Here is a 72089-nt window from a genome sequence, read left to right on the forward strand (position 1 = left end):
TCACTTGCGGTTGGTACTGCAGACTCTTTGGGATGAGCAGTTGTACGCCAAGCTGAGCAAGTGTGAGTTCTGGATGGATCGAGTGGTCTTTCTTGGCCATATCATATCCAGGGAGGGGATTTTTGTTGATCCAATCAAGATTGAGGCGGTTCTTAATTGGTCGCGACCGACGAAGGTTGTTGAGATCCGTAGCTTTCTGGGTCTAGCAGGATATTATTGTCGCTTCATTCTGACTTCTCTCAGTTAGCTCGACCGTTAACGCAACTTACCCGCAAGGGTGTTGATTTCGAGTGCTCCTCCGAGTGTGAGGAGAATTTCTGTGAGCTTCGACGGCGGTTGACTTCTACGCCAGTGTTGGCATTACCGTCAGGATCTGGAGGGTATGTGGTGTACACTGATGCTTCTCTTCAGAGGTTAGGTTGTGTCATGACTCAGAATGGGCATGTGATCGCATACGCTTCTAGACAGCTGAAGCTTCACGAGGACAACTACCCAGTCCATGATTTGGAATTGGCATCCATTGTGTTCTCTTTGAACATCTGGCGTCATTAACTGTATGGCGAGAAATTTGAGATTTTCACCGACCATAAGAGTCTCAAGTATTTGTTCACTCAGGCAGAGTTGAACATGAGGCAGAGACATTGGATGGACTTGCTTAAGGACTATGATTGCGAGATTAAGTACCATCCGGGAGCTGCTAATCTCATCACTGATGCATTGAGTCGCAAGGTGCGACTATCCGCGCTTCAGAATTGTTCGATGTCTAGTGCGATCAGTGACTGTTGTACTTCAGGATATACTTTAAAGCATAAGAAAGGTATGCAGAGTATCCAGATGTTTGCGATATTATCGGAGTCAGCTTTGTATTCGCGGATTCGAGATGCTCAGATGTCTGATTCGAAGACCCAGCGTTTAGCTTGTCTAGCTAACGAGGGTAGCTCGTCTGGATTTCATTATCAGTCAGATGGCTTTCTGTGTTTGTCTGGTAAGCTTGTGATTCCGCAGATGTAGAGTTGCGAGAGGAGATCTTGTCTCAGGCGCATCGCACTAAGTTGAGTATTCATCCTGGGAGCAACAAGAAGTACAAGGATCTACGTACTCGTTTCTGGTTGAAGGGAATGAAACGCAGTGTTTATCAGTTTGTTTCGAGATGTTTGGTGTGTCAACAGGTCAAGGCAGAGCACCAACGACCTGGAGGATTGCTTCACAGTCTGCCTATTCCTGAGTGGAAATGAAAGTTTATCACGATGAATTTTGTGACCCATTTTCCGATATCCCCGAGGAACTGTGATGCTATCTGGGTTGTGGTGGACCGACTCACCAAGTCAGCGCATTTCATTACCTATAGCCTGGAGTACAATGTGGATCGTATGGCTCGGTTGTACATTCAGGAGATCGTTCGACTTCATGGAGTGCCTGTGAGCATTGTCAGCGATCGGGACCCTAGGTTTACTTCTAGATTCTGGGGGAGTGTTCAGCGTGCGATGGGTACTACTCTCAGTTTGAGTACTGCCTATCATCTGGAGACTGATGGTCAGTCAGAGCGCACTATCCGTACTTTGGAGGATATGCTTAGAGCGTGCGTCATGGATTTTGGTTCAGCCTGGCACGATCATTTGCCATTGATCGAGTTTGCGTACAACAACAGCTATCATACTAGTATTGGGATGGCACCTTTTGAGGCGTTATACAGGCAGCGTTTTCGTACTCCACTCTTCTGGGAAGAAGTGGGGGAGAGACAGGCTGAGGGACCGGAATTTATCCAGCATGCGGTAGAAATTGTTGATCAGATCAAGAAACGGATTAAGACTGCACAGGATCATCAGGCCAGCTATGCTAACACCAAGCGTAGGCCTTTGCAGTTCGATCTCGGGGAGAAAGTGTTTCTGAGAGTGTCACCTTTACGCAAAATTCTCAGATTTGGCCTTAAGGGCAAGTTGTCTCCCAGGTTTATCGGTCCGTTTGAGATCTTGGAGAGCATTGGTGATTTGGCTTATCGACTAACTTTGCCACCGCATCTTTCCAGTATTCACGACGTGTTCCACGTATCTCTATTGCGACGGTATGTGGCGGATGAGTCTCATATTCTGCAGCGGTCTGAGGTTCAGGTGAGCAAGGATATGACCTATGTTGAGAAACCTATTCGTATCCTGGATCATAAGGATAAGGTTTTGCGGAACAAAGTCATTCCTCTGGTTTTAATTCAGTGGCAGCGCCGAGGCACTGAGGAAGCTACTTGGGAGCTTGAGGACAGGATGCGTGAAGACCATCCTGTTTTGATTTCATTCTTAAAGTTGTATTCAGTTGCAAACTCTGTAAACATTTGATTTGAATAAAGAATGTTTTTGATTTCTGTATTACATTCGGTACTTAAGATCTGATTTCGAGGACGAAATATCTTAAGTGGGGGAGAATGTAGTAGCCCATAACCAAAATCAGTGATTAAGGGATTAATCAATGCTAATTAAACAAATTGGGTATCGGACGGATCGGAAGCTCTGATGCAGGATCGGAAGCTCCGATGGTATTACGTCAGGCATGACGTGTGGCAGGATCGGAAGCTCCAATCAGGATCGGAAGCTCCGATCGCCCCTATCTAAAATCAACCAGTGATATTTTGACACGTGGCAGATGAGGATCTTCAAATGCTCCGATGGCAAGATCGGACTTTCCGATCGAGGATCGGACGTTCCGATCAAGGTCTATAAATAGAAGGCCAAGGCTTCACTTTCATTTGCCAATTCCGAGAATCCCTCTCTATTCCAGGCATATTTGAGTAGTTCTAGTCTTCATAGGCTTGACCCGGGGGTTGGCGAGGCGTTCGATAGTCGTAGCGGAGTTGTGCCCAAGTTCTGGAGGCATCGACATCAAAGGGCTAACGACGGACGAAGGTATAGCTTTTGCTTCCTATAAATATTTAGGAGTATGCAATAACTTAGTTAAGGCTTTTAGAGCACTATAATGATAGTAGTATCATTTGGCAGTGTAGAGCAGACTATAGGCGTGGACCTAGAGTTGGTAGAGCTTGCACTGATTTGAGGTACGAAAGTACTGTTCGAGATATCCTAACTGAGTATGCATGTATTATGTGACTGCATGGTTTTTATGTTATTGATTTATGCTGCATTCATTTGCATACTGAGCTATCTCCTTCGAGATATCTATTAGTAGGGTTGTACCCTATCCTGTTAGTGGATGGACTTCCATGGCTTTGGGTCCAGTAAATCCACTGGTATTATGGTATGGGAGCCACCTCCTGAAGCGACGGCACAGCGTGCTACATACCAGGGCCCGGTCTGTCTCTGTTATCTGATCCTTGACCTCGAGTTATAGGGAGTTCACTTTGCATGCATGTATACTCATACTCTCGTACTGAGCGTTTTATGCTCACGTCTCGTACTCTGTGTTTCTGGACACCCTATTCCATTGGGCAGGTTTGCGATTGGACGAGGCGGGTGGATCCAAGAGGGGCTAGGCAGTGGTTGGCCAGCTGGAGCTTCGCCTAGGTTTTATTCTGTTGTTATTTGGATTGATACAGCTGTTCGATCTCGTTGTAAAATATTTGGGTATTTACAGATTCCTTACCTTGGGATTGTTTATTGTTTATGGTTTCCGCAGTTTTATTTTGATATCCGTTTAATTAAGTTAATTGCATGCCTAAGTTCTGCTTAGTAGGTGATCCAGGTAAGGTTCAATACAATCACACGACAAAAAATTAGCTATATCAACAAACCATGGGATATGTGAACTTACCTGAAAGATCTATTCATCCGGAAACACTTCTTTTATGCTTTCCTCCTCCTTAACATCTTCTAGCTCCAATCTCGACAAGTGATCAGCAACTTGATTTTCACTACCCTTCTTATCCTTGATCTCAAAATCAAATTCTTGTTGAAGTAGAATCCACCTTATCAAGCGTGGCTTGGCATCCTTCTTGGCAAATAAGTAGCGAATCGCTGTATGGTCAGTATAAACAACTACTTTAGTACCAATAAAATATGAACGAAATTTATCAAATGCAAAAACTACTGCAAGCATCTCCTTTTCTGTAGTAGTGTAATTTTGATGTGCAGCATCCATGGTGCGACTTGCATAATAGATGGCTCGAAACATCTTATCTCTCTGCTGGCCCAACACAGCCCCACTGGATAGTCACTAGCATCGCACATCAGCTTAAAAGGCTCCTTCCAATCCGGTACAATTATGATGGGTGTTGTGATCAATGCCGTCTTGATCTTCTCGAAGGCCTGCAAACAGTCATCATCAAATATGAATGTAGAATCTTTTTCAAGCAAATTACAAATGGGTTTAGTAATTTTAGAAAAATTCTTGATGAATCGCCGATAAAATCCCGCATGGCCTAGGAAACTTCTGATTCCCTTGATATTCTTCGGAGGTGGAAGCTTCTCAATGGCAACCACTTTGGCTCGATCCACCTATAAACCATTTGATGAAAATTTGTGGCCAAGGACAATGCCCTCTTGAACCATAAAGTGACATTTTTCCTAGTTAAGAACTGGAATCTTTTCTTGACATCTCTGCAACACAAGGGAAAGGTTATGCAAACAGTGATCAAAAGATGACCCAAAAACTGAAAAATCATCCATAAATATTTCCATCACATCCTCCACCATATCTGAAAACATGGCCATCATGCACCGCTGGAATGTTTCCGGAGCATTACACTAGCCAAAAGGCATTCTCCTGAAAGAAAACGTGCCATAGGGACACGTAAAAGTAGTCTTTTCCTGATCCTCCGGTGCAATAGCAATTTGATTATAGCCTGAATAGTCATCTAAGAAACAGTAATAGCAATAACCAGCAAGTCTATCAAGCATTTGATCAATGAAAGGAAGTGAAAAATAATCCTTACGAGTAGCTTTGTTCAACTTCCTATAATCTATACAAACTCGCCAGCCAGTTACTGTCCGTGTGGAGATTAACTCATTATTTTTGTTTTTAACCACAGTAATCCCACCTTTCTTAGGCACCACTTGAACAGGAGATACCCAACTACTGTCAGAAATAGCATAAATCACACCCGCATTCAACAATTTTAAAACTTCTTTATTAACAACTTCTTTCATAGCGGGATTCAACCGCCTCTGATGGTCAACATAAGGAGTATGAGATTCTTCCATCAAAATTTTATGCATGAAAATCGTTGGACTTATACCCTTAATATCAGAAACTGACCATCCTAGTGCAGTTTTAAAATTTCGCAAGACTCTCAACAACTTAAACTTTTTGACCTCAGACAGATGAGTAGAAATAATAACAGGACAAGTAGAATTCTCACCAAGGAATGCATAACATAAATGTGCAGGCAATTCTTTCAGATCATGAGTTTCAGCAGATACCTCTGGTGCACTATTTTCCAATGCTTCAAATTCCTTGGAACTCACCACTTTTTCTTTTGGAGCTCCCTCTAGGAATGCTTCTTGTTCGTGCAGCTCCCAATCTTCTTCCTTATCTATTGCCGCATCTGCCACCAAACATCATTCTAGTGGATCAGTAATTCTTGCACATGAAAAAAAATTATGAGAATCAATAATTTCAATGCTTTTACATGTGCTTACCTCATTTGGTCCCCTCATGGTGTGATAAATGTTGAGAATCACAGCTTCACCGCCAAATCTAAGTGTGAGCTCCTCCTTATGGACATCTATTAGCGCTCTGGCAGTAGCCAAAAAAGGTCACCCAAAAATCAAGGGAGTTTATTCATCTTCATCCATGTCCAATATCACAAAGTCTGATGGGAATATGAACTTGTCGACCTTCACCAAAACGTCCTCCACAATACCTCGTGGGTATGTGATACTTCGATCAGCCAGCTGTAATGTGATAGTGGTCGCCCTAACTTCCCCAAGCTCCTAAGTCCTATAAACAAAAAAAGGCATCAAATTTATACTTGCTCCAAGATCACATAAAGCTCTATTTACTTTGGAACCACCAATAAAACAAGGAATCGTGAAACTCTCTGGATCCTTAAGCTTTTGTGGCAACTTTTTCTACAGGATTGCGCTGCACTCTTCTGTCAGGTTCACCACTTCATTATCTTGCAATATCTTTTTTTTTTTGACATCACATATTTGATGAACTTGGCATAATTAGGCATTTGTTCCAGAGCATCTTCAAATGGAATATTGATGTGTATCTTCTTGAAGATATCTAGGAACTTGGAAAACTGCTCATCAAGTGCTTTCTTCTTGAACCGCTGTAGGTAAGGAAGCTGTGGCTTGTACATTGATTTTGATTCAGAATCATCCTTTTTCTTGTCAACAATGATTTCTTCAACCACTAGTTCTTCAACTTCCTTTTCTTTTCTCTTATCCTTAGCCTTTAGCTTATTACCACTTCTTAGCTCCACCGCTTTGCATTGCTCTTTTAGATTCACTTCGGTATTTCTGAGAAACTGTCCTCGATTTTGATCCTTTAAAGCATTTTCAAGCTGCCCAATCTGTGTTTCCATGGATTTCATCATAGCCCCCAAACTGCACATATGTGTCTCCATGCAGTCCATTCAATTCTCAGTCCTCGACATCCTCTTGTTAGATTCATGGTTACGTAAACTAGGATGATAAGTATTGGGAGGAGGGTTACCTCGATAATTTCCATAGCCTCTAGGATTGATATACTGAGCTTCTTTAGGTGGATGAGATTCTTCGATAGCCACTGACACACCTGATGGATCTGTTACACTCACCTTATTCAACGCAGCAACTTGTGTAGTCAACGCAGATAATTGTGCAGTGATGGAGGTGAGAGGATCAACAATGTACACTCCCTTCTTGATTCCCATGCGTTCAGATGGCCATTTATAACTATTGATGGTCATTTGTTCCAACATCTCTTAGGCCTGAATGGGGTCCTTGGAAAATATGGTACCACCAGCAGCAGAGTCCACGAACATTATTGTAGGCGTGTTCTACCCATTGTAGAAAAGCTCTATTTCTTCCCAATCTACAAAATTATGGTTAGGACAAAGCCTCAACAAATATTTATACCTTTCCCATGCCTTATATAGCTGTTCTGAATCAGGCTGATGAAAGGTGTTGATCTCAATCTTCAGATGGGTGGACTTGGCCGGTGGAAAATACTTCACTAAAAATTTCACAGCCATGTCCTCCCAAGTTGTTATGCTTCCTAGCGGCAATGACTGCAACCAGCTCCGTGACTTATCCCTTAGAGAAAAAGTTAACAAGCGTAAACGTATAATATCCTCAGAAACACCATTCATTTTTACCGTATCAGTAATCTCCAGAAAAGTGTGCAAGTGTAAGTGAGGATCACCTGTGGCGCTTCCATTGAACTGGTTCTGCTGAACCATGTTGATTAAAGTTGGCTTCAACTCAAAGTTGTTGGCATTTATTGTCCCTCGAGCGATTCCAGAATAGTGAGCCTGGATCGTCGGCCTGAAGTGATCTCAGATTGGCACCAAAGGAATTTCATTAATATTTTCTTCAGCCATGTTTTGTTTTTCTTCTCTCCTCGCTCTTCTCAAAGCACATGCAGTTCGTTCGATCTCCGGATCAAAGAGTAGAGAATTCGCGCTTTGAGATATTCGCATAAACTGCAGTTAAGAACAACAGCAATTTATTAGTAACTTAAAATAAAATAAATAAAAGCTCTAAATTAAAACTTAAACTAATTGGTAACAAGACTAAAAAAAATCAAAAATTACTCCCCGGCAACGGCGACAAAAACTTCTTGTGAAAAATGCTCGCAAGCGTACGAGAGTCAAGTTTTAATAAAGTGATGAATCAAGTATCGGTTCCAAAAGGAGTAAATTGAAGATATTCAGTACTTGTAATTATAATAGTCCTTATTTTATTTAGAAAATTAAACTTTAGAGATTTGTAGACAAATTAAATTAAAAATGAAGTTGTAAAGCACACACACGCACAATCCATAAGAGAATATCAATCAAAGAGAAATGGTCTAGAGGTTTTGATTTCACCTGGTCTCAACAATATTCATTTCTAATTAACCTATTTTCATGAGTTCATTTCAATTAATAGCCAAGAACACATAGATTATACTATTTCTCTCTCCCGAGTATCAAATAGAATGTATCTATTACAAATCAATTCTAATATCCCTATTAAAAATCTACTTGTAATTATATGTGTAAGAAAATGTTATTCCTAGGCTCTATTAAAGTTATAAGCTCTTCCGAGACATATAAATAATTAATAGTGTGAATTCTATCGATCATATTCTAAATCCCCTCTCCCGAGTGTCGGATTCTAAATAAATATGACAAATCAATTTATGGCCAGTAAATTAAAAAGACTTTCAAAACTAGAATCACAATTAATTTAGAAGAACTCAATTCAATAAAATCAAAAATTCATAAACGTGTCTTGACCAGGCTACACCAACCTCTAGACTTAGAAAGTTTAGTTCATAGCAAAATTCAAACACAACCAAATCATGTTTAAGATGTAAAACATAATTCAACAATCAAACTAAATCAATAAATAAGAGATAAAAAATCCGTAAGCTTTCTTCCGTGTCCGGTTGAAAAGCTCCGTCTTCGTTCCAAGCAATCTTCAATTCTCGAGCTCTCCAAAAATCTCATAAAGTGTTCTCTCAAAAGTCTTGTAGTGTGTGATGGCTGATAATCCCCAATTAGGTCTGAAAAACTCTCTTTTATACTCCCTAAAAGTCATCCAAAATAAGCCCAAAGATATCCCAAAGTTTCCATAATTTCAAAAACACTTCGGCAGAAAAACGACGTCGCGCGGGCGCTTCTTCTAAGTTTTGCGGGCGTGCACATCTCACTGACTCAACAATTCAAAAATCTCAAACACGCGCGGGCGCGCATAAGCCTTGGGATCTTCACAATATATTTCTTCAGGCAGTGCAGGCGCGCGTGATGAGCTGCGTGGGCGCGCACAAGGCTCGGCCTTAACTTCATATTTTCTTCAAAATCTTGAACCGTCTTCACTCGTTTAGCCTCTTTCTTGACTCCTTTCACTCCAACAATCATCAATTCATTATTTCCTTCATTTCCTAACATTCAACACAAACACCAACAAATCCCCATAATTCCTCTTGAAACCAAACAATTATCCAATAATATCAAAACAAATTACGTGCAAATGCACTTATCAGTGACGCTCATGTGTACCTATTTTGCATGTTTTTGTACCTCGTAAATTTATTATATGTACTTTGTAAAATGGAATTGTTTACATTCATCAATAATTACTGTAAATATGCTTGGTTTCTCTCGATATGTACCTATGTTACGTTCAAGTGTACCTATTATGCATGAATTTGTACCTAATATATCATATGTACCTGCATTATATAGAGTTTGTAAATACTCGTATATTCAGTCTACTACACGAAATACTACAAGCATTGATATTGAGTTTATTACATGGAATGAAAATTTTGAAATGTGAAATTGGCATATGGCTGTCACCATAAAAATGAAACCAAAACCAAAATGTGCATATGCATGCCACCATCAAAACGTGTCACCATCAAAATGAAACCAAAACCAAAATGTGTGCATACCACCATCAAAACGTGCATATGGTTGTCACCATCAAACATTCACACAACTAATAACTATTTCAATAATCCATTCACATTGGATAATATAGAGGCTGCAACACGGACTCGATAAGCACTCCTTGTCACATCTTTTTTATACTCCCACATTAGATCTGTGTCACGGGCTAAGCACTCAACCCACATGCATGTATAGACGCCGCATTCAGGTGTGTCACCTTGATCACAACACTCTACTCTCACCAATGACTCGCTGTCCATAACAAAACCTGATTGGGAACGGATGCATCCAGCCAAAAACGTAGCCTGCAAAAGCTATATTTTTTAAAAACTGATTCTCAATATCAAATATACAATGTAAAATGGTCATAGTGTTTACTCACATAAACGGTGGTAGTTCCATTTGCAGTTGGGTCACGCATTGAGTTCCAAATTCTAAATACACCGTCAGAAGTTCTATAAACAAGTAGAAACCAATGCCACTTTTGATTCAGAGGGAAAATTATATATTTACATCTTCTAAATAGTTCCTCATTCAACATTTGCATTCTTCCCCTCGTGTAAGCTGTCAGACTGGCAACAAATGCGGCATAATCATCATCGCTACGAAACTTACATCTACTGCCTTTTTCTTCAACTAAGAAAAGACTTCCCTCTAACAAACCACAAACCAATGCCTCATATTTGTGTCCATGCAAAACATGACCAAAATAATATCAAAATATTTGGATTGTTATGAACCTGAACAGTTGTGTACATGCAAAATATCTCAGACCCATTTTCCTTACTCTTTTTTTGCATAATCTGCATATAAACATTAATGATTTCGAAATCAATAGGTTTACCAAACATAAATTCACAAAACTTTTTTCCTTCTAAAAACTGTGTCGTCCTCCCAAATGATGACACTGTGTATAAGAATGTACATGTATTTTTGTATTAAAACATGAAAATATATACATCTATATATATTAGAAAAAAAATTCAAAATTATTAAATAAAGAACGTACTTCAAAGCCTCCCTATAAAGATATTTTTCCAACAAATTTTTCTTTTCCTCAATTGCTTCTTCATGGCCACAGTAATCGAGTCTATCTTTGTATCTCAGTAGATCATCCTCTATTGGACTATTGCTATTATCATCAAATTATATTATCCTACACAAGAAGACAATTGAAAAAAACATAAATGAAATGGTTAGTATATATATACATTAGAACATAAACTACGATAAATTGATAGTCAAACCATCTTTTTGCACTTCCTCTTAGGTCTGGGCGTCGAACTAGGCGGTGTCACAAACATCAGTGCTTTTCTTTTCTTCTTGTGATCAACCCTTGTCCTCACTGTATCCACAATTGAAGATTGAATAGTTGGGATTCGCTCAACTCCTACCACAAGAGTCTTACCTTTGACCGCATCAAAGGTGGAGTTGGAACTCACAACTTTGCTATTATCACCACTTTCATAATCATATTCAGACACTACCGCATCATCTTTTTCCTTGACCGCATCAGAGGTAGCACCACAACTCACACCTTTGCTATCATCACCTATTTTAGAACCATTTTCAAATCCTACACCATTGTTCCCTTCAACCTCATTAGAAACATAGCTCAGAGCTTTGCTATTGTCACCCGTCTCAGAAACATTCTCACAGCCTACCATTTCATTTTTTTCAGGAGTACTTGCACAATTCAAACCTTGGTTCAAATCAGAGGTACCAGAATCATCATTTTCTTTATCACTTCCTACGTCATCATTGTTTTCTTTTTGAATATCAATAACAACATTCAGAAACAAAGCATTAATCTGACTCAAATCACATGATACATTTCTTGAATCAGTACCTACGCCCTCATTAATTTCTTTCTCCATTTCATACAAATTAACCTGCAAGTAAAACCTGTAATCAGTTCCAAGATCAACAAATAATCATTCCAAAATTCGATTAAAATAAATTATCTCATATTATTTCATTTCATTTCATTTCATTTCTTCTTTCAAAAATATCTAAAACAATATCATTCAACACAAACTATGAAAAACTAAATCAACCTCGTCCTCATCTTTCTCAGTAGTCTCGTACTCCTCAATCACAACTTCACACTCATTTTTACTCTTCAATAGAAAATCTGATCCAAACTCATTAACTTCTTTATCAACAAGCATTTTTTTCTCCTCGCAATTCCTCAATTCAACACATATCCGCTTCTTTATCTCGTCCACTTCTTTTCTCACAATGTTATTCACCCTTATTGAATCAATGTTAACTTTTGTCGGCTCCAAAAACTTTTTTTCCTCGTCAAATGGATATATCGAAAGAATCTGTATCATGAAAATACAAAAAAAAATAGTGTCAATTCAAACAAGATTTAAAATGACATAAACATGTTGCATCCTTAACAATTACCTTCGTTGAATCTATAGATTTCAACAATGATTCGGCTTTAGCAGTCTTCAAAGGAATCTTACTGTCACCTCATCGAAACAACCGAGGGAACTACGAGGAACAGCCAATGAAGGAATCCTTTCTTACACCCAAGCCTAAAAATAAATCAGTAGTATTTAATAAATAGAAAACAAAAGACAATATAAACTAAACAGAAACAATACGTACCATCAACCCAACAGTGCATCCATCTAAATAAATTTTACATTCGATGTTGCGTATTGCTCGACAAAGATATCGAAATGCAGCATCGCCCCAAGCATAGTCAAAAAATGTGGTCAAGTTATCGAGATAAGGGAATATAAAACTAGGGGTATAATAATTTCCAGTAGAAAATATTACACAATTGAATATGAACAAGATGTAAAGTCTGAAAAAATCATCAATCTCTGACTCACTGTCACTACATGCAAGAGAAATAAGTCTTTCATGGATTTTGGCTCGCTTTGCTCTGCCCAATTGTCCTCCAAATTGCCGAGCAAGAAAGTAGATTACATTTTCAAATTCAAAACCACTGGTTGGCCAAAATTTTGCAAACCAAGAATAACTGAAAACTCGCTTGGAGTGAAAGAAATCTTAATATCATCACCCACAATCAAACAACATGAATTAACCTCAAATCTATTCAAGATGAAATCAATTCTATGGCTGCTGGTTGCAAGTTCGGGCATGTCCATCCAATTACCAAGAGGAGTATCTGTCATCCTAATCCTTTGTTGTTCCCCTATTTTTGGTTTTAATTCTGTCATCACATCTTTAAACATAATAGGAGAGCATCGACTACAATATTCTTTAACACTTTCTTTCTTCGCAAAATTATCAAATTTTTTTCCTTCAATAACAGTTTCTAAATAAATAGGAACAACAATAAGACACAAAACTTAAAAATTTATACATAATCAGTAAACCAGAAATCAAAAAATCAATTTCAGTATCAAAAATTTTTTAACAAAAGTAATCATTCACTTTAAATTTACGAATTCTCATATCATCATAACCCTAGCAAAAATATAATAGAAACAACGAATAACTACATGGCCAAGAGCATAAACCGAGAAATTTTTGGGGATAAAAGGGTTAACAAATAAGATGAGAAAAATACTAAAACACACGTAAATAACAATGAATAATTCAAAACTTTCTTGAAACTAGTACGGATTAACAGCGACATCGCCAAGAACGTAACCCTAGAATTTGGGGACAAAATGGTTAACAAATGAGATGAGAAAAAAAACTCAAAAACACACAAATAACAATGACTAATTCCAAAAATTCCTGAAACGAGTACGGATTAACAGAAAATTTTTTAGATGCAAACATTTTTTTGATTTACGATCGGTAGGAATATTTGTCGTAATCTCCTGCTTTTCAAATCTCAATTTTTTCTTAACCTTTTTGGGTTGAGAAAATTTTTTCATGGTGCAACTTTCTGAAACGAGCGGTAGGAAGATGAAGAGAATGAAATCAAGGAGAGGGTGACGGTGAGAAGGGTCGAGAAGGAAAATGAGATCCGATAAATGAGAAAATAGAGTTTATTATTATTTATGTATGTATTCATAAGGTATATACCTTTTAAAAATAATATAATTTAAGTATATAATGTATTTGGGGAGTTTAAAATAATAAAATATTGAGTAAGGTAGTGGAAAGTGATTTTCACTTACATGGGGACTGTCCACAAACATGGGTTTGGATTTGGGTAATGATGAGTGCATTTTGTGTACATTAGTTCGTGATATTTTTATGTCTATTTTGTGTGCATTCATATTATTTTGTGTGTTTTTATGTATTTTTATTGTATTTATGTGTATTTCACTCTCCGGGTTTTATTTGTAGGAAAAATGGAAATCAAAAGAGTTTAGAAAAAAGAAGAGATTGAAGGCATTGAAGGCATTGAAGATGAAAAGTAGAGCTGTTGGATAAAGCTACTAAACAACAGCTCTAAAACAACAGCTCCAACGAACAGCCCTAAAAGTAGTGTTATCGCTCTAACGAAGGGCCCTAGAAAAGTGCTATCGCGCTAATGAGCTGCGCTGTTGGATATTGAGATGCGCGATTGCGCTTGTAAAGGGCGCATGACTAGCGCAGTTGGAAGTGAAGAAGCGCGATAGCGCTTCAATTTAGCCCAGTTGCGCTTGATCTGTGTTGTGAGAAATCGATACAGAGTGTTGCTCGCTCGAGCGCGCTTTGTTGCCACTCGAGCGAGAAAACGGGATAAGAAAATTAACGGAGCAAAAGTTGCCTCGCTCGAACGCACATTATTTCAATCGAGCGAGAAGCGCGCACAGAGTTTTAATTTTGTAAAGTATTTCTCGGATTGGACATTATATTTTGGAGATTTGTGGGCACTTAAATATCGTTTCTATCGTAAAAATAATTGTTCCAGATCGTGCAAAACACTGAGAGGCAGCTACAAGGCTTGGGAGAGAAGATTTCTCTTTTCTTTTCTTCTTATTTTTATTTTTGAATTATTGTTTTCAATTATTGAGTAGATTTTCTTCAACCAAGACAGCGTGATTGGGCCGACCAAATTTATGTAGAAAACTTGGATGTTTATTTGGGATTTTTCAGACTTGATTTTATTTTATTGATTGCTAGATTCATATTTGTCTTGTGGATAGCCTGATCAACTGTTTGCTTGCATGTTAATCAGTTCCAAGTCGACAGAGGAGGTGATTTTGATCATTCTGATAGTCAACACATGGTAAAACCGACTAGAATTAGAATTCGGTTTCAATGTGCGATTTTAGGTGAAAACTGAATTTTCACAAATATTTAATGCACTCAAATTTGATTCGAATTACGAAGAATTAATACGTCAATATTTGAGTAGGTTTGATTGTTCTATAAATAGATCTTTGAACAAGTTAGGAGAATTCCCGTAATCTAAGATTAAATCTGAGTCCTGAATCGGCTACATGTTACATGATTTGTTCGGTACCTGCGTGTGTCTTGGTTGTCTCAATTTAATTAGATTTATCTTTCAGTTATTTTAATTCTTATTATTTATAGTAATTAAATTTTTATTTAATTCATTGCATCCTTCTTTATTATTTTTGTCTAGATTAAGTAAAATAATTGAATCTTGAGAATTGACTACAGTCTCTGTGGGATCGATACTTGGACTCTCTGTCCATTTACTATTACTTGACCTAGTATACTTGCCAGTAAATACCGAATTAAGCGGTCAAATTTTTGGCGCCGTTGCCGGGGACTGTTTGGTTAATATTAGGATAGATTATTTGCTTGAGACTAGACATTTTTTTTCTCTCTTTTCGTTCATTTGCTTAATTTTTTATTTTAATTTTATTCTCTTTCCTTGTGAGGTACTTGGAGATGGATCATTGACGGGTATTCACAAGTTTTGGCCAGCAATACTCGGAGTCATTCTATGTTGCTTGGGGAGATTCAATTTTGGCAAACAGATTTCGGTACCATGATTTTCAACCTACACGCTAACTCAGATTTTCTATGGTGGTTTGGATGCGTCAACAAGACATTGGGTAGATTATGGAGCTTTGGCCACTGACAGTCATTTGTTCAACAGAGATTACGACAGTGTTATGCACTTGTTAAATGATATGGAGGATTTCGAATACCATTGACATTGTGATCCTTCACTGCAGGGTTGGAGTCATCAATATCCTCCAGATATCAACTCTAAAAATTTTGCGAACCAACCACCTGAGCATCAAGAAGAGTGTATAGGGAATTCCGAGGATCATGTGGCTCAGTTGAAGGACATTGTGCGAAAACAGGCAGAGATAAATAAGTTCTTTGAAAGCCGCATCAACTTTTTTAGTCTTTTGGATGAGAAGATTGAGCGTTTTATAGAACCATTTTCCGAGATCTGTCAAGAGAATGGAGTAATTGAGCCAGAACAAGAAGAAATATTATTTGAAGAATTTTCAATTGAAGAGGAGTCAAACGTGACAGTGAAAGAGGAAGAAATATTCAAGGCAAAAGATTTTACCTCGTCAATGGTTTTTACATGCAAACCACTTGAAGATCCATTCTTTACATTGACGCCAACTCCACAGTATTACATTCTCGATGAGATTCAGCCTAGATTCGGAGTCTCCTTCCAAAATAATCAATTCTTGAAGAGTATTGATGGACCGACGAGCTTCCCATGTCAATATCACGCCAAGATTGAGGGCGTAGGAAATCAAAACCCATACGTAGAGTCGTATGATTCTTACTATGGGCGGCAGCCGCTCTTTGATGGTTGCTTCTGCATAGTCGGGCTATAGACTATAACTTTAGCGCTGACTGGGAGGCAACCCAGTGTTCTTTCCCTTGCTATTTATTTTATTTTTGGTTTATGTTTATGTTTATCTTTATTTGATTTTTACTTCTTTCCCATGCCAGTTTGCCATGTCTGCCGCTATACCCAGCCTACTGCTACCATCCCAACTGCTACTGCCGAGGAGAAAGCGGATGAATTTATAACCAGGGGAGTTTTGTTTTTGTTTTCATTGTGTTTATGCTTGTTTTTCATTTGTTCATTTTGCATTATATTCATTGTTCTGAAGCATTGAGGGCAATGCTTTAAATAAGTATGGGGTTTGTTGTTTAGTTATGTTTTGTTTCATTGATCATTATGTTGTGCATTCATTTGGTTTAAGTTTATTGCATATAGTTCATAATCATGCATAGCATTATGTTATTGTGGTTGTTTTGTGTGAACGAGTAGAATGATGAATGATGGCCTATGATGATAGAGTTGTTAAAATTGTTTTTATAAAAATGTTGTTTTTGATTGAACATGAGAAGATGTTGGTTGAATCGTGAATCATTTTAAGCACGCATGTTAGACTGGTTTAATGTAGCGAATTAATTGATGAAGTTCGTGTTTGCTTGAACATTGCACGACAATAGGTGTGAAAGAGTGGGTGCCCGGTGAGCCAACTTGTGGCTAAGGGCTTTTATGACTCTATGTATAAACAATCTTTTGTTTAATATAATTTACACTTTTATAATGGCATTTACTTTATCTTTTATCATAATATTATGTTGTGACATACTATAAGATGTTTAGATGAAGACCTTGAATATACTATAGTGTATGTAAGATGTGGTGGCACATGAGGATGGCTATCATGAAACACATCTTATAGTCACTGTATATTCTAAACAGTTCCTAGTCGATTGAGCCGTCCGTTAATAAGGATAAGGATCGCTCGAGATTGAGACTAGCATTTGCGATGCCGAGTACCACGTTTCATTGGTATGGAACATAGAGATGTTCAAAGCATGCAAATGGATATTCATACGATGAATGATCGAACTACCCTATCCGGACTTTCCAAGTGGTTATCACTTATCGAGTGGATAAAGTCCGCGGTTTTGGTTGTACAACATTAGTCCTTACTACTTGAAACATCATTGAGACTCTATATGCTAGTACTGTACTTTGACTCGTTTACCGACTCTATTGGGGTCATCAGGTGTCGGGATTGGGTATAGTTACGACACATATAGGAGTCGATGCTTTGTTGTCAAGGATTCACCACATACTTGCTAGTGTGGATATCCTATGCAATCTGAGGAGATATTAGTGTGACGAATCTCTGGCCAGAGTACATGATGTGTTTTAAGAAATGGTTTCTTAGTAGCACATGCGATGTCACTATTTGATCTTCAAGATGCATTGCATAGTTATCGAATCTCGAACGACTCTCGATTTACCAATGGTTGTTGATTCGATCGGGATATATGGATAAAGGGACCGTACTGTATGCTAACCAAAATCTATTGGTTCTTGCAGGCACTATCAGTGATACCTAGGGAATCATGGGGCGATATTGCTAGGCGCTCTTACCATGATTCGATGGGCAAGTCGGAAATCGTTGTTCCGAGTCACAAGTAGTTGTGAGCCCACGGCTAGCTGTATCCCTGAACCATTGAGGGTCACACAAGTAATGGATTTTTAATCCCCGTTGAGATAATTAAATTTAAAGATTTAAATTTAATGAACAAAGAAGTATGACTTCTTATATGAGAGAAGAGGAGTAAGATTTCCTAAAATGACATAGGGATGGACATTTTTGGAAATCACTGAATTCGGATTCAGTAAATTTATCTTGACTTTAAAAGGTTCAGAAATGGTTTCTGTGCACATTGGTGAGATCGGTTTATCAATCGAAGTCATAATGAATTTTATATTAATTTCTGAACATGCGGGCTTTGCTTGTCAGGCTTGAACTTATGACTAATGGGCCCTAAGCTGTTAGCAGCCCACATTATAAATAAGTTATTGCAGTACAGAAATTGAAGAGAACAAGGCATAATTTTTCGAAAACACTAGGGTTTTCTCTCTAGTGGCCGCCGCCCCTCTCCTCTCTCTGTCAGAAAATCCAGCCTGTGAATTTTGAATTTGCAGTCTGGTTTAACGGATCAAATTCGTTAATTCTCATCGTAGAAACTTCTGATAGACTTTCTAGTGCAGTCTATCAGAGGGATTAAACTTCTGTTCGTGGACCTGATTGAAGAATTGTTCGTCCATCAGTTCCTGGGATATACAACAAGAGAAGAGTTATTTGTTGGTGTCCATAATCTCGTTTCGAGATTCAAGGTAAAAATTTAATTGTTATTTAATTTTTACACGCACAATTTAATCGTAAAGTTTTGATACCCATGATATGGAATCGTTCCATATAAAATTTTAAAACTTCCGCTGCACCGGGTATCAATTCTGATTGATCTGAACACTTTTTTCCAACAGTGGTATCAGAGCCAGGTTGCTCAGATCAAGCGATTAAATTAATCGATTGTACAAAATTTTTAAGTCTCGGTTTTTGAAACAAAACAAATTTTTAAAATTAAATTTTTGACGGGCAAAACACGGGCAACGATTGGATCGCTGCCCGGGGCAGCGACGGGCTGCCCGGCCCGAGCCCCTTTTGGGGCGCGGGCTGCCCAGGATCGTCCCGGGCGGCCCGGGAAAATTAATTTTTTATTTTTAATTAAAATTTTAATATGTTAAAATTCTATTTTTGGTCCGATCGAAAATTGTTTTTGATTGGTCCACGAGGCGTCGGATCGAATTGTTCGAGTCCGAAAATTTTAAAATTGATTTTTGGATAAATTTGAATTTTTGGAAAATTTATAGATTTTATCCGTTAAATCAGATTTTATGAAATTAATTATTTTTGGTACAATTGATGATAAGATATGATCTTATGGAAATATTGAGTAAAATATGATTTTATGTATAAAATTGGATTTTATATGTAAAATATGATGTTATTTGATAAAAAAGATAAAATATGATTTTGTATGTAAAATAAGATTTTATATATGGAATATGATTTTATCCTTTTTAATTTAATTGTCATTGCATGTTATCCAATAAATTAATTTTGAACTAAATATTATTGGATAAGGATGATCGATTGCCATGACCAATTTTGTAGGTGTATGTTAGGGAATTTACATTTGTTTTTATTGTTGTTGGATTTATTAATGGGTCTGGTTTATGGCCCAATATGAATTGTCATATGTAATAAAAGTGGGCCTGGTTTATGGCCCGTTCCCACCCCTTAAAATGTATCCCCTACTTGTCATAGTTATTTATTGTAATTACATTATACTTAGTGGGAGATGAAGATTTGAAAACGGAGGTGGGCTCAACAGACAATAAAGACTGAAGAAATGTAAATTGGAAGCACAATGTAATAGGATTGCATTACATACTTGCATATCACCTAAGATTGAACTTAGACTCGTGATTGGCAACCACGGGTCGATTAGTAATGGAATCGATCATCCTAAAATATAATATATGATATTATCATTGTATGCATGTTTAGACTAAATTGTATGAATCCCGCAAGCATACAAATTTTAAATGATGAGACAAATTTTCAAAATTAAAATCCCTCATTTTAAATATGATTTAAAATTGATATCAAGATAAATAAAGGAAATTTAAATATTGTTTAAATGTTCCTACCTTCCATCAACGATCAATGTATGAGATGCTACCCGCGGATACGGTCCGGCTCATATTATTGGGGGGGCCCGTTCGTCGGAAAGCTGTACATTGGATCGACACATGTTGTAAGTTGGGTGGAACTCCCATGGGATTTGCTCATATTATTGGGGATCCACATGGCGACCGTCCATCACAACTTAATATTGATGGGTCATCTTGACGTGTCACAATAAACGGCGTCATATTATTGGGCCCTTATTGGACATGAGGTAAAAACGTGGAGGTTGCTTTGGAAGCAATTGGGCTCTACCTTTTGAAAATTATGGTTGGCTGATATTATTCGGGACCATAGTTTGTCAATTGGACTCCATGTTCCCACTAAGGAAAACAGTTTCCCGTTTTCACTAGAGGGTAGTGAAATCGTTAAAATAGTGGGAGTGAGATTCATAAAATAAATTTCGCCTATTTTATGTCTTAGTAAATTAATTAAACAATCACTGATTATTGTCTGTTTCTTTTCAGTATTTCATTAAGATGAATTAGCGCAATCCACTATTCTCTATTCTCGAACAAAATAAACTGACTGGCGCAAACTATACGAAATGGTTCCGTAAGTTGAAGATTGTCTTGACCTCGGAGAAGATGCTCTACGTGTTAGAAAAATCTCCTCCAAAGGAAGCACCAGCTGATATAAGTCCGGAAGAGTTGGCCAAACTTGATAAATGGTGGGACCATGATATCAAGGCCAAATGCTATATGTAAGCTTCGATGTCTGATGAACTCCAGAGGCGATTTGAGGATACCGTGAATGATGCTGACATTCACGTACAACTCAAGGAACTTTTTGGGGCTCAATCGAGAGCTGAAAGGTTCGCTACAGTAAAAGAGTTAATGACGTGTCGCATGCGTGAAGGGACTTCGGTCTGTGATCATGGGGTACGCGTGATTTGGCTCATTCAAAAGTTGGTAACGCTTGATTTGGTATTGGAGCATGAACTCAATGTGCACTTATTACTTCTCTCTCTTCCTTCATCATTTGACGGTTTTGTGGTGAATTTCAATATGAACAAGATAGAGGCCTTCCTTGAAGAGATGGTCAATATGCTTGTAACTTATGAAGCCACTTTAAAGAAGGATAAACCGGTTCTCTTGGTGGGCTCCTCTTCTTCTGCTAAGAAGGGTCCAAGTACAAAGGGTAAGAAACGTTCTGCCCCATCCAAGAAAATCGGACCCGAGAAGAAGAACAAGACAAAGGCTTCAAACATGGAAAAGTCCAAGGATGTTTGCCATCACTGCAAGAAACCCGGTCATTGGAAACTTAACTGCAAGGAATATCTAGAGCAGTTGCGAACTGCGAAGGGTATGTTTTATATTGAAATAAATGTTTCACTTAATACTACTTCTTGGGTATTGGATACCGGATGTGGATCTCACATTTGCAATGATTTGCAGGTGATGACAAGAAGTCGCAAGCTTAGAATGGGTGAGACCCAACTGAGGCTCGGAAATGGTTCTAGAGTTGAAGCCAAAGCTGTGGGAGACGTTTATTTAATTTTGCAGAACGATTTTAAGTTACTTTTGAGAGATGTTTTATTTGTTCCAGACTTGATTAAAAACATTATTTCTGTTTCTATGCTTGATAGAGATGGTTTTTCTTGCAATTTTGTGAATGGGATTTGCAATATTTACAAGAATGAATGTTTGATTGGAAATGGACAACTTGAAAACGATCTATATAACTTAAAATTAAAAGATGTTCCAATAAATTATGTTGATAAACCGGTAACAACAAACAAAAGGAAAATCGATAGTCAAAACCCTACAAACCTTTGGCATGCTAGGCTAGGTCATATTTCATCAAGGAGGATGAACAAGCTAGTGGGAGAGGGCATGTTTGATATGTCTGATATTAACTCTCTACCTACTTGTGAGTCCTGCCTGAAAGGAAAAATGACTAAATCTCCATTCAAGGGGAAACCTGAGCGTAGTCAAAATCTGTTGGATTTGATCCATACAGATGTTTGTGGTTCATTTAGAATTGGTACTCAATTTGGCCACACCTACTTCATTACCTTTACTGATGATTATTCAAGGTATGGGTATTTATATTTAATGAAATATAAGTCTGAAGCATTTGAAAAGTTCAAAGAATTCAAGGCTGAAGTAGAAAACAAACTAGGTAAAAGTATTAAGGCACTTCGATCGGATCGAGGTGGAGAATACTTAAGTATCGAGTTTTTGGACTATCTAAAAGAGAATGGGATTCTCTCTCAGTGGACTCCTCCTATGACACCTCAGCTTAATGGTGTTTTGGAGCGTCGTAATCGAACTTTGTTGGACATGGTTCGATCCATGATGAGCTTCACTGAGCTTCCACCTTCGTTTTGGGGCTACGCGCTTGAAACGGCGGTGTTGTTGTTGAACAACGTCCACACCAAAGCAGTGGATAAAACACCATACGAGTTATGGAATGGCAAAACTCCTAAGTATTCGTACTTGAGGATTTGGGGATGTCCAGCTTACGTGAAGCAGACAGTGGGAGATAAGTTGGATAGTCGATCCACCTTATGTTATTTTGTAGGGTATCCGAAGAATTCAATCGGATATTATTTCTATCATCCTACTGAAACAAAAGTGTTTGTTTCAAGGAATGTCACCTTCTTGGAGAAGGAATTCTTATTGGATAAGAAAGGTGAGATGATGGAACTCGAAGAAATTCGAGAAGAACCCGAAATACAAAATAATGATCCCATACCTCAAGAATCTTCAGAGGACACGCCTATACCTAGAAGATCCGAGAGGACTTCTAGACCTCCTATTCGATATGGTCTTCTTCTTGAAGGGGATCAAGATGAACCCGACGTTGGATGTGATCCAAGAAACTTCAAGGAAGCAATTTCTGATGCGGATTCTAATTTATGGCTTGAAGCTATGTAGTCGGAAATAGATTCGATGCATACAAACCAAGTTTGGTCTTTAGTAGATCCTCCCGATGGAATTGTTCCAATAGGGTGTAAATGGATCTACAAGAGAAAACTTGGGTCTGATGGTAAGGTATTGACCTACAAGGCATGATTGGTGGCGAAAGGTTATACTCAAAGACAAGGAGTTGACTATGATGAAACCTTTTCACCAGTTGCAATGTTCAAGTCCATAAGAATCCTTATTAACATAGCTGCTTGGTATGACTATGAGATATGGCAAATGGATGTGAAGACAGCATTTCTTAATGGAAACATTAAGGAAGAGATCTATATGACGCAGCCTGAGGGATACACATCCATGGGAAGCGAGCATAAGGTATGCAAGCTTCAGAGATCAATCTATGGTCTCGAACAAGCATCAAGAAGTTGGAACCAAAAATTTGATGAAACAATAAAGGATTTTGGTTTCATCAAGAACCCGGAGGAACCGTGCGTGTACAAGAAAGTAGTTAAGGATGCTGTGACATTCTTAGTACTTTATGTTGATGACATCTTACTCATTGGGAATGATGTAGGGATGTTGCAGTCAACAAAGATATGGTTATCAGGTAGATTCTCGATGAAGGATTTAGGTGAGGCATCCTATATTCTAGGAATTCAGATCTATAGAGATAGATCTAAAAGAATGATAGGACTCACTCAATCAACTTACATCGAAACCATATTGAAAAGGTTTTCAATGGATGGGTCCAAGAGAGGACATCTACCTATGTGTCATGGAGTTTCTCTATCCAAGTCCATGTGTCCCAAGACTGATGAAGAGATAGAGAAAATGACACATGTACCATATGCGTCAGCTATAGGTAGTATCATGTATGGGATGATATCTACCAGACCGGATGTAGCATTTGCTCTGAGTGTCACGAGCAGATATCAAGCCAATCCCGGTCAAATGCATTGGAAAGCCGTGAAGGACATTCTTAAGTACTTACGAAGGACTAAGAATATGTTCATGGTATATGGAGGAAGATAATTGAGATTGGAAGGCTACACCGACTCTAGCTTCCAAAGTGACGTGGATGACTCGAAGTCAACCTCTGGATTTGTGTTCATGCTCAATGGCGGTGCTGTCTCTTGGAAGAGTTCCAAGCAGGACACCACAGCGGATTCCACCACTGAGGCAGAATACATTGCGGCATCAGCTGCTGCTAAAGAGGCCGTTTGGATGAGGAATTTCGTCCAAGAGTTGGGCGTCATTCCTGAAGCTGTTGGTCCAGTCCCGGTGTACTGTGACAACACGGGTGCCATTGCTCAGGCAAAGGAACCAAGGTCTCATCAAAGATCCAAACACGTACTGAGAAAATACCACATCATCTGGGAGATCGTGGAAAGAGGAGACATCACTGTCGAGAGAGTGACCTCTGCAGACAATATCGCTGATCCACTTACTAAGCCCTTGCCAGGACCATTATTTGACAAACATCGCGAAGCAATGGGACTACGTAGTATGACTAGTTGGCTTTAGGGCAAGTGGGAGATTGAAAGAGTGGGTGCCCGGTGAGCCAACTTGTGGATAAGGGCTTTTATGACTCTATGTATAAATAATCTTTTGTTTAATATAATTTACACTTTTATAATGGCATTTACTTTATCTTTTATCATAATATTATGTTGTGACATACTATAAGATGTTTAGATGAAGACCTTGAATATACTATAGTGTATGTAAGATGTGGTGGCACATGAGGATGGCTATCATGAAACACATCTTATAGTCACTGTATATTCTAAATAGTTTCTAGTCGATTGAGCCGTCCGTTAATAAGGATAAGGATCGCTCGAGATTGAGACTAGCATTTGCGATGCCGAGTACCACGTTTCATTGGTATGGAACATAGAGATGTTCAAAGCATGCAAATGGATATTCATACGATGAATGATCGAACTACTTTATCCGGACTTTCCAAGTGGTTATCACTTATCGAGTGGATAAAGTCCGCGGTTTTGGTTGTACACCATTAATCCTTACTACTTGAAACATCATTGAGACTCTATATGCTAGTACTGTACTTTGACTCGTTTACCGACTCTATTGGGGTCATCAGGTGTCGGGATTGGATACAGTTATGACACATATAGGAGTCGATGCTTTGTTGTCAAGGATTCACCACATACTTGCTAGTGTGGATATCCTATGCAATCTGAGGAGATATTAGTGTGACGAATCTCTGGCCAGAGTACATGATGTGTTTTAAGAAATGGTTTCTTAGTAGCACATGCGATGTCACTATTTGATCTTCAAGATGCATTGCATAGTTATCGAATCTCGAACGACTCTCGATTTACCAATGGTTGTTGATTCGATCGGGATATATGGATGAAGGGACCGTACTGTATGCTAACCAAAATCTATTGGGTCTTGCAGGCACTATCAGTGATACCTAGGGAATCATGGGACGATGTTGCTAGGCGCTCTTACAATGATTCGATGGGCAAGTCGGAAATCGTTGTTCCGAGTCACAAGTAGTTGTGAGCCCACGGCTAGCTGTATCCCTGAACCATTGAGGGTCACACAAGTAATGGATTTTTAATCCCCGTTGAGATAATTAAATTTAAAGAGTTAAATTTAATGAACAAAGAAGTAGGACTTCTTATATGAGAGAAGAGGAGTAAGATTTCCTAAAATGACATAGGGATGGACATTTTTGGAAATCACTGAATTCGGATTCAGTAAATTTATCTTGACTTTAAAAGGTGCAGAAATGGTTTCTGTGCACATTGGTGAGATCGGTTTATCAATCGAAGTCATGATGAATTTTATATTAATTTCTGAACATGCGGGCTTTGTTTGTCAGGCTTGAACTTATGACTAATGGGCCCTAAGCTGTTAGCAGCCCACATTATAAATAAGTTATTGCAGTACAGAAATTGAAGAGAACAAGGCATAATTTTTCGAAAACACTAGGGTTTTCTCTCTAGTGGCCGCCGCCCCTCTCCTCTCTCTGTCAGAAAATCCAGCCTGTGAATTTTGAATTTGCAGTCTGGTTTAACGGATCAAATTCGTTAATTCTCATCGTAGAAACTTCTGATAGACTTTTTAGTGCAGTCTATCAGAGGGATTAAACTTCTGTTCGTGGACCTGATTGAAGAATTGTTCGTCCATCAGTTCCTGGGATATACAACAAGAGAAGAGTTATCTGTTGGTGTCCATAATCTCGTTTCGAGATTCAAGGTAAAAATTTAATTGTTATTTAAGATACCCATGATATGGAATCGTTCCATATAAAATTTTAAAACTTCCGCTGCACCGGGTATCAATTCTGATTGATCTGAACACTTTTTTCCAACAAGGTGTTTGTTGATCATGATAGTGTCTTTGGATTACCGGTGATTTTATAACATTGCATGTATGATCTTGGGCGCACCTAGAAAAAAAAATTTAAAAATAATAATTTAAATCCATCCAGGTTACCAGCAAGGGATTGAAAAATTCTAATCCTCTGTTCGTAGCTAAGTATGTGGATTCCATTGGGTTAGGAATTTGAAAATTTTAAAATAACAATTCCATCCGGGCATGGAAAATGATTGAAATTCTAATCATTCTTTCATAGCTAAGTTTGCGGGCTAAATGGGATTGTAGCTCCATCCGGGCTATAGACGAGAGGATTGAAATTTGAATCCTATCTTAGTTATAGCTAAGTTTGCGGATAATTATTGGGGCTTATGAAAACCGGGTGCAAAATCCGGAAGTTTGTAATTAATCTCAAGAAAGTACATGTTTTTGTTTGGGATGGTTGGGATGAAAGAGTGCTAGAGTGTTACACTTGCACTGATTTGTCATAGGTCGGTAAGCATTCTTAGGACAGATTCTTTTGAAGTTGCATGAACTGGAATGACATGGCACACACACACGTTTACGTTAAACTGATAGTGTATTGTGGACAATCAGAAGTATTTGTGGTTTTTAGTTGTTGAAGTTGGAACTTATTTGAGTTTATTTTGTTCATGATTCATTCTTACTTATGTCGTTGTTTGCATATTGTTTTTGCATGTCTTGCTCGAGGGCGAGCAAGGTTTAAGTATAGTGGTATTGATGAGTGCATTTTGTGTGCATTAGTTCGTGATATTTTTATGTCTATTTTGTGTGCATTCATATTATTTTGTGTGTTTTTATGTGTTTTATTGCATTTATGTGTATTTCACTATCCGGATTTTATTTGTAGGAAAAATGGAAATCAAAAGAGTTTAGAGAAAAGAAAAGAAAGAAGAAGAGATTGAAGGATTGAAGGCATGAAAAGTAGAGATGTTGGATAGAGCTGCTAAACAACAGCTCTAACGAAGAGCCCTAAAAGTAGTGTTATCGCTCTAACGAAGGGACCTAGAAAAGTGCTATCGCGTTAATGAGCTGCGCTGTTGGATTTTGAGATGCGCGATTACGCTTGTAAAGGGCGCATGACTAGCGCGGTTGGAAGTAAAGAAGCGCGATAGCGCTTCAATTTAGCCCAGCTGCGCTTGATCTGTGTTGTGAAGAAATCGAGACAGAGTGTTGCTCGCTCAAGCGCAACTTGTTGCCGCTCGAGCGAGAAAAACGGGAAAAGAAAATTAACGGAGCAAAAGTTGCCTCGCTCGAGCGCACATTATTTCAGCTCGAGCGAGAAGCGCGCACAGAGTTTTTAATTTTGTAAAGTCTTGCTCGGATTGGACATTGTCTTTTGGAGATTTGTGGGCACTTAAATATCGTTTCTATCATAAAAATAAGGGTTCCAGATCGTGCAAAACACAGAGAGGCGGCTACAAGGCTTGGGAGAGAAGATTTCTCTTTTGTTTTCTTCTTCCATTTATTTTTGAATTATTGTTTTCAATTATTGAGTAGATTTTCTTCAACCAAGACAGCGTGATTGAGCCGAACAAATTTATGTAGAAAACTTGGATGTTTATTTGAGATTTTTCAGACTTGATTTTATTTTATTAATTGTTAGATTCATATTTGTCTTGTGGATAGCCTGATCAAATGTTTGCTCGCATGTTAATCGGTTCCAAGTCGACAGAGGAGGAATTGATTTTGATCATTTTGATAGTCAACACATGGTTGGTAAAACCGATTAGAAATAAAATTCGGTTTCAGTGTGCGGTTTTAGGTGAAAATTGAATTTTCACAAATATTTAATGCACTCAAATTTGATTAGAATTAAGAAGAATTAATTCGTCAATATTTGAGTAGGTTTGATTGTTCTAGAAATAGACCTTTGAACAAGTTAGGAGAATTCTCGTAATCTAAGATTAAATCTGAGTCCTGAATCGGCTATATGTTACATGATTTGTTCGATACCTGCGTGTGTCTTGGTTGTCTCAATTTAATTATATTTATCTTTCAATTATTTTAATTTTTATTATTTTTAGTAATTAAATTTTTATTTAATTTGTTGCATCCTTCTTTATTATTTTTGTGTAGATTAAGTAAAATAATTGAATCTTGAGAATTGATTACAGATACTTGCACTCTGTGTCCACTTACTATAATTTAACCTAATATACTTTATTAGTAAATACCAAATTAAGCGGTAAGATAATTTAGAAAAATTTACCCTTTTTTTATTTAATTTTACTTTGACATGGTATTCACTTCATTCAGTATTCAATTGTCATATCCTTAATTTTTCCATTTTCGCAAATCTCTCTCCTGTGAGGTGTCGTCCTCCTCTGCTGCTGTGTGTTGGATTTCTCCTTTTCTCAGACAAACAATCACACTCCCCAAATCTTCTCCTATTCTCCTCTCCTCTGACCATATATATTAAGATTAATTGAGAAATTTGAATTCAGATTCCGGAAGTGATTTTTGATTCGACGATGTTGCAGCAGCATAATCCGAATCCAACGATTAGGTCCCCCAACAATCACAATCTGGAAAATTCTCTGCTGTCTGTCGACCCCACGTCTACAGGTGGGCTCGCCAGGATTCGTTTGTCCGACATTTTGGCGTATGATGGGGCTCCTGTGGGGCCTTATTCGAGGGCCATCGACGCCTTGTCCTCTTCCCTTGTCAGGATGAACGCTGCAGTTATTGTACTAGGCTCAGATGATGCTGCCTTGATCCGCTGCGTCATCGAGTCTGCACGCTTCTACTTTCGGACGAGGGCCCAAACTGGCAAGGCTTCTCGAGGGGTTTATACCTATAGGGCTGGAAGGTGATGACATATATGTTTTCACTTTGCTTCTTCTTAATTCTATCAATTAGAATTAGAATGAATACTTGCTTTTATGATTAAATTAAGGGAATTTTTAAGTCTCTGTTGGAGGGGCACCAATTATTGGGAAGATCACAGATGGTTTTACGTTCTGGCTTGAGTAATAAGGCTTCTTAGAGATTAATGCAAGCAATCTCTCTAATTTGTTACAATTGTGAGATTACACTTCACCTTATATGAAAGGAGGATGTATAATCATTGATCACGATACATCGTTTTCAGAAATGAGTTAAGTAACTGAACTTCTTGCTGCATTTGGCAGCATCCAATAGGCTTAAGAGCACTAGAGTGTGATGGAAAGCAGAGGCAGAGAAGCTACTTTTGAGCCCTTAGTAGCCATTTATAGAGCTTTCATATTGTTAAAAAATCGGGACTTTGTTACGATTTGATGAGGATATATAATTTAAAAAAGAAATCATTGTAGATTCCATTTTAGATTGAATATGGAGTTCTCTACAATTTTCAAAACAGTTGAATTTTAGGCTTTACTCTCTGGATTTCCAAAGGGCTCATTGGGACATTGAAAACCATTTATGTCTGTTGTGATGGAGTCTGGCAACTCACCCCCTTTGGCATATCAGTTGGTTTTTGAAATAATTGTTCCACATTCCATATTTGTGTACTCAAGCTGTTAATTAGTTGCATTTTAAATTTGGCATATTGGCTTTAAATTTGCCAGCCTTTTTCTCTTTTCTGTGTTGGTCTGCTTTTGTCCTTGGGTTGGTGTTCTGACACACTACTACTACTATTTTATGCAATAGGCCTTTGGAAGATATGGACTCATCTCCTCCATGCATGGCTGACATTTTTAGATGCATGGGAAAGGCGGCTCGGGCTGTTTTATGTGCAATCGCAAGGCATCTTCGATTGCGAAGCGAGTGTGAACCATGACTATGATCTCTCTTCTTTTATTGTTATTTTTACTGTTCAACTATTATAATCATCCTTTTCGCTCTGTACTTACCACTTTATGTAATATCTGCAGTGCTTTTAATCATTTGCTGGATGATAGCCCGTTGCCTGCTAATGAGCCATCCTCATCAGTTCTTGTTGCGACATACTCTCAAACATACTCACAAGGAAAATCTGTTGTCGGTGGAGGGAGTTCATTGGGTTGTGAAGTGGAGAAGGGTTTGTTAACATTAATTTCCTCAGATTCCTCTGCTCTTCAGGTTTTCTTCTATTTATTTATGCTTATGAGCTAAAACATGCTGAGTTTTTGTTAAGGATGTAGACATGTAGTTTTAGATCTTTCTATTATGCCCGTTGGTTCACGGCCTTTTCACATTTCAGGGCCTCATCGTATTTTGTGGATTGAAAGTGTTATGGTTCTTAACATATCTTTTCCTTCGTTTTCTTATCATAGGTGTGTGACCCCAATGGCAGTTGGTATCAGGCAGATAGCGGCTTAACACCTGGTGATCTTTTATTGCTTACGGGGAAGGCTCTCAGCTACATCACTGCTGGCCTTAGGCCCGCTGCTTCATATAGGACTGTGCCTGATAATTCTCTGACAGCATCTTGTGGTGGAAGGTATGCTTTTTAGGAAATAGTTAGATTGTCTGTGATTTTCTACTGGAGATTTTTTTTACTGAGAGCCTGACTAACTACCATCTAGGACAGCACTGGCTTTTAGGTTAATGCCGCAATGCACTGCAATATTGGATTGCTCTTCAATTGCTACAGCGGGTAATGTAATTCCTGAACGCTTTGTGCCAATCTCTGTAAGCCGATTTATGGATGACCTTTCTGCTGAGGATGATGTTCTGTATAACCATATTGATGATGTTTGTGTAAGCACTGTCCCCAGAATTTTTTTAAAGCAGTTTATTATGAATTAAATAAACTATTCTGTTTATCTAATCTTAGGCTGGTCATATCTCATATTCGTTTCATGTCAAATTTAAAACATTAGAGAATTTTCAAGTTTGACAATCTGTAAGTTGTGAAACATAAGTCGTTGGATTTTATATTTAATTCATAGCATATTATTAGCTTTAAATACTCGATGTTTTTTCTGCCTCCAGTTTTATTTTACGACATTCAAATTTCGATAAGTGTATTTGACCCCAAAAGATATCTTATTCCTCATTTCAATTTTCATAGATGCTCATGGTATACACTCTTTGAGCTTGATTGTACTCTAGTTGTCTAGCCTCATCTGTTGTATGCTAATACTATAGACAATATTCGTTTGTGCCAATATAACACCTTTTGAACTATAATATGTGATTAGTTCTAATTTTGTATCGCACTGACAGGTTCCTAGAGATAATTTGAGCAGGGAACCATCACTGAGAAGTGTTCTGTCTGATCCATTATCGTAAGTTAGAATGACTTTGTCAGAATGTGTTGTTTTCATTTTTTTACTATAAATGTATATTAGTAAAAAAGGTTTCAACTTTCATCTTTCGAATTCGAATAGTTTTGGTTGCGTGTGGTGCGATTTGGTAGGATTTTCTTCTTTTTCAGTTCATTATAGATTTTTAGTTTATAATTTGCTTAAACCGAACATATGCACAAAACTTTAACATTTACTATGTTTGCTGCTTGGAGAAGTTTTAGTGGTTTCAGATTACCACAAACTTGATCTTCTACTTTTTTTTTATGTCATGAGTCATGACCAATGAACACATGGAGCTCATGTGGTAGTTTTCTATTTTTGAGTTGTCTATCAGTAAAATGTTTTGTTAGTAAGCAGTGAATTAGATACTATAGTAAAAATGTAAAATAATAAATAACCTTATCCATGTCTTATAATGTTATAAAATTTTGAATTTACTCTCAAGTTTGTTGTATTATTAACAAGGTTTTAAAAAGCTCAAAGCCCCAAGAAGCAGAAAAGGTCAAGCTTCATGCTTTACAAGCTTAAGCGGGTTTAGTACGAGATTAATCTCGAAAAAAAGTTTTTGGTTTTTACTGTAATTTTAACTATATCAAGTCAATCAATAGATGAAAAAAAACCACATAAACATACAAAATTTAAGAATAAATGCATAAATTTTACAAATTTTTGTACAGTCTAGAATAACCATGGAATAAGGTATTTTAGGGTTTTTAATCAAATTTTTTTATCAAATGTTCAATATTTAAAATTTAAAAGTTAACCTTTATATATAAAAATAATAATAATAATAATAATAAAAAAAGTGAACTTAAAATTCAAAAAAGAAATTAAAATCGAACTTAAAATTTATCTAAAAAGCTCTTGCTTAATCGTGCTTTTTTCGTCGCTTTTGTGCAGTTCAAAGCTTTTTCTTCACACTTCGCGCTTAATCCACACTTTTTTTGCATTTTTTAGAACACTATATATTAGGATCACATCCCAATATCATTTTATGTATAATATTATAGATAATATTATGCAAGATTGTACATCTGTATTGTCAACATCTTGTGATCGTTTTGTGCGTTGAAGACCAGTTAATGACCCTAAAATAATTTACAATTTGAGAATATAAAATCTAGTAACATGTCCTATCAAATCAAACTAATAAATTTTTATTATGGTATAATTTGCAAAGAACTGGAGAATTAAGACGAATATTGATTGCCATCTTGGTTGGGATAAGATAATCTGAATTAGATTGGTCGGTGGATCCCCACATACTGATCCTCAATTAACCGATTCATTAGCAATGCTTTTATCACGACTTAAATTATGCTTTATTCAAATAAGGATTTGGGTTATTACATGCATTCAAAATTTGACCTACCAATTGAGGAGAAAATTGTCGAGAATCAGTTCTTCCAAGGGATTTTATTTTGGAATACTGCATGAAACCGTAGTTAATTTAGATACTTCCGTGTTGCCTTTTGGCATATTCATAAGTTGATCATAAATGTTATTTATGATAGGCCCCTTGCATGTGCTGATCATAAATTTTCTATTTGAAAATCGATAAATCTCCAGTGGTTCATTCCTTGATGATGCTATGCTTGTGTCTTGTGGACATTCATTTGGTGGTCTGATGCTGAGAAGAGTGATTGAAACTGTAAGTGAAACCAACTGTTGATCTTTCTTTTTGTTTCCTACTTAAAGCATCTGACAATTCATGTGCTTGGGACTAGAAGTATATAATCATGGCGCAAAATTGACAAGCATAAATGGAAGTAGTTATTTGAATTGCTACACATCACTATTTGCTGAGGTACGTGTTGGTTGAAGCTGTTTCTACTAATCAATGAATTTTTCATCAGAGTAGGCTTTGAGGTCTCTCCTTCGGCTTCACCTAACATGTAGCGATGCGGAAATTTCAAAGATAAAGACACTTAATTTTAGAAGTGGATCTTTTCCCAACATTTTGAAATATGTGAAATGGCGCAGCTACTTTTCATAAATGTTCAGTGTGGTTAGCTTTTCAGGCAATGCTGTAATTATGTACCTCTCGAGAGGACCTGAGGTTCTCAAGTTACTCAATTTGAACTAATTGGAAGTTTTTAAAAAATAGTTAATTTGAAATGAGAGTGTTTTGATTTTAAAGCAGTTTGCTGCCATATGCATTCAAAAATCCATTAAGTGGGAAGTTAGGATCTATTGGTTAGCACTATGTTGTTAATTTTTCTACTTTATAAATGAAAATCAATAGGGATTTAATTAAATCATGGCAGGATTCTCTAATGCATTCATTAGTGGTTAGCATAACTCAGTTTGAATAAGTTTATTCCTATTTAATAACTTCCCATATTTCTATGAAAGTTTAATTGAAAGTAAACACATTACCCATTTGGAAAGAAACTGACATCATCATGATCCGCAAGAGAAGTCCATAAACTATTGAATAAACATGGACCTAAACTGAGAAGTAGTAGAATTGTTTTTCAAGATGACAATGTAATGCTCTTGATTATTTTCTTTGTCTTGCTTCGAATGATGTTCTAAATTTTCCAGCATTCTTTTAGCTTTAAGATTCTAATGAAAAATAAACAGGAAAAAAAGAAAGAGAGAGAACTCCAAAAATTCATCAGCCATCTCTATTTTTACCAAGGTTTTTGGTGGCACTTTAACTGGGAACAACTCTTCAGCATCTTGAGACTTTTGAGAGTTGATTAGACGAACCTTTAAGTTCATTTTATCTCGAATTGTTTTCCTTGAAAATTGTAGCACAATAAAGGCACTCACATTGTATTTAGAAGTTTTTTTGGCAGTCTTTTTCCTTTAACTTTGGACAAGAAATAATTATAATTTCACCGTGTTTGTATTACAGTCCAAATGTACACTTTGCAATACTGAAATCAAGGCTGCGTCACTGATCCCAAATCACGGTATCACCTGGCTCATTATCCTGCCTTCCTCTCGCTCTACCATGACTTTTGAACATTTGATCATCAAAATTTCTCATTGTTTCAAGCTCAAGATGGTGATCTCTGACCCATATTTTGGCAGCCTTGAGAGCTGCAGCTCTTGCAGTGAAGCAAGAAGATGATCGAAGACTATTTCATAATGCGGCTCTACGCAAACGGAGGAAAGAAGGGATTGAGCACAGGGTAAGCTTTAATTGCTCACCTGCTTGTAATAACTTGTTTTATTATGCTGACAACCATTGCTCAAGTATTTAGGGATCTGCCTGGTCAAGCTACTTGAAGTATAGCTTCTCTGTATGTGTATTTATTTATGTTTATTAATCCACTGCTTGTTCTCATACCTTTGTTGCTCAGACATTTATTTCTGATGCAACTTCTGTGATAGAAAATTTAGAAGTTCACTCGATTAAAATATTGGGACTCCATGCTCTTTGGAAAATTTACATATATAAATGCTCATTTCTTCAACGGTCAACCCTTCAGGAAAATGGTGAAGTTACTGTAGAAAATGGATCACCCAGAGCTCTACATTATCCCTTCTCGGTAAATGAAAAGGTCATTATTAAGGTAAATAATTCCCAATCAACTTGCATTAATCTTTTTCTGTTTTGAAACATATGGTTGAAAGGACCAGCCATTGCAGGGAAACAGACGAACTCCTGATAAGTTTGTCGGCAAGGAAGCAGTGATCACATCACAGTGCCTCAATGGCTGGTTAGTTACTTAAACGAGCTTCCTATAAATGAGACTGATTTATGTATCATTTTAGATTGTTGAAAATGATTTGTTCTCGTGCTATATGGAAGGGTTTAATTACTTACCTATATTCAGTTACATACATTGAATCTCAACGTACTTGATGGGGATGACAGCTTGGTTCTGCTTGTAAGTAGGGACTTCACTAAAGTACCCAATTGGTAGCATATGTGAAGCCTAGGCAAACTTCTCAATTTTAAACTCGAATACCACCATAATACAAGTAAAACTTTGATCCTTTACGAAGAATTAACCATTGATTGTCATTTTTATTGAGAGGTGACCTAGAATACGGTCCATATGATATTTAAACCGGTTCATGTGCTATTTAAACCAATCTTTACCTTTAAAAACTCAGTATGCAACAAAAGGTACAAATTCATTCACTCAGCTTCGAGAAAAAAGGGACTGGTTCTTATTGTTGTTAATTCTATGTTTTCTTTTTCTGGTTTTCTTCTCTTTACTTCAATTTTCTCTTGTATTTGCAGGTCGATATTATGTATTTATGTTTTGATGCTTTGCCTCGAAATTCTCATTTATTAATTATTCGGCATAACCTTGTTTCTGTTTGCCACGTGATATGCTTCCACAGGCCACAAGTCGAGATTTCCTTGCTTTAACTCATGAAATTTATGGAGATGTCAATTTTCTTTCTGCTTACAATCAGTAATTAAACAAAACAATGAGCATTATGAAGAGCATGGAATCTGGAAGGGAGGATTGGCTGGCTTTTTATTGATCAAATTCGTTGTCTGAAAATCCACATTTAAAGAATAAATTGCGATTTAGGATGGATTATAAAAATCACTTGGTCAGCCTTCTTTAGAATCTTAAGTAATTCAGGTGAACTCTGAAAATATCAAATCGTAGACACTATATCAACTCCAATTTTTTAAAAATCTTTGCGAGTTGATTGTAATTAAAGTGGAGCAAAATCTGATATTTTTATTGAATAAGTTACCCAAAAAAAACTGTGGAAGCTGACTGAAAACTACTAATCGAGAAAATTTGAAATATGCCATATTGTTTATTGTTGCAGGTACTTGCTCAAGATTATTGAGAGTGGTGAAAATGTTCGACTACAATATCGCTCTTTAAGAAACATTCTGACCTCCTCCCAAGATTCAGAGGATAGACCTGACTTACAACCAGCTCAGAATAGCAGCTGATCTGCCTTAATTTTGAGACAATGGGCACCACTCCTCGGATTGTATCCGGCTACTCTCGCTTGAGGTAGGAAGATATGATGTATAGTTATATTTATTGAATGCTACATAGATGTGATATATAGCTATATTTATTGAATGCTACATAATCCGGGAATGGGAGAGGAAAAGTTATGGGAAGCGATCCTTTTTTTTTTATTTGAAAAGGGTTGGCCATATTAATGTATAATGTATTGTTGTGGTGATAACCGTCAATAAAAGTAGAGTTGGTGGCATTGCCAAGTCGCTGATTTTTTTTCTTTTATGACGTGGGAATCGCAGTCGCTACCTTTTGGTGAGTATTGGGTAAACATCCGAAATAACGCAATAGTTTGCAAACTACAATAGCTAGGTAAACGGCGCTATGCAAGTCCCGTGATACAGGTTTGTCCAAAAAGGTGTTGATAGGGGGAATCGAACTTCTGACATCTGGCCAAGTATTTATCTACTTCATCAACTAGAACACCTCTTTGGGGTTGAGTTGCTGATTTAATTTTGCTTGTTGGAAAGTTAGAAATCTCAAAAACTAACAAAAAGAACAAAAGAAATTGAAACATGCGTCCGATTCAAGTTCATTAAGAGAGTGTTTGTGAACACTAGACATAATTGATTTTTGACTTTTAGTTTTAAAAAAATTTACTTTTGAATGTTTATTAAACTTAGATTCAGCGCTAGTTTCTACTTAATTTAAGTGGAATCTAAAAATTAGTTATATGGTGATTTTGATTTTTCAAAAATTATTCTAATAACAAATTAACAGAATCACTAATTTATTAAATACTATTCACATTGGATTATCACTTTTCACTTTTGTTATCAAACATACAAATAATATCCACTTACGATTTTTTTCCTCTTTTCACAATATATGAATTTAATGCCTTCTATAAAATAATAATTTTTTTTTGTAAACACTCCTTAACGTCTGTGACTTTTGATAACAAATGGTACCCCTTTACACACTCCCTCAAATATTGGAATTATGTCCTAGTTAGGTTTTAGTTTTTTTAAAAAAAAAAACAAAAAATTAAAATTTTAGCTTCGTTAACAGACGACTGTGAAATCCTCGTTTACAAATACACTAAATAAACAAAGGAATGGGAATATTCGATTGTGTGGTTAGAAGAAAGAGCATGTGCAACAAGCACATGGGATACTCCATTTTCTTATCGTGTACAATATTGAACTCATTATGTTGGTTACAAAATTGGTCGCACTTTGATTGGCAGAGTAGTTTTCTCCTTTGATAACAGTGATGCTCACCCCGTACGTGTGCAATTATTAAGATGAACGAATCAAAATTACTATGAGGAAATTTTTAGAACTCGAATTATATATATTCAAGCTCCAACTGAATATGAAGAAACTTTTGATTAACATGTTTTGCTTGAATTCGGTTTGAATTAAGGTTTAAGTTCGAATTTGTCACGAAATATAAATACCTACGTGATTTACATCACTCAGAAAATAAAAACTCGAAAAACTTTAAATAAGATAATTATATTATATTAATAAAACATTATTTTTCATAATATTAATAAAATATTATTACTCGCAAGTGGTTCTCGTGAGTAAAAAAAAAAAGTGTGGATCACTTGTGAGTTACACTTGTTTGGTCAAAGAGAAATTAGCCACCGGAGAATAAAAAATAATTGAAGCATGAAGTTAGATGGTTATTCCATTATTGGTGTGCTGAGAAAGAAATGTGAGAATTTGCATTAAGCGAACATCATTTCTCATTTAACAAAAATTATGATACAATCAAAAAATTTCTGAATGATCGTTTTATGAAAATACTATCCTAATACCTCAAAGCTTACATTTGTGGCTAACTAAAATCCAAATGCAAGCACAGGAATGCCTATTATAAAAGGCTAGCAAACAGAAAAGAATTTAAAAGTGAAATTCAAAGGCACATCACCAAAACCACAAACCATCGTTTGGTGGAAGTCCACGTGATATGTACCAGTGATATCAAGATGCCATGACCTTGGTACAAACATATGAAAAACCGGATATAATGCTTATAATGACTTGCAATCTAAATTGGAGTGAGATAAAGTATCAACTACTTCCTGGGCGATCACCTCAAAACCGTCCTGACTTGATTACAAGGATATTTAGGTCAAAATTTGAATAGTTTAAGAAAGATATTGTAGACCGAGGAGTTTTAGGAAAGGTCCTCTTATTCGTATGTCATTGAGTATCAGAAAAGAGGTCTTCCTCATGTCCATATGTTGATCATATTTGAAAATAATGACAAGTTGTGCAGTCAGATCAATTTGACTCAATTGTGCGTGCTGAAATACCTTCAAAGACTAAAGAACCCAATTTTCACAGAGCAGTTCTCACCCATATGATACACGGCCCATGTGGATTAGTCAATCCTAATTGTCCATGCATGATAAATGAAAAATGTAAGAAAAACTTTCCAAAGCCATTTGTGGAACATACATCTCGAGGAAATGATTTATATCTTTTGTATCGAAGACATGAAGGTACACAAGTATCAGTTCCAAACAATGATGAAGTTTTCATTGATAATGGTTGGGTTGTCCCATATAATTCGTACATTTTATTGAAATATGATTGTTATATTAATGTTGAAGTATGTGGAGGAATCAAATGTGTCAAGTACATATACAAGTACATCCATAAAGATCCTGATCGGGTCGCACTAGAGATACGAAATGGTCAAAACTGTGATGAAATCCAACAATACGTTGATGAAAGGTGGATTTTTGCACCCGAAGCATTGTGGAGAATTTTCTCTTTTGACTTCAGTAGGATGTATCCTTCAGTCATTAGGCTGCAATTACATACACCTAACCAACATTTGATTTATTCTCATTCCGAACAATACGTAAGTGACCTAATTGCAGATGATGGTGTAACGCCCGAAAATTCGATTACGTAAATCCGCATGCATTATTAAGAAAATAATTATTTTAAAAAATTAAAAATTTGGGTTAAATGATTTTATGTGATATTATGTGAATTATATGCATGATTTAAAGTTTATTTTAGTATTTAATCAGTAATTATAAAATTATTATATTTTTGAGTAAATGATTTATTTGATCGCGTAAACGGAACCGTTGACGAACGAGATGTTGGATTTTCATATAAAATATTTTATGAGATATTTATGGGCCTTAAAATATTATTTTAAGGTATTATTTCATGAAAATAATGTTATTAATATTTATAGTTATATAGTATTATATTTTTCTCCAAAATAAGCTATTTTAATGACTTTTTAGTATTTTTAAAAATCCCTTAAATTATTATTTCGGGATTTAAGGTTACATATCAGATTTTTTCTGATATTTAAGAGTTTTAAGTTGTATTTTATTAATACATTAACTAATTATTATCCTAATTATAATTATATTAAAAATTAAACCTAAAATCTACCCCAACCCCTTGCCTAAACTTCCCAGCCGCCACTCCCATCTCATTCATCCGATTTTTCCCCATCTTCATCAGCCTCCATTGACGCAACTTCGAGGTTTTTGATTTAGTTGGTGTCGTTTGTCCCGGAGCGTCGCATACGCATCAAGAATTCCGTTTTCGATCGAAACTTGGTGAAAGGCATGCTAAATTCTACTATTTAACATCATATAAGCTATTTAATTTTGTTTATATCAGATTTCTTTGATGGTTGCTAATATTTTTCAAAAAAATCTTGAAGATCCATGGTTAGAACATGCATATCTAATGCTTTTGCTTGAATTACATGTGCATGGTCATGTTTTGATGCAAGGAGACGGTTCCAGCTGCTGTCATGTGGGTAGGGGCGTCTATTAGGGTCCTTAGGGTCGTGTTAGTGTTGCTGGTTCAGTGGCTTGGTTGCTGGTTTGGGCAGAAAATCTAGCTGGTCGCAGGTGGAAGTAAAATGAGCAGTCTTGGGAGATTGGCTCGTTCTTGCTCCTCGGGGCGATTTTTAGGTTGATTCCTCTTGGGTTAGAACCCTAAAACATTGGAGAAGGTATTCCAGGTATTTTTCTGGCCAGTGGTTGCCGGAGATAGCCGGACTAACGGCCGGAAGTCTGTGCTTGCGTTCTGCACACGAGCAGAAACAAGGCCTATAATATTTTTATTCGTTCTCCTACTTCAAGACTTGGTTTGTGATGACCCGAGTTCTAATCTCTCATTAATCTCATTAATCATTATTAAACCATGTTAGAAAATAATCAAAGTCTAAATAAAAGAATAAAAAAAATTTTTTTTTTTTTTCAAATAAATTGCCCTGCGCACGCGCGGGCATCACCCCTCGCGCGCGCGCAAGCCAATGGGACCGAGGCCCCCTGGCTTGGCCCGCGCGCGCACGAGCAGTAGCTCGCCCGTGCGCAGGCTAATCGGCCAGAAATTTGGCTGCACTCTGCTGCTGTTCAAAAATTGAGTTCATGCATCCCTTTGATTCAAGATCATCTCCTACCAAGGTATAGACATGGTATAATCAATAGCAACATCTATCATGCTATACAAGGAATACAATTAGATCACTCCAAGGCCTTAAAACATAACCAAGATGCATCAAGATACACAAGAAGCTATATACAATTCAAGTTCAAGATACATCATATTGATTCAAGGATTTATATATCTATTCAATCCCAACTACAACAAACAAGACTACAACATCATCATAATCAAGTCTTGGTACAAATATCTAAACCATAATCATGTTTAAGGCTCCATTTCACTACAAGACAGCTCATAATCATCTAAACTCGAATCATCACGCTATGTTCATCTCATTCCTTGTTCTTCATGTACGCCTTTGCCCGGTTCCACTCCCTCCTATTGCAATGACACATACAACAAGACAATAGCCGGATAACTCCGGTAAGAAATAGATTTCCCAGTAAAAGCAACTAAACATGCATAACAACATATATCAAGATCATGATATAAAAGTAAGTACAATGCATGTTTTCAAAACAAGGTTCATTTCGTTATTCGTCAATTGGGATCCCGAGAAGTAGATATCATAACTAATCCACCGACTCTCCCGATCGAGGTGGGGTTACTTATCTTTCTTCTCTAGACTTTGAAGCAATCATATATGCAAATCAGACGCTAGGCTAAAACAACCACCCAGGCCATACATATACAATTCCTCAAATCGTCTATTCGAACGTTTCCGTTCATTTCAAAATCAAAGAATAAGTCTTCAAGATGAATGCAACATATAACATAATCAGGGCATTCATTATATCAAGAACTTATTCAAGTAATCAAAAGAAAGCACATAAGAGCACTTAAACAAACAAGTATGTGAATTGAGGGAACTCGATACAAACCATCTCGAGTTGTAATCCCAATCAAATTGTAGTCCACTTTTACCTTTCAAATGTGATGTCTAGAAGGTCTTCAAACTTGTCAAAATCTGTACAAGATCACACACCAATCATAACTCAAAATCTGCTCAAGATCAACCCCAAACTTCAACAAGAATGCCAAAGGAAACTCTACCAACCTTGTGCTAACGTCTATCGGTTTCGAAGTCGAGATTAATCAATTGAAATGTCCTGTTCAAGCACTGAAACAACAACATAACAAGCAAAGAATCATCAGCTAAGAGCTCATCCACTTCTAAGCTGAAGAATGATAGCAAATCACTCCAATTCAAAAGTTCGACGGCATTTCGGTATAACTCGGCGATTCCCGCAAATCTCTATATCATTTCTAACATTCATATCAATTGTTCAACCTCTAAACCAACATATCAGCAGGTGTATAGAGTGAATCACAGCTAAGAAATCATAAGAACAAGATATACAATTCAATCTTCAATCAAATCTCAAGATTATCAAAGATAGAAGATCCATAACATCAATTCAATACCAGCTGCTGATATCTGTCATTTTCGAACCATCAAACCTTGATTAACAAAGAAGAAACTTACATCAAATCGAAGGTCTTGTCAAGAGGATTCCAAAACATCTTTCGGAATCGAAATCGGACAACCGTAGCTCAAGATATGTGACAATGAAGATGAAGATCAAATTTGGAAATTCTGCTCTCGGTTCTTCCTCCTTCAACTTTGAGAAATCTGATAATTCATATAAATTGTACACGTGCATGCTGAGCAACCTCCACTATTCTGATAAGTTAAATACAATTTGCACTTTAGCCCCTCAAGAGTTCAAAAATGGCAATTCAGTCCTCAATTACTCAATTCATTCAAATTCAATCCTAATCAATTTAAGAATATTAGAATTTAAATCAAAACTCCAAATATTCCCAAATTAACTATTCTCGGATTAAAATTAAATAATTCCGGGCGTTACAATTCTCCCCCACTAAGACTCGATTTCGTCCTCGAAATCTTAGCAATATCAACAAATCATATCATAGATATTAGATAACAGAAAACTAAAGGAGACTCACATCAAGAAAATAACTCTGGAAATCGTTGTCTCATATCTGATTCAGTCTCCCAAGTCGCTTCTGTAATACCATGACGACTCCACTGAACCTTCACAAGCGGAATAGTCTTCGTACGAAGTTGCTTCTCTTTACGATCAAGAATCTGAATCGGCTTTTCAAAATAACTCAAAGTCTCGTCAAGTTCAGCTTCATCAGATTGAAGTACATGAGATTCATCAGAAAGATACTTTCGAAGCATCGATACATGAAAGACATCATGTATTCCAGATAACGCCGGAGGAAGAGCTAATCGATAGGCAAGATTACCTATTTTCTCCAGAATTTCATACGGACCAATGTAGCGTGGAGACAACTTCCCTCGCTTGCCAAATCTGACTGTACCTCTGAAAGGAGAAATCTTCAGGAATACTCGATCCCCCTGATCAAAAGACAAAGGTCGACGTTGAATGTTAGCATATTTCGCTTGTCTATCTTGAGCTGTCTTCATTCTTTTCTGAATAAGCTTCACTTGATCAGTCAGATCACGTATCATATCAGGGCCAGTTTCAGGTACTTCTGAAATATCATCCCAGTACAAAGGAGATCGACATTTTCTTTCGTATAAAGCTTCAAAAGGAGCCATTCCAATACTCGATTGATAGCTGTTGTTGTACGAGAATTCACAAAGAGATAATGAATCTTGCCAACTCGTGCCAAAATCAAGCACTACAGCTCTCAACATGTCCTCTAATGTCTGAATGGTACGCTCAGACTGCCCGTCTATTTGTGGATGATAAGCTGTGCTCAAACGAAGCTGAGTACCCAAAGCACTCTGTAAGCTATGCCAGAAGTGAGATGTAAATCGAGGATCACGATCTGATACAATAGACTTCGGCACACCATGTAATCTGACAACTTCACGGACATAAATTTCTGCCATCTGATCATGTCTGTACGTCATACGATAAGGTATAAAACACGCAGACTTCGTCAATCTATCGATAATCACCCAGATCGCATCATAACCTCTAGAAGATCGAGGTAATCTTGTCACGAAATCCATGGAAATATGATCCCATTTCCATTCTGGCACGGATAAACTCTTAAGTAAACCAGGCGGTTTCTTCCTTTCAGCCTTCACCTGTTGGCAGTTCAAACATCGAGACACAAACTCAGTGATATCAGACTTCATTGGCTTCCACCAGTATCGAGTCTTCAGATCATTATACATCTTCCTACCTCCAGGATGAATACTATAACGACTACAATGCGCCTCTGTCAGTAGTTGTTGTCGCACATCAGAAATATCAGGCACTACAAGGCTATTGTGAACATAAAGAAGATCATCTCGAACCCGGTATTCAGATACATGCCCTGATCTGACTTTCTCAATCGAATTCTGTATATTCTGATCAAGTTTCTGAGCATCTCGAATTCTTACCAATAAAGCTGGTTCAGCTTGCATTTGATAGAGTCGAAGAGGTTGATAATTCGTATCAAATACTAACCCAGACAGACAACAGTCTTCAATCAAATTCGATACACCAATCGTCGATAAGGACAAAGAACATACCTTTCGACTGAGTGCATCTGCTGCCGCATTCGATTTCCCTGGATAGTACTTAATCTCACAATCAAAGTCTTTAAGCAAATCAAGCCACCTCCGCTGTCTCATATTCAATTCTGACTGTGAAAATAGATACTTCAGACTCTTGTGATCAGAATAAATCTCAAACTGCTCCCCGTACAGATAATGTCGCAAAATCTTCAAAGCAAATACAATGGCGGCCAATTCAAGATTATGAATCGGATATCTGGTTTCGTGAGGCTTCAACTGTCTTGAGGCATAAGCAATCACATGTCCTCGCTGCATCAAAACACACCCTAATCCTCGATGAGATGCATCACAGTAAACAGTGAAACCACCAGTACCTGAAGGAATCGTCAAGACTGGTGCACTGGTCAGTCGTTTCTTCAACTCCAGAAAACTGGATTCACAAGTTTCAGACCAGATAAAAGGAGCATTTTTCTGAGTTACCTGAGTAATTGGCTTCGCAATACTGGAAAAATCTTTGATAAATCGACGATAATACCCAGCCAATCCCATAAAACTCCGGATCTCAGGAACAGATGTCGGTCTAACCCAATTGATCACTGCTTCGACTTTACTTGGATCCACAGAAATACCATTTCCAGATATAATATGTCCAAGAAAGACAACCTGTTTCAGCCAAAACTCACATTTCGAAAGTTTAGCATACAATTTCTCGGCTCGTAAGGTTTTCAAAACTGTTCTCAGATGTTCAGCATGATCAATCAGATTCTTGGAATAGATCAGAATATCATCAATAAAGATAATCACAAAATCATCGAGATACTTCTGAAACACACGGTTCATCAAAGCCATGAATACAGCTGGAGCATTCGTCAAACCAAACGGCATAACTATAAACTCATAATGGCCATACCTGGTTCTGAACGCAGTCTTAGGAATATCAGAATCCCTAACTCTCAGCTGATGGTATCCAGATCTCAGATCGATCTTGGAATACACAGAAGAACCCTGCAACTGATCAAACAAATCATCAATATGAGGCAAAGGGTATTTGTTCTTTACCGTAGCCTTGTTCAGTTGCCGGTAATCAATACACAATCTCATTGAACCGTCTTTCTTTCTGACAAACAGAACTGGAGCACCCCAAGGAGAAACACTAGGTCGAATGTATCCCTTGGCCAATAAAGCTTCTAACTGTTCTTTCAACTCTTTTAATTCCACTGGTGCCATTCGATATGGTGCTTTCGAAATCGGTGCAGTTCCAGGCATCAGTTCAATGTTGAAGTCAATCTCACGATACGGAGGTAATCCTGGAATCTCATCCGAAAAGACGTCCGCAAATTCACTAACCACTGGCAAGTCAGCCAGGTTCAGGCTAGGTTTCAACAAATCCACTGCATAAACAAGAAATCCCTCCGCTCCTTTCTGCAAAAGTCGGGTCATAGATAATACAGAAATAAGAGGAATCTTAGCACGTGAACCCTTACCATAGAACTTCCATTCTCCAGCCATCTCAGGTCTGAATCTCACTACCTTTTGAAAGCAATCGACGGTAGCTCTGTACTTATTCAACATATCAATCCCAATAATACAATCAAAATCAGACATACCAAGTACAAAACAATCGATCTCAATCTCATTACCCTCATACTGTAGTACACAATTCTTTACTATTTGAATCGAGATAAGACCCCTCCCCAAAGGAGAAGAAACAGATACTACAACTGGTAATGACTCAACAGGCAAAGAATGCAATGCAACAAATTTGGCAGATAGAAACGTATGGGATGCACCGGTATCAAACAACACATAAGCAGAATAACCAGAAATAGAACAGTTACCTGCAATCACATCATCAGGTGCTCCCTGTGCCTGCTCCTCAGTCAAAGCAAAGACATGAGCCTGCTGTCTCTGAGGCTGATTGCCTGCCTGACTTCCACCTGGTCGAGTCTGCTGCTGTGGATGTGCTGGCTGGAAAGAATGAACAGAAGAGGCCTGTCTTCCAGGTTGAGCCACTGATCGTGATGACTCTGCACCTCTTGCCTGTCCAGTATTTCTCTGAGGACACACCCTTGCAAAATGACCCGTCTGTTGGCATATATGGCACCTCCCAGATACACCTCAGCACTGATCGGTTGGATGATTTCCACCACAACTGTTGCAGAATACTCCTGACTTCTGCTTCGTACCACTGGAACTCGAAGAACTGCTCCCAGACTTCTTAAACTGTTTTCCTCTTGCTTGCAAGAACCCTTTCTTTCCACTGCTACTACCACCTTCAAATCGAAAAGGTTGCTGTTGCGGAGTTGGAGCTGCAGGTTGTGACTGTCTCGGAGGTTGTGCGGTATACGAAGCTCCTCGCTGCTGTATCAAACCAGCTTCCGCTCCCTTGGCACTGTTCAAGGCATCAGCAAAGGTATTCGGTCGCCTTGTATTCACCAGTGTAAAAACATCCGGACTCAGGCCATTGATAAACTGATCAGCCATAGCCTCGTCACTATCAGCAACATGTGGAGCAAAACGTAGCAATGTAGAGAATTTTGCAACGTAGTCTTCGATATTCAAATTCCCCTGTTTCAGATTTGCAAACTCAGCCCCTTTATCCTTGCGGTAAGACACAGGAAAGAAGCGTTGGTAAAACTCATTTTTGAAGACATTCCAAGTCAGTACAGTTCCTCTACGCTCCAAAGCTCTTTTTGTAGTAAACCACCAGCTCTTCGCAACTTCATGCAACTGGTGCCCAATCAATCTAACTCTCCGTTCATCCCCGTAGTCAAGTGAATCAAATAGCATCTCCATATCATCAAGCCATCCCTCGCATTCAACAGCATTTTCTGTACCTTTCAAAGTAGGCGGCTTGTAGTATTGGAAACGTTTCAGAAGTGTTTCCATAGGAGTTGCTGTCATATCAGTCATATCTCTTGACGTACTTCCCTGTTCATTACTCGGCACTGCAGTAGCTCGAGGCACTATCGGTGTGACAACTGTCGGTGGAGTATGAACTGTCTGTTCTGGTAGAGAAATAGGAACATGGGGTCTCAGAGGAGGTCGGCCTGGTCTTCGAGACATATCTGATTATCAAAATGGTTAGGATACCAAATCATCAAATTATCTCAGTCCTCCTCTGATCATCTTACCTCTGATCAAGACTCGGTTCTGATTCAATCTTAAATAAATAATCATACTCTTCAAATAAAACATGCTTCCAATCAATTCAGATAATAAGGTAGCATGTCATAATTCATCAGGATACATGCCTCTATCAGTTCAGATATTCCAATAAGCATGCATCTTTAATCATCGTAATCATACTTTCAAATAAAATAAATACAACATCTTGTAATAAAATACTTGAAAGTAAATCATGCTAGAATTTAAACCATGTAATTCAATCACGTAATTAAATCATAGCATGATAAAAAAAACATAAATAAGTAAGGCAGAAGACTCGATCTACCCCACTCACTGTCTATCTAAGTCCAGAATGTTCTTGCTCTGATACCACCTGTTGTGATGACCCAAGTTCTAATCTCTCATTAATCTCATTAATCATTATTAAACCATGTTAGACAATAATCAAAGTCTAAATAAAAGAATAATTTTTTTTTTTCAAATAAATTGCCCTGCGCACGCGCGGGCATCACCCCTCGCGCGCGCGCAAGCCAATGGGACCGAGGCCCCCTGGCTTGGCCCGCGCGCGCGCGAGCAGTAGCTCGCCCGTGCGCAGGCCAATCGGCCAGAAATTTGGCTGCACTCTGCTGCTGTTCAAAAATTGAGTTCATGCATCCCTTTGATTCAAGATCATCTCCTACCAAGGTATAGACATGGTATAATCAATAGCAACATCTATCATGCTATACAAGGAATACAATTAGATCACTCCAAGGCCTTAAAACATAACCAAGATGCATCAAGATACACAAGAAGCTATATACAATTCAAGTTCAAGATACATCATATTGATTCAAGGATTTATATATCTATTCAATCCCAACTACAACAAACAAGACTACAACATCATCATAATCAAGTCTTGGTACAAATATCTAAACCATAATCATGTTTAAGGCTCCATTTCACTACAAGACAGCTCATAATCATCTAAACTCGAATCATCACGCTATGTTCATCTCATTCCTTGTTCTTCATGTACGCCTTTGCCCGGTTCCACTCCCTCCTATTGCAATGACACATACAACAAGACAATAGCCGGATAACTCCGGTGAGAAATAGATTTCCCAGTAAAAGCAACTAAACATGCATAACAACATATATCAAGATCATGATATAAAAGTAAGTACAATGCATGTTTTCAAAACAAGGTTCATTTCATTATTCGTCAATTGGGATCCCGAGAAGTAGATATCATAACTAATCCACCGACTCTCCCGATCGAGGTGGGGTTACTTATCTTTCTTCTCTAGACTTTGAAGCAATCATATATGCAAATCAGACGCTAGGCTAAAACAACCACCCAGGCCATACATATACAATTCCTCAAATCGTCTATTCGAACGTTTCCGTTCATTTCAAAATCAAAGAATAAGTCTTCAAGATGAATGCAACATATAACATAATCAGGGCATTCATTATATCAAGAACTTATTCAAGTAATCAAAAGAAAGCACATAAGAGCACTTAAACAAACAAGTATGTGAATTGAGGGAACTCGATACAAACCATCTCGAGTTGTAATCCCAATCAAATTGTAGTCCACTTTTACCTTTCAAATGTGATGTCTAGAAGGTCTTCAAACTTGTCAAAATCTGTACAAGATCACACACCAAGCATAACTCAAAATCTGCTCAAGATCAACCCCAAACTTCAACAAGAATGCCAAAGGAAACTCTACCAACCTTGTGCTAACGTCTATCGGTTTCGAAGTCGAGATTAATCAATTGAAATGTCCTGTTCAAGCACTGAAACAACAACATAACAAGCAAAGAATCATCAGCTAAGAGCTCATCCACTTCTAAGCTGAAGAATGATAGCAAATCACTCCAATTCAAAAGTTCGACGGCATTTCGGTATAACTCGGCGATTCCCGCAAATCTCTATATCATTTCTAACATTCATATCAATTGTTCAACCTCTAAACCAACATATCAGCAGGTGTATAGAGTGAATCACAGCTAAGAAATCATAAGAACAAGATATACAATTCAATCTTCAATCAAATCTCAAGATTATCAAAGATAGAAGATCCATAACATCAATTCAATACCAGCTGCTGATATCTGTCATTTTCGAACCATCAAACCTTGATTAACAAAGAAGAAACTTACATCAAATCGAAGGTCTTGTCAAGAGGATTCCAAAACATCTTTCGGAATCGAAATCGGACAACCGTAACTCAAGATATGTGACAATGAAGATGAAGATCAAATTTGGAAATTCTGCTCTCGGTTCTTCCTCCTTCAACTTTGAGAAATCTGATAAGTCATATAAATTGTACACGTGCATGCTGAGCAACCTCCACTATTCTGATAAGTTAAATACAATTTGCACTTTAGCCCCTCAAGAGTTCAAAAATGGCAATTCAGTCCTCAATTACTCAATTCATTCAAATTCAATCCTAATCAATTTAAGAATATTAGAATTTAAATCAAAACTCCAAATATTCCCAAATTAACTATTCTCGGATTAAAATTAAATAATTCCGGGCGTTACATGGTTTGAGATCAAATTTGTCGAGTTAGAACCGTCTTAATGTTGGATAAGTTTGGGTGGTGGTTTCACGGCCATAGGTGGCCGGAGTAGGCGGCACGAACATTTTTGGTGGAGCCGTTGAGATGTGCGCAGGTTTAGAGAAGAAGGATGATAGAATTCATGGTTAGGGTTACGGGTATGAGATTATTAGGCGGGCCGGAATTGTGTCTTGGATCCGGGTTGGGTCTAAAATATGTTGGGTCAATTTAGTTGGGTCTGAGTCTGGGTTATATTAGTCGGGCTCGGGTATTTTTATTTTTAAGTCATTTATTAGTTTAAGAGTTTTAATGGGCTAAATTGATTACTATAAATTTATTGGGCTCTTAATTAATTTATTTTGGGGCATAAATATTTATTTAAGTGAGTTCAATAATCTTCATGGGCTTGGAAGTCCATGAGAATTATTGGACCAGTCTGTGATTATTTGGGTCAATCAGTGATTAATTGGGCTTCGGCTACTTAATATGCCAAGTTTTTATGATTATGACATGCTCAATTATGCTATGTATGATTAGTTATGATTTATGTATGGACTGATGATGACATATGTTTATGATGCATTATTTTTAAAATTATGCATGCATGTTCATGTAAATTATATGTATTAGTATGATTATGTGGTTGCTTGATTTTAAACCTTGCTATTATGAGATAAAACATGTTGGGTCTCTAGGCTCACTACGCTTATATTGTTCAGGTGAGTATGATGATTTTGTTGATGACATGGTTGCTCCGACCGGCGGTGAGGGCCTATGAGTTCACACGCAGACGACACCCGTGACCGATGCTATTAGTGTTTTTATTTCATGAGATTTTATCAGTTTTTTAAACAAGTTTTTCGCATTTACATATTTATGGTGATATCAAAATATTATTTTTATTTTTATTATGTATGCATGGCGTATGGATTATTGTTTTTGGGATTTTATTTTTAGTACTGCATGTTGTTAGAGTTTTACTATATATTTTGACGGTTGAAATATTTCCTTAATATTTATTTAAGTTAGTTGTCAAATTTTAAATTAAATGTTTATTTTAAATGTTGTGCATATATGTATGGGCATATTATTATTATTATTATAAAAAAATTTCTAGCATTTTATTAGTCAGAGTCGTTTTAGATGGTAACTCTAAGACAATGCTTACTAAGTTTTTCAAAGTGAATTGTGATTTTCAGTTGACTGGAAAGTATTTATATCGAGAATTTCCACAATATTAAACATGGATAAAAGAGGGAACAAATTGGATTTGTCGAAGAAGCAGCAATAAAGTGGTCGGAAGAGTATATGTCGTGTCTCCGTCTGAAGGTGAGAGGTTTTATCTCCGTATCCTTCTAAATCATGTGAGGGGACCAAGATCCTTTGAGGAACTAATGACTGTGAATCAGGTTCAATATTCAACATTTAAAGAGGCTGCCGAAATTAGGGGACTTCTGCAACAAGATGATTATGTTCATCAATGTATGCGAGAAGCATGCTCTGTTAGAATTACATCTTCCCTAAGAAGTTTATTTGTATCCATATTGGTGTTCTGTGAACCAGAGAGAGTTCGAGAACTTTGGGATGAGTACCATCCTTATATGTGTGAAGATTATGGTAGAGAAATTCATCAAGTAACTTTATTATAAACAAATTATTGCTTGAGATACGAAGATTGTTGCATCAGTACAAAAAAAAACTTGATGATTTTGATTTACCATCATTAAGTGCCGAGTTTTTTGAGGACACACCACTACCTAGAATAATTGAGGATGAGCTTTCTATCCAGATTTCTGATGATGATTTGAGATCAATTGAACGTTTAAATTCTCAACAAAGAATTGGATTTGACAACATTATGGAAAGTATTATGCATAACCAATCAAAACTTGTTTTCATTGATGGCCCTGGAGGTACTGGTAAGACGTTTTTGTGCCGCTCATTGTTAGCACAATTAAGAAAGACCGATAAAATTATCACTGTGATAGCAACATCTGGAATTGCCGCTACATTATTGCCAGGTGGAAGAACTATACATTCACGTTTTCAAATTCCACTTAGATCAACCGCATCAACACTCTATAGAATAAAAAAACAGACATATCTTGCAGATCTCATAAGGCGTGCATCAGCTATAGTTTGGGATGAGGCTCCAATGGCAAATCGCTATGCTTTTGAGAGTGTTAATAAGAGTTTACAAGATATTATGGAAAATCAATTGCCATTTGGAGGAAAGACAATGATTTTTGGTGGTGATTTTCGGCAAATACTATCGGTTGTTAAATGAGGATAAAAAACAGCACAGATTGCTGCAAGCATTTCAAGGTCAACATTCTGACATTGCGTTCAGATAATACACCTTGAACAAAATATGAGATCTGCTCAAGATATGGAGTTTTCACAATTCCTTTTGCTTGTAGGTGATGGATTGCAGCATACTATGAATCAAGATTTTATAAAACTAGTAAGTAGCACGTGCCACGCACGTGAACGACGTATTAATTTATTAAATATAATATAAAATAAATTTAAATTTATTTAAATTTATAATAAAAATTAAATTATCAATAATTAAATTTTCAAATAATCTATAATTGTTTGATTTTTTTAGATGTATTAAGTTTCTAATAGTTGTTAAATGTCATATACTTGAGTCTTAAATATTATTTTTCTAATGACATTTTTTTACTTCTGTTCACAATTTTATACATAGAATAGATTAAATACATAAATAAGATGAAAATAATTTTTTTCTTGTCAAACATATATTCACTTTTATATATCATTTTTTAAAGATTTTCTAAGAATTATGAAGATGTCCATTTTTTTCACCAACTAAAAATTAAACATATCGCGTGTAAATAGATGATAGAAATGTTAAAAGATGAATTTAGGTGATTAATGACATAATTAATAGCACAATTACATCCAAATAATTTGACTTACAATATTGCTCTAATTTTTATCATCTAACTTCAAAAAATAATCAATTTTATTTTTCAATTGTTAATCAAATCAATATAGTATATTAGAAAGTCATAAATGCATAAATTAAGCCACATTTTTTTTCCTTTTATGCCCCAAATACCCAACTAATATCTCAATTTTACATATATCCCAAAATATTTTCAATCCAATAAAAAATAACAAAAATATAATCATGAAATTATTAACTTCTAATTTTTATTATTTCAACTGTATTTTAACTCTATTTCAATAAATTTTTCTATAATGAATTGTAAAAGTATAAAAATACATTTCTCAAAAAAAAAATCCTAAAGAAATAACCAAATAAAATTCTAATTCTAATTATTTAATTCAAAATAAAATCCTATAGCACATTAAAATAAGTTTTTATCATTTATTTAATATTCCTTATAAGTAAATGAAATAATTTTTTATATTTTTTTGAAAAAGTTTAAATTTTAAAATTGTGTCACTTGGCTACCCGTCACTAAAATACTAAATAACTAACCAAATAAAATTCAAATTCTAATTATTTAATACAAAATAAAATCATATAACACTATTAAAATAAGTTTTTATAATTTATTTAATAGTCTTCATAGGTAAATGAAATAATTTTTTTATTTTTGAAAAATTTTAAACTTTAAAAGTAGTGTTTTTTGGCTTCGCGTCGCTATTTTTCTTGAAATATTATAGTAGTACTATAAATGAAATTGAAGTGCAAATACACATGTAACAATTTTTTTTTTAATTTTATAAACTATTTAAAAGATGAAATTGTTGATATTTGTTTTTTAGGCTCTTAAAATTCAGATTTGTTTTAAGGCACAAACCAAATTAAATGAATGTAAACAATGTGCAAATATTTAGTTAATATGCAATTAACGGATCCATTAACTGCAATTCAATTAAAGCAATTAATTCATATATTATTATTATTATTATTATTATTATTATTATTATTATTATTATTATTATTATTATTATATATATATATGTTGGGATCGGTTCAGAGGGTAGAGGGGGGGGGGGGGTGAATACACTCTGAAACTTATTTTCTTTCTTTTCAAAATGATCAAGTGAAGTTTAGTTCACTTAATCTGTTTTCTCAACTTCTAAAACGGTTTGAACAACTTAAATAGTGCGAAAATAGTTCAGAGGTTTTAGTGATGCAAAGACAAGTTATAACATGATGTATGAGCAATATATAAGATAAATATGCAGTAAAGACTAAGACACGATTTATGGAAGTTCGAAGGCTTAATCCTTCTACGTCTCCCCTTCTTCCACTTAGGAAGGAATTCACTAGAAGACTTTGGTTATTACAACGTCTTGCAATACACCCACTTCAGACTTAGGACTTATCCAATGCCTAATCCGAAACTCCTAGATTTACACAGATAAGATTCTCAGTTCTTATCAGACTGGTGGAAGCTTTCAGAGTAGCTTCAAGTCTCTTCAATAATGAATACAGTCCGGTTGAGCTTCTCAAACTGCAGAGCAGTCGAGAGGCTTGGAAACCCTAGGATGATCCTTGAAGATCAGATATGTAAACTGTAGGCGAGGGTTTATTTGAGCAGCAAGTGAATGATCTTGTAAGTGTGCTCAAGTATTGCTTCAGTATATCAGATGAGGACTTCTGATAGTATTCGAGTGATTGAGTTGATTGAGATTTTTCGTGTTGCTTGTCTTCTTGTCACTTCTTGAGCAATCTTCCCTTTATATAGGTCAATCATCAACGTCTTTATTTTGAACGTTCTGATGCTGCATTGAATGCACATTTAATGCTTCATAAATGCATTGATGATTCTGCATGAAGATCGTACACTTCTTTAAATGCAGACAACTTCCAGGGTCCAAAACTGGTATAAACGGTCGAATGCTTTATCTGTAGCCATTCTGCGTTTTTGCCATTTTAGTGCAACCTGTTGTCTCGATGCAAGAGTCAACAGATCTTCTGATACGCCGGTTCTGCTTTTGATAAAAGATCTTGCAATGAACGTCTTGTCTCAAGTATTTGTCTTGAGATATCTTGATAAGCAGTTGGCATTCTACCGGTAGATAGATTTATCCTCTGCTGGTTTGAATAACCAGTTGATAGGCTTGTGACTGCAACCGGTCGAGAGACAAAGGCGGTTGACAAGCTTCCGGTAGATAACTTGAAGGGTTTAGACGGTTGCGGTAGGAGTTGTAGTAGATTCCTGAAATACAAAAGATTGACAGCACATTGCTATGCAATGAGTTGTTGTTTGTTATCACCAAAATGTCGGATTCAACAATTTCCCCCTTTTTGGTGATGACAAAACTTAAGTGCTCCGAAAATAATATGAAAACATTAAAATGAACTTCATTGCGAGAATGAATTTCATTAATTACAATAAGCATTCTTATTACACCTACTGAAGAAAAACAAAATGAGATACAGCTGCGATAAGTAAAGAAGAGACAAGTTGTTCATCTTTTGAACCAACTGGCTCCTCCTGACCTATCGCCTTCTCTTCTTCTTCTGTCGGCTTCTTCCTTTCTTCTGGATTCTTCTTCACGTCTTCTTGCCTCTGCTGCTCTTCGTTGCTCTTCTTCCCCCTTTTTGGCATCACCTTGGTTGAGTCGAAGGACGATCTCAGTGAGTTGAGTGCCAAGGCAGGATTGCATAGTATCAATTTTTGCATCTAGTTGAGCAATTAGAGTAGCTTGCATAGTGTCCATCCGATCATTCAACTGCCTATGAAGGCGGTTTTCGGATCTGACAACTTGTTCGAAGACGGTAGAGAGCGTTTTGATTTGAGTGCGATGATGGGCAGTGATCTCTTTGGATAGATGAGCAAGGTCTCTAGACACGGTCTCAAAATGCCGAATCATCATCTTGCGTGAATTGTCAACCCATGAGGATGTGTTTGTGATGTCTTGTGAAAAGGATCGAACTGTTTGCATGAGCTCATGAAGCCTATTTATCAATGTGTGATCCAGAGCTGCTGCCATGGCTTCAATATATGAGTCATCAGTCTGAAGCATTTGACTCTGTGTGTCATTCCTTGGTGAAGCCGGGCCAGACTCAAGATGATGTGATGCTGGTGATCTGGCTGGTGAGCTAGCTGATGTACCTTCCAATAGTGGTACAGTTGGAGATGTAGGGGTCTCGACTGCAGCCAAGATGGTTGGTGGAGTAGCAGGATCAGCACTCGGTTCATCCATTAGGAGATCTTCCACAAACTTTTCAGTAGATGGAGACGGTTGAAGTGCTGGGTCAGCATCAGTCACTGGCTGTTCTGGAGGTGCAAGTGATACAATAGTGCTTGGTATCTCTGTTGGGGGCACTACTGCTTCACTGCTGCAAGGAGCCTCTGTCACAGAGGTGACAGGAATTTCTTGTTCAATCACTTCTAAAAAATCTTGTAGACAACTGGGAGAGGTGTGAGCGGTCGCCGCTGGAGATGAGTGAGCAGTCACAGCTGCTTCCGGTTGAATTACTGCTTGGACTACGGTTGAGGCGGGGTCGACCGATGAAGATGCTGCCACAATCGATCCTAGAGCGGATGACTGAAACAGGTCAGCAGTGATGAGACCGGTCAGAATCCCATCTGAAAGAGTAATAGCAGAGACGTCTTCTTCACCCTGATATTGGGTAAGAAAAGTCTTCATCATCACCTGTGCTTCCAGTCCATAAGCCTGTATACAAGCTGCTGAAGCTGTCGTCTTTACGTTGTTAAGAGCTTGGAAGTGCTGAAGTAGTTGAGTGATTTGACGTAGACTATTCTGTAGTCCAGTCAAAATCACAAAGTCATCGGTGGCGGTAGGACTCTTGGATTTGAAGTTCTTGGCACGCTCAGTAATCAACAGAGATATCAGGCTTCCTCGAAGCTTCAAGTCGATGAGCTGTCTTCTTCCCAGAGCCTCCACGATGTCTTCAGTGTCAGCAAAAAGAAGCATCTTCTGCTCAATAACTTTCAGAGCTTTCCACTTAGGAAATATTTGAGCAAGCGTCAGGTGAGTACGGGAATGATGCCATCTGTCAAAGCGCTGTAGGTGACGCTTGACAGTGTGGAGAACGTGAGAGATGATCAAGTTGAGCTCTACAGTAGCTGCTGGTTGAGCCTTAGGTGAGTAGATCATCACACCTTTCCCTTTGTCCTTGGGATTAGCGAGAGTGACCTTTGGAGTTGATGAGGCACCTTCCATGATTATCACACCCTTGGTAGGACGTGGAGCAGTAGTAGCAGTAGTGGTAGTAGTCTCGACCGTTGGCAGAATTGGTGTTGGAACGGTAGGAGCAAGTCCAAAAAGGGACTTTAACTTCTTGTGCTGCCTCTTCTTCTCGCCTGCAGGCGTGGATGGCACAGCTGCTTTGGAGACAGAAGGAGATGACTTGCTGAAGGCTTGAATCAGTGGAACGTTCTCACATGATTCTTCTTCAGAGTCAGACTCTATGATAAGTTGACGCTTGGCAGATTTCTTGGTATGGGCTGGTTTGGCCGCTACCGGGACTGTTGAAAGCGGTTGAGTGACAGCAACAACACTTGCGGTTGAAGGCAGAGTGTCGACCGCAACCTCTTTCTTGTTCAGAAACTTGAAGATTGTAGACTTGTTGAGCCATTTGGTGGGATGCAGAGGCTCAGTCTTGGAGAAGTCTACTCCAAGGACGCTCAAGATGTGGCAAATTTACAGAGCAAATCCCTCGGATTGCCCTTTTCCCCTGATCATTTCACATAAAGTAGTGAACAATATGTCTGACCAGTTGATGTTGATTTTGGAGGCGATACAAGCCATGTATTGGAATTTCTCCATCGTCACCTTGTCGTACGATCCAGCCTTGGCAAGAAGATTCTTGGCCACGATGTTGGTCAATAGCCTAAATGGAGCTTTAAGAGATGTCTTCTGAGCCGGCAGTTTGATCGGAGCATCAGTGGTTGAGAATTCCTTCAACCAGTATGAGCAGTTACCATCGGAAAGATCCGCGCATTTTGTCAAACCCCTGGGGGCAGATCAAATGTGCTGGCGAAGAACTTTTGATTGAAGGAGTAGGACTCTGTCCGGATCAAGCATTTGACAGTCCCATGCTCGATTTGAGCGGTTGCAAAGAACTCCTTCAAGACAGGCAGATCGCAGATGGCGCTGCTTCCCAAAAACTTCTTCAGTCCAGAGGCTTCAAGCATGGTGAAGACCTCAGTGATTCCTGCATTGTTTTCCTCAATAACGGAATCAAAGTTGATTGCAAGGCAAGTCTTCTGGATCGACATGATAGCTGTAGATAAGAACTCGAGCAGAGAGTAAGCAAAAGCTTGATAGTAATACGATAGAACTTTTAATGCAATATGAAAGCTTTAGCAACGGTGAAAGGTTGATATACGAGTGTAAAGAAGTATATATAGGAACCTATGGGCCATATGGTGATGTCATGAAAAGTATTTTTGAAATTCAAAAAGTTTTGAAGAGTATAATCACCGCGCCCAATCAATGTCATTTGGTTCAAAGCACAAAGCTGCTAGTACAGAGCCTGTCAGAGACTGGCTAAAGGCGGATGATATGCCAACATTTATGGCAATGTAACAGTTAAGCTATTAAAGTCATACTAGCAATCATTCCCCCTAAAAGCATGCATACTAACTTAGATCTACTAAGCCAAGAATATTTCGAAAATATGAAAACTTAGCGTCCGGTAAAGGCTTGGTGAATATGTCTGCTGCTTGCTGATCGGTAGAGATGTATTCCAGCCTGATTTCCTTCTTTATGACATGATCTCGGATAAAGTGATGCCTGACATCAATGTGCTTTGTCCTAGAGTGCATCACTAGATTGTGAGTGATGGCTATGGCACTTGTATTGTCACAGTAGATTGGAGCTTCACTCGACCGGATTCCATAATCATTAAGCTGCTGTTGAATCCAGAGTATTTGAGCACAACAGCTGCCAGCAGCAAGGTATTCTGCTTCGGCGATCGAGGTAGCAATTGATGTCTGCTTCTTACTTGACCACGAAATTAGTCTATCTCCAAGGAATTGACATGTGCCACTTGTACTTTTGCGATCAATTCTACAACCTGCATAATCTGCATCTGAATAGCCAATAAGATTAAGATTTGAATCTTTGGGATACCAAAGACCCACATTAGTAGTTCCTTTAATATATTTAATTATTCGTTTGGCGGCAATGAAATGAGATTGCTTAGGTGCTGCTTGAAATCTAGCACATAAACAAACTGAATACATGATATCCGGTCGACTGGCAGTCAAATAAAGCAATGAGCCAATAAGGCCTCGATACATTGTTACCTCGACCGGGATTCCCCCTTCATCTTTATCAAGCTTGATTGGTGCACTCATGGGGGTAGATACAGTTGAGCACTGTTCCATTCCAAACTTCTTTACCAATTCCTTGGCATACTTGGATTGATTGATAAATATTCCAGTTTCAAGTTGCTTCACTTGCAATCCAAGAAAGAAATTTAGCTCGCCCATCATGCTCATTTCAAATTTCTCCTGCATCATCTTAGAGAACTTTGAGCACAACTTGGGGTTAGTTGACCCAAATATAATGTCATCAACATAAATTTGTACTAGTAACACATGATCACCTTTTACAAATTTAAACAAGGTCTTATCGACCGTTCCAATTTGGAAATCATGTTCCAGTAAGAATTTTAGTAATGTATCATACCATGCACGCGGTGCTTGTTTTAATCCATAGAGGGATTTGTCAAGTTTATAGATATATTGAGGATGAGTAGGATTGACAAAACCTGGTGGTTGTTCAACGTACACCTCTTCTTGAAGTAGACCATTGAGGAATGCAGACTTGACATCCATTTGATAAACTTTAAAGTCCTTGAAAGCTGCATAGGCAAGAAAGATGCAGATTGCTTCTAGTCTTGCAACTGGCGCGAAGGATTCCTCAAAGTCTATGACTTCTTCTTGTCTGAATCCTTGTGCAACAAGCCGAGCTTTGTTACGCACAACAGTGCCATGTTCATCGAGCTTGTTACGAAACACCCATCTAGTTCCAATCACATTTTGATTTTTCGGTCGAGGAACTAGATGCCAAACATTGTTGCGGGTGAATTGATTCAACTCTTCTTGCATAGCTTCAATCCAGCTGGCATCTGATAGAGCTTCATCTATCTTCTTGGGCTCTACCTGAGATATGAAAGTTGCATGCAAGAATTCATTAATCATTTGACCACGTGTATTTCGAGGAGCAGAAGGGTCACCTATGACCAACCCAGGTGGATGATCTTTGTTCCACCTAAAATAATTCCCTAAAGGGTTGTCATCAATTGGTTTACGAACGTCCTCGTTTACTGGATCATCATTGGCAGGAGGATCGTTATCAACCGGTGGATCCTCTTCTGGCCTTGTTTGATCACACACGGTAGAGGGAACTGGATCATCCTTCTTTGGAGGATATGGATCACTGTCACTTTCTTCCTGTAGATTTGTGTTTTCCAGTCTATGACTCAGATCATTTATGCTCCCTTGAGTTTGTTCTGTACAAAGAGTAGATTCATCAAAAACAACATGAATGGTTTCCTCGACCGTTAGTGATCTTTGATTGAACACTCGATAAGCTCTGCTAACGGCTGAGTAACCAATAAAAGTTCCTTCGTCTGCTTTGGCATCGAAGGCTATCAAATGATTTTTGCCATTGTTGTGGATAAAGCATTTGCACCCAAAAATTTTAAAGTATGAAATATCAGGTTTTGTGCCATTCCAGATCTCATATGGAGTTTTGTTAAATCGTTTATTAATCATAGATCTGTTTTGAGTATAGAAAGCTGTGTTAACTGCTTCTGCCCAAAGCCTTTGAGAAATATTTGAATCAGCAATCATAGTTCTGGCTGCTTCTTTTAAAGTACGGTTCCTTCTTTCAGCCACCCCATTTTGCTGTGGGGATCTAGCAGCTGACAACTCATGCTTGATTCCCTGATCATCTAGATAAGTCATAAGAGTGGTGTTTAAAAATTCAGTCCCTCTATCACTCCTGATTCTATCTATCACAGTAGATTGTTCATTTTGCAAGCGTTTAAAAAGCTTAATCAGGTGAGGTGCAGTTTGATCTTTTGAAGGGAGAAAGATGACCCAAGTAAATCGAGAAAAGTCATCTATAACAACAAGAGCATATCTCATTCCCTCTATGCTTCTTACTGGTATAGGACCAAATAGGTCAATGTGAAGTAAATCTAAGCATTTGGAAGAAGACATACACCCTTTATTTTTAAAGGTTGCTCTCACCTGCTTTCCTAGTTGACAAGCAGGACAAACTTTGTCTTTTATAAAATCTCCTTCAGGCAGACCAGAAACCAAATCATGCTTCCTCAAGTTAGAAATGGACTTAAAATTTAGATGATTTAACCGCTTATGCCACAACCAATGTTTATCATGATGAGCAGTAAGACAAGTAGGTGAAGAAATATGTGAGCAAGACCAGTTTACCTTGTAGGTGTTTAGGTCTCTTACACCGGTCATAAGAGTCTCACCTTTGTCATTTTTTATGATGCAAGTGTGTTTGTGAAACTCGACCGAGTGATTATTGTCACATAGTTGACTAATACTTATCAAATTATAGCACAGTTTGTCAACAAGCAACACATCTTTAATAATGATGTTACCATGGATAATCTTACCCTTACCCACGGTTTTACCTTTGGAGTTGTCTCCAACTTTGGAGTTGTCTCCAAAGCTGATCTTTGGTCCTTTGCACAGCACAACTTCTGTTAGAAGTTCTGGATTCCCTGTCATGTGCCGTGAGCAACCACTATCTAAGTACCAGGTAGTGTCCTTGATAGAAGTGGTCTTCTCGCCCGTTTGGACTTTTAGTATCTGCAAAAAGTGAAGAACTTTTGGTACCCATATCTAGTAGGGTCCAGGTCGGATTAGCCCTTTTGGGACCCACACCTGGAACACCCTTACAGGTTTGCCCGTGTGTGTGTCCAGAAATCTGTGCGGTCGATAAGCAGTAAATGTGTGTGCTTGTGAGGTTGCTGTGTGCTGTTTGCCTTTTTGATCTTTATCAGTTAGCCTGTACCTCTTTTGAACTGGCCTGCAATTAAAGTATTGGTAAGGCTTCTCCTTTGACCATCTTCTCTTAGAGTAGTTAGACTCATTTCATGGCCTTTTGAAATTAGATTGGTTTCCCTTTCTTCTTTCATTAGGTTTTGGTTTAATCCAAGTTCCTCTTTGATTAGAGATCTGGGGATCCACATATCCCAGCCCTCTATGCTTAGAGCTTCGTTCGTTAGATACTTTCTGATTTTTGTCAAAGCTGCACTCATCATGTTCATATATCGTGCTGGACCTGACAAATCTTATTTTGTTAAGATTGCCTTTGTCCAGGCTTGACTGAATACAAGATTCCATAGACTGTTCATTTGTTCCAAACCCTAGACCGGTTTTGTCATGTGCCGGTCTTTGGATTTCTTGAATCTTGTCAATGGTTACAGAAGATTTATTCCAAGCCTTAATTGTTTCAAGTAGTTTTTTGTTCTCAGTCAAGGTTGCTTGGAACACTCTTTTCAAGGTGTCATTCTCAGTATCCAGCAGACTTAGCTTGACCTTAAGACCATCAAGCTCTTTTCGCTGCATGCAACTTGATTCGCTTGAATTATCTTTTAGGTCAGCTCTTTCTGCCTTTACCTCCTCGAATTCCTTGGATAATGCTTTGTATTCATTAGTCATTTTGTGTAAAGCAGTAACTAGATCACTGTGAGTAAATTCAGGTGAACCAAAGTCAAATACCTCCTCAGCTTCTTCTTCGATGTCAGCCATAAGGCATTCCACCTTTTCATCATCGCTGTCATCTGAAGAGCTTCCGGTATTGGGATTGTCAGAGTCAGACTCAGCCCACTTGCTTTTGCTTTCGTCTGCTACTAGAACCCTTTGGTCTCTTCCTTTTCTAAACGTCCTCTTGTCCTCCTTGCCCCTTCTTCTTTCGAAGGATTTCTTCTCATCATTGCTCTTAGGCTTGGTGCAATCTGCAATGAAGTGGCCTGGCTTGCCACAGTTAAAACAAGTAGGACCATCGTCTGTATGGTCCGATTTATGATATTTTTAAATTTAGAATTGTTTTTACGCATAAATCTACCAAATTTCTTGACAAAGAGTGTCATGGCTTCGTTGCTGATTTGCTCAGCTGATCTCTTTGGAGCTTTCTCGACCGGTGGATGCATCACCGTTGAATTTAAGGCCTTGGTTGGTTGAGAGTTAGATGGTTCATCTTTTGTCCTCATGTTGAGCTCGAACTCGTAGGCTTTGAGATCTGCAAAGAGATCATGCAGTTCAACCTTGCTTAAGTCTTTTGACTCCCTCATGGCCACTGTCTTGATCTCCCATTCTTTGGGCAAAGCTCTCATAACCTTCACAGCAATTTCACGGTTAGTATAAGTTTTTCCTAAAGCAATAAGATTACAAATGATACTACTGAACCGTTCATCAAATTCAGCCATGGTTTCCCCTGGCTTCATTTTGGCATTGTCATATTTTTGAATGGCCATGGTGAGCTTGTTTTCCTTGGTCTGGTCATTTCCTTCACACAGCTGAGTGAGCTTCTCCCAAATCACCTTTGCTGTGGAGCATGACTTGATTTTGCTGAACATGTTCTTGTCCAGTGTTTTGTATAGGATGTCCCGGGCCACATTGTCAAGATTGGCCTTCTTTTTGTCCTCAGTAGTCCACTCAGCTCTTGGTTTCTCAATCATTTGTCCTGCACCAACGGTTAGAGCTGGGTTGACCTTCATGATTTTGACAGGACCGTCTGTTATGACATATAGCATGTCATCGTCCTGTGCCGCAAGATGTGCCTGCATGCGAATTTTCCAGTCATCATAATCTTCTTTAGAAAACATAAGAATTTTGTTGAAAAAAGTCATGATTTTGAAACTTTAGATCAGCAGTTGAGAAAGGAACCCGCTCTGATACAACTTGTTGGGATCGGTTCAGAGGGTAGAGGGGGGGTGAATACACTCTGAAACTTATTTTCTTTCTTTTCAAAATGATCAAGTGAAGTTTAGTTCACTTAATCTGTTTTCTCAACTTCTAAAACGGTTTGAACAACTTAAATAGTGCGAAAATAGTTCAGAGGTTTTAGTGATGCAAAGGCAAGTTATAACACGATGTATGAGCAATATATAAGATAAATATGCAGTAAAGACTAAGGCACGATTTATGGAAGTTCGAAGGCTTAATCCTTCTACGTCTCCCCTTCTTCCACTTAGGAAGGAATTCACTAGAAGACTTTGGTTATTACAACGTCTTGCAATACACCCACTTCAGACTTAGGACTTATCCAATGCCTAATCCGAAACTCCTAGATTTACACAGATAAGATTCTCAGTTCTTATCAGACTGGTGGAAGCTTTCAGAGTAGCTTCAAGTCTCTTCAATAATGAATATAGTCCGGTTGAGCTTCTCAAACTGCAGAGCGGCCGAGAGGCTTGGAAACCCTAGGATGATCCTTGAAGATCAGATATGTAAACTGTAGGCGAGGGTTTATTTGAGCAGCAAGTGAATGATCTTGTAAGTGTGCTCAAGTATTGCTTCAGTATATCAGATGAGGACTTCTGATAGTATTCGAGTGATTGAGTTGATTGAGATTTTTCGTGTTGCTTGTCTTCTTGTCACTTCTTGAGCAATCTTCCCTTTATATAGGTCAATCATCAACGTCTTTATTTTGAACGTTCTGATGCTGCATTGAATGCACATTTAATGCTTCATAAATGCATTGATGATTTTGCATGAAGATCGTACACTTCTTTAAATGCAGACAACTTCCAGGGTCCAAAACTGGTATAAACGGTCGAATGCTTTATCTGTAGCCATTCTGCATTTTTGCCATTTTAGTGCAACCTGTTGTCTCGATGCAAGAGTCAACAGATCTTCTGATACGCCGGTTTTGCTTTTGATAAAAGATCTTGCAATGAACGTCTTGTCTCAAGTATTTGTCTTGAGATATCTTGATAAGCAGTTGGCATTCTACCGGTAGATAGATTTATCCTCTGCTGGTTTGAATAACCAGTTGATAGGCTTGTGACTGCAACAGGTCGAGAGACAAAGGCGGTTGACAAGCTTCCGGTAGATAACTTGAAGGGTTTAGACGGTTGCGGTAGGAGTTGTAGTAGATTCCTGAAATACAAAAGATTGGCAGCACATTCCTATACAATGAGTTGTTGTTTGTTATCACCAAAATGTCGGATTCAACAATATATATATATAATCGAAATATATATTTACTTTTATACCTAATTAAAATTTGAATTTTACTTTTATATCTCTACATATTTTTATATGATCTTACATAAATTATAGAATAAAAGTACAAAATTGTTATTTCACAATTGTAAAACTATACCTTTTTATTCACACTTTTAGATAAGTAATAGATAATAGATAAACGATAATAGATAATGAGTAATAGATATTTATTTTTTAGGCTCTAAAATTCAGATTTGTTTTAAGGGATAAAACAAATTAAATGAATGTAAACAAAATAGATATTTTTTTATTGATAATTGGTTTTAATATTAAAATATCATTTCTTCTAAATTTGTTTTATATTTATTGTTATTATTTATTATTTAAAAATAGAATTTTTTTTTATTGTTTTTATCATTTAATAATTTAAAAATAACAGTGTATATATAATTAATGATTGACACGTCACCTGTTGCCATGTATGTGTTCATTGTAGTTGCTCCTTATATCAAAACTCTATAATTCATATTTTACTTAATTACTCATATAATTGATCTAATATTTAATTCACACAATCAAAAAATATTGTTATATATAATTGATCTAATATTGTATGTACACTGTCAAAAATATTTTTAATAATTTCAATTTATCCCAATTACAACTTGTCAGTTGCATATGTTGGCTTTCATTTAATTTTTAATTAATAAATAATCAATTTAATTTTTATTGTTAATCAAAAAGTATATGTACTTTTTGTAACCTAGAAATATTATATTAGTACTATAAATAAATTGAAGTGCAAATACATATGTAACAATTTTTTTAATTTTATAAACTGTTTAAAAGATGAAATTAGTGATATTTGTTTTTTAGGCTCTTACAATTCAGATTTGTTTTAAGGGATAAATCAAATTAAATTAATGTAAACAATGTGAAATATTTAGTTAATATGCAATTAACGAATCCATTAATTGTAATTCAATAATTCATATTGATATGTTATTATTATTATTATTATTATTATTATTATTATTATTATTATTATTATTATTATTATTATTATTATTATTATTATTATATAATCGAAATATATATTTATATTTATACCCTAACTAAAATTTGATTTTATTTTTGGGAACTAAAATTTGACTTTTATTTTTATATCTCTACATATTTTTATATGATCTTACATAAAATGTAGAATAAAAGTGCAAAATTGTTATTTCACAATTGTAAAACTTTACTCTTTTATTCACACTTTTAGATAGATAATAGATAATAGCCTAATAGGTAATAGATATTTGTTTTTTAGGCTCTTAAATTCAAATTTGTTTTAAGGGATAAACCAAATTAAATGAATGTAAACAATATAGGTATTTATTTAATTGATAATTGCTTTTAATATTAAAATATCATTTATTCTAAATCTGTTTTATGTTTATTGTTATTATTATTTTAAAATAGCATTTTTTTTATTTTTTTAGCATTTAATAATTTAAAAATAAACATTGTATATATAATTAATGATTGTCACATCAGCTGTTGCCACGTAAGTGTTCATGGTGGTTGCCCATTATATCAAAACTCTATACTTCATATTTTAATGAATAGATATATTTTTTCCAACATCTAATCATTTTTATTTTAACTTTTTTAGATTTTCTTAAGAATTATGTACGATGAAATGTTATTTTTTAATAATTTTAATGAATACATATTTTTTCCAACATCTAATCATTTTTTATTTTAATTTTTTTAGATTTTCCTAAGAATCATGTACGATAAAATGTTATTTCTCTAATTTATTTTTATTATCAATTTTTTTTCAATTTGGACGTATTGTTGTTTTTAAATTTTCTTAAAAGTATGTCATAACCAAATTTTATTTTTCTGTTATATATTTTTTAGAAAAAAACCACTTTGATACTCACGTGTTTTAAATTTTGTTTTCTTAAATTCAAGAAAATAATTCAAATCAATTCACTGAATATGAAATTTTATAATTAAATAAGATGAGAATTAACACAATGTAATTTTACTAACAAATAAATTAATTTTCAATTAATAAATAATCAATTTTATTTTTTAATTGTTAATCTAATCAATGTAGTATATAAGTAAGTCATAAGGCATAAACCACATTTTTTTCTTCCCTTTATGCCCCAACTAATATTTCACATTTACATTTATATCTCAAACTATCTTCAATTCAGTAAAAAATAACAAAAATATAATCATGAAATTATTAAATATTTAACTTCGTCTAATTTTTATCATTTCATACATGTTTTAACTCTCTTTCAATAAATTATTTTATAATGAATTGTTAAAGTATAAAAATACGTTTCTCAAAAAATAAATTTTAAAAAATAACCAAATAAAATTCTTATTCAATTTATTTAATTCAAAATAAAATCCTATAACAGTATTAAAATAAGTTTTTATCCTTGTAAAATTTTTTTTATCATTTATTTAATAGTACTCATAAGTAAATGAAATATTTTTTTTATTTTTGAAAAATTCTAAACTTTAAAATTGTGTCTCTTGTTATTAAAATAAGAATGATTCACTTAGAAAATTCAAAAATAAATTTTTTTTCAAAAAATAAATCCTAAAGAAACAACCAAATAAAATTCTTATTCTAATTATTTAATTCAAAATAAAATCCTATAGCAGTATTAAAATAAGTTTTTATCCTTCAAAAAAAATTAGTTTTTATCATTTATTTAATAGTACTCATAAGTAAATGAAATATTTTTTTTTTATTTTTGAAAAAGTATAAACTTTAAAATTGTGTCTCTTGGTATTAAAATAAGAATGATTCATTTAGAAAATTAAAAAATAATTTTTTTTCAAAAAATAAATCTTAAAGAAACAACCAAATAAGTTTCTTATTGTAATTATTTAATTCAAAATAAAATCCTATAGAAGTATTAAAATAAGTTTTTATCCTTGTGAAAAAAAAAAGTTTTTATCATTTATTTAATAGTCCTCATAAGTAAATGAAATATTTTTTTAATTTTTGAAGAAATCTAAACTTTAAAATTGTGTCTCTTGGTATTAAAATAAGAATGATTCACTTAGAAATTCAAAAAGAATTTGTTTCTCATGTTTTCTTTATAATAAATTTATGAATATGATGAAAATCAATTAAAATATAATGTAGTATTCAATGATTCAAAAAAATAAATGCACCACTTTAATGAATAAGAAACACATTGATTCTCCACAACTTTAATATCCCAAATTTGACCCTAATTTTACACCATTTTTCCACACAATACCCATGCAATTAAGACACATAATTCATAGTTTTTGGGCAATATAGTAAATACACAATAAAAAACTTTGTCTAGTACCATTCATACTTTTATAGAATGTAGTAGCCCGTACCCAGATTTAGTTAGTAACTGTTAATTAATCCAATTAACATGATTAAGGGAATTTCAATTGGATTAGCGGAGCCCGGAAATGGACCCAGAATGATCAGATATGGTCCGGAGGGTCAGGCAGAACGGATGCAACGTTCTAGGAACGGACGCAACGTTCGTGCCAGCTAGAATGCGTCACTGCTTACGCACTTGATGTTGACGTTCGGACGCAACGATGTCGAACGGACGCAACAATGGAGAAACGGACGTTCCGTTCGATGTCTATAAATAGAGGTTCCGAGATTCATTTCCAGGCACACCATTCACCTCTCTTCTCTCGATTTCTTAGCCTTCTAGCTTAGATCTAGGGCATTCTACCCGTCCTGTTGGGAATCCGGAAGTGGCATAGCGGTCCAGGCGTCGTAGCGGAGCTGTGGCCTAGTTTTGAGGCAAGCGACAGCAAAGGGCTGACGACGGACGCAGGTATAGCTTTTGCTTCATAAAAATATTTAGGAGTATACAATAGCTTAGTTAAGGCTTTTAGAGCACTATAATGATATCAATATCATTTGGCATTGTAGTGCGGATTATAGGCGTAGACCTAGAGCTGGTAGAGCGCGCCTAGCATTTGAGGTACGAAAGTACTGTTCGAGATATCTCGACTGAGTATGCATGTATTATGTGACTGCATGATTTATATGACATGATTTTATGCTGCATACATATGCATCTTGAGTTATCTCTTTTGAGATGTCTGTTAGTAGGGTTATACCCTATCTTGTTAGTTGATGGACTTCCATCGATTTGGGTCCGGCGTATCCACTAGTATTTCGGTATGTGAGCCACCTCCTGAAGCGATGACATAGCGTGCTACATACCAGGGCCCGGTCTGTCTTTGTTATCTGATTCTTGACCTCTAGTTAGTAGTCGGTACACTTGCATTCATGTATGCTCATACTCTGGTGCTGAGCATTTTATTCTCACGTCTCGTACTCTGTGTTTCTGGACACCCTATTCCATGGGGCAGGTTTGCGATTGGATGAGGCGGGTGGATCCAAGAGGGGCTAGACGTTGGTTGGCCAGCTGGAGCTTCGCCTAGGGTTTTATTTCTGTTGTGATTAGGTTTATACACTATTCGATTTGATTGTATAATATTTGGGTATTGCAGATTCCTTTCCTTGGGATTGTATTAATGTTTATTGTTTCCGCAGCTTATTCTGGTTTACTATTTGATTAAGTTAATTTCATGCCTAAGTTCTGTTTAGTAGGTGATCTTGGTAAGGGTCACTACATTTATGGTATCAGAGCATGCATTGTATTCTTGGGATTTAGATTCTGCATAAGATAACCACGAGGTATTTTTGTAGATGGCAGACCGCGATGATCAGAGCTGCCATGGCAGTATAGGTGGACGTTGGGGCGATGCTGACAGGGAGCGTCGTCGGGAACGCCATCATCGTCGCCATGATGATCAGCGTTTCAGTGTGCACCGATTCTTATCTATGGGTCCTAAGCCCTTGTTGGAGGCGAGTCTCCGGAGGATGCGGAGAACTGGTTAGCCCGCATGGAGACTATTTTTCGGACATTCCACTGTACTAAGGAGCAGAAGATGGAGACGCTTGGTTATCTTCTAGATGGGCGAGCCCGTAGGTGGTGGAGGTTTACTTCTACACCCTTTGTTGTGGCGAGAGGAGTGGCCACCTGGGCCGAGTTCCGCATAGCTTTTCAGAAGCTGTATTTTCCTCCTGCACTCCGTCAGACGAAGGCGGGTGAATTACTGAGCTTGCGCCAGGGAGCCATTTCTATTGAGGAGTATCAGCAGAAGTTCTTCGATCTGTTATCCTATTGTCCCGAGATCGCTGATAGTTTTGAGATGAAGTATAATCTGTTCCTTCAGGGCCTTAACCCTGAGATTCATGACCGTGTGGCAGTTGGTGATGATATGACCTACGAGGGTTTGGTGAGCCGTTGTCACCAGGCGGAGGATAGCATCCGGCGGAACAGGTCTTTTTCTCAGTCTAGGCCTGCGAGTTATTTGGGTCCCCGTGCTCAGTCTTTCAAGAAGTCCGGATCTACTTCTTCTCCTCTGGTTCCGCTGGTGTTGTTCGTTTTGGGAAGAAGGACAAGTGCGACCATTGCGGGAAGAACCATCCATCAGACAAGTGTCGTAGAGCTTCTGGAGCTTGTTTCCATTGTGGAGAGGTGGGTCATCTCCGGAGGGATTGTCCACTATCTGGGGGAGGCGGTTCCGGTTCTGGTTCAGGATCGGGTTCTCAGGCCACCGTTCAGCAGAGGTCGCAGGGACAGTCTGCTGGGAGTTCTCATTTGAGGCTGCGAGCTTCTGGCCAGGTGTTTTCCTTGAGGCACGATCAGCCAGTGGAGGAGAATGAGAAGGTCATCGCAGGTACATTTTTGTTATATGGTATACCTGCTCTTGTACTTATTGACACTGGTGTATCTCATTCCTTTATTTCTGCACGTTTTGTTAAGAGGCATAAATTACCATGCATTGCACTAGACGTAGTAGTTTCTATTTCTACTCCGATGGGCCAATCTTCTTTGGCTAAGCGTCTAGTATTGGGTTGCCCTTTAGAGTTTGAAGGAAACATTCTGATAGCGAATCTCATAGTTCTTGCGATGGATGACTTTGATTGTATTCTGGGGATTGACATGTTGACTACCTATCGAGCTTCAGTGGACTGCTATCAGAGATTAGTACGCTTTCATCCGGATGGGAGTGATAGCTGGTTTTTCTATGGTGAGGGAGCGCGACCCCCGATGCCCTTGGTATCAGCTTTGAGAGCCTGTCGAGCTCTAGAGTCGGGCGGGGAAGGTTACCTCATCTATGTAGTTGATCTGTCCGCTGAGAGCGTTGGGATAGAGAGTATTCCGGTTGTGGATGAATTCCCAGATGTGTCTCCTGATGAGATTTCGGGTTTTCCTCTTGCTAGGGAAGTCGAGTTTGGCATAGAGTTGATGCCGGGTACTTCGCCTATTTCTTGAGCACCGTATCGTCTGGCTCCGTCAGAGATGCAAAAGATGAAGAATCAGTTACAGGATCTTGTGGACAAGGGGTACATCCGTCCTAGTGTATCTCCTTGGGGAGCTCTTGTTCTCTTTGTGAAGAAGAAGGATGGGTCTATGCGGTTGTGCATTGACTGTCGGCAGCTGAATCGGGTTACTGTGAAGAACAAGTATCCTTTGCCTCGTATTGATGACTTGTTTGATCAGCTGCAGGGTACTTCGGTTTACTCCAATATTGACTTGAGATCTGGGTATCATCAGATGAGAGTCCGAGATCAGGACATAGCCAAGACTGCATTCCGTACTCGCTATGGGCATTACAAGTTTCTAGTGATGCCATTCGGTTTGACTAATGCGCCGGCTATATTTATGGATCTGATGAACCGTGTTTTCAGGGAGTATTTGGACAAGTTTATCGTGGTCTTTATTGACGACATCCTGGTGTATTCGCGTAATGCGGACGAACATGTTTCTCACTTGCGATTGGTACTGCAGACTCTTCGGGATGAGCAGTTGTATGCCAAACTGAGCAAGTGTGAGTTTTGGATGGATCGAGTGGTCTTTCTTGGCCACAT

General features: G+C 37.2%; 1 protein-coding gene across 3 annotated transcripts; it reads left to right on the top strand.

Moving 5' to 3' along the window:
* Positions 1–28500: 28500 nt before the first annotated feature.
* Positions 28501–36602, top strand: LOC140885546 (uncharacterized). Of its 3 annotated transcripts, none has more exons than XM_073292531.1 (13): positions 28501–29028; positions 29850–29966; positions 30074–30260; positions 30455–30621; positions 30707–30881; positions 31350–31411; positions 33002–33083; positions 34296–34353; positions 34475–34575; positions 34648–34686; positions 34876–34959; positions 35036–35106; positions 36188–36602. In XM_073292531.1, exons 1-13 carry the CDS (start codon positions 28691–28693, stop codon positions 36315–36317), a joined length of 1611 nt encoding a protein of 536 aa, XP_073148632.1. In that variant the 5' UTR covers positions 28501–28690; the 3' UTR covers positions 36318–36602. The 3 variants fall into 3 exon arrangements, with proteins under 3 accessions (XP_073148632.1, XP_073148639.1, XP_073148640.1); XM_073292538.1 differs by having other exon boundaries at positions 30725–30881; XM_073292539.1 differs by lacking the exon at positions 34648–34686.
* The last annotated feature ends 35487 nt before the right edge of the window (positions 36603–72089 follow it).

The sequence above is a fragment of the Henckelia pumila genome, chromosome 1 (genome assembly GCF_033568475.1).
Source record: "Henckelia pumila isolate YLH828 chromosome 1, ASM3356847v2, whole genome shotgun sequence".
In the NCBI taxonomy this organism is placed as follows: Eukaryota; Viridiplantae; Streptophyta; class Magnoliopsida; order Lamiales; family Gesneriaceae; genus Henckelia; species Henckelia pumila.

Bases quoted from the DNA above. Each gene is read 5' to 3' on its own strand.
- LOC140885546 (XM_073292531.1), top strand. From the start codon at position 28,691: ATGTTGCAGCAGCATAATCCGAATCCAACGATTAGGTCCCCCAACAAT. The intron at 29,029-29,849 runs GTGATGACATAT...TTTATGCAATAG, and splicing joins TATACCTATAGGGCTGGAAG to GCCTTTGGAAGATATGGACT. The intron at 30,622-30,706 runs GTATGCTTTTTA...ACTACCATCTAG, and splicing joins ACAGCATCTTGTGGTGGAAG to GACAGCACTGGCTTTTAGGT.